Source organism: Pholis gunnellus (genome assembly GCF_910591455.1).
Source record: "Pholis gunnellus genome assembly, chromosome: 10".
Taxonomy (NCBI): domain Eukaryota; kingdom Metazoa; phylum Chordata; class Actinopteri; order Perciformes; family Pholidae; genus Pholis; species Pholis gunnellus.
The window spans coordinates 23,682,806-23,754,894 of NC_136537.1; the positions used below are offsets into that span (position 1 = coordinate 23,682,806).

General features: G+C 42.6%; 1 protein-coding gene across 1 annotated transcript; it reads right to left on the reverse strand.

The window, feature by feature from the left end:
* Positions 1 to 5,243: 5,243 nt before the first annotated feature.
* LOC306701827 (complexin-1-like) lies at positions 5,244 to 51,550 on the reverse strand (the record flags this gene model as incomplete). Its single annotated transcript, XM_079167245.1, has 3 exons — positions 5,244 to 5,438; positions 9,653 to 9,831; positions 51,520 to 51,550. The coding sequence occupies 3 exons, from the start codon at positions 51,548 to 51,550 to the stop codon at positions 5,244 to 5,246; spliced, it is 405 nt and encodes a 134-aa protein (XP_079023371.1).
* Positions 51,551 to 72,089: the final 20,539 nt, after the last annotated feature.

Consider the following 72,089-nt stretch of genomic DNA (forward strand, 5'->3'; position numbering starts at 1 on the left):
TTTCATTTAGTATCCAAACCTTCTCACCCCCAACTCGTACCGAGGCTTGGTCAGTGTCCTTATGCTTCAAACTATGACGCTTTAGGTGCCTTTCTAGCATCAGTTTAGGACTTTCAGGGATGGCGTATCACGTTCAGCTCGTTACATGCGTATAGTCTCTTTTCAAAGGTTTATAGCTTTACTTGTTACTTTAACTTACGCAAAAATGTGTTTAGGTTTAGGCAACAAAAGTTTTGGAGTTATGTACGTAAGTTACATAAATAAAGTAAGGTTTGACCCGTCCTCCTGTCCTGCCTACCTCACACAGACGTTCGTTATACTACATCAGTTGCTCTGCCTGTCTGATAATAAGTTGGGTGGACATTGGAGTAAGTTGAAAGCCCGGTGCGTTGGTATCAGACGCCGAGGGGCACTGACCAAGTGTTGGTGCTTGACGAGTTGTGGTAGTTGACAAACACAGGACTCTCACCCAGGAGACCGCTTGAGATCGCTTAAGGCCACTACCAAATGTGTTATATAATCAATTATTTTGAAAAGTGTTGGCACTCGACAAACGATAAATGTGCTCTTTAAGTTGATTATCATACTTGAAAAAGAGGGGGATTGTACAATGCACTAAAGCATGTTTCACAGTCTAACTTCTTTTACTTTGTTGTGAGGAAATTGTCTTGGGATCTTGTTTACAGCTTTAATGTGCCGTTGTGGACTTTCCCCATGTGGGTTCAATACTACACAAGATTTATGGCTTTTCATTTAGAGAGAAAACTATAGGCGGTTGTACTTAATAGTTAATCTTACTGCCATTACCGCCGGTACCATGCTAATAATATCACGCTGTTTCTTGGATGGGGGGCGTCTCTGTCGAGGTACTGGAGGAGCATAAATCACTCAGCATCTGTTGCAACAGACAGCGAGAGATATTGTGTCCCCCCCCCCCCCCCCCCCCCCCCGCTCCGCAAACCACATGAGCTTATTGAAGCACGACGGCAAACCACCAAGTTGTCTGATGAAAATACCAACTGAACCACTAAATACATTAATGTGTTTTTTAAGCAAGTTGTTTCGTTGTTGTAAAAACACAGCTGTCCTAATAAGATTGACATGGCAGCTAACCTTTAACAGGGAACGAGTGGGGAGGTAAATAAATGAGTTTTGCGCTGTGTTTGCTGAAGGGCGATGCCAGCAACCTTTTGAAAGAACCTCCATTTAAAATACAAACCAAAAAAAAATAAACCTGAAAATGTCAAAGCATCATAATAAATTAATTTAGTTTTAATGTGAGCCTCCTTTTTGTGCTGGAATTAAACCCAACTCTGAAGTCTTTGCCATCCCTAATCCTTTCTTGGCATTCCTCCATTATCTTTTCAGTGGATTTGTTTGATGTAAAAGGTTCGCCAATACCCATATCACAGATCCACTTTTGACAAACAAACTGCTGTGAGAGAGATGCGATATATTTGCATCCCTTTGATGTTCCTGTCACCGTGACACGATCGCAAAGTCTCTGTTTCCGGAAAAAACCCTCCAATCACGATGTGAACAACACAGTGCATTCTGTTTACAGCCCTTTTTCGCTTTTATTGAATAGATAAAAAGCACAACAGCCACGTTGAGATGAAAACAGGATTGACTGACAGACACAGTAACATGTGATATACATTGAAGGTCTTTGCACATATACTTCCTTAAGGAATGCCATGCACCGAGATCTGATCCATGACTCGCCTGTCAGAGATGATGTTGCCTCCCAAACCACAAATACACGGTACGTCACTACCACTGCTTCAATATATGATGTTTTCTTTCATTATTTGCTGCAGTACTGTTTGAATGCAGAAACACAAGACGATGAAAAAATTATATGAAATCACTTTTATTCTCAGAGTGTGCGGTGATTCCATTTTTGCAGGAAAGTTACAGACTGAAATATCTGTCTAAAATGGCATGCAGTGAGGCTAACAGGTGGAGCTTCGAAACACAGAGAAGACACAAAACGATTATCAACAACCTTGCCTACGTCGCACACCATAAGCATGCATACACTTGTCAACAAATAGGGGGAAAGAGAGAGAAGGACAGAGAAGATTTTCGCAGTACAAAAGAATGCACCAAATATATATATATATCTAATTTTTTTTTCAAAATACCAACCACCAGAGGACAGAAACAGGACCGGCTACAGACGAGAAAGTAAGCATCTTCTCAACGCGTACAGAACAGAGAAAGACAGATGCACGGAGAGAGAAACATCAGACAGTTTACATTCAGGTCACATCAAAAGGAGCATGTTTTCCTCTTTTAAGAGTCATATTTTTCAGGCAGTTTTTTTAATAATTGTAATGGCTGCATGAGAGTCACAAATAAGTGCTGAAGTGGATTTCTGACATGGAGCCTACTGGACAGCTAAATGTTGATTACGCATGACTTGGGCAGTTGTTTTGGGCAGTGGCCTACAAGCCATTTAGAGCGCAATCAATTGGCATTCACAAGGTGACGATGGATGGGTTTATGTTGGTGGATGAGATGCAAAGGGTGGTCTGATTTCAGGGCTGGTAGCCTGAAGAACAGCACACACTGATGATGTTTGCTAGGATTTGTCGCTGTGAAAGTCCTCCACTTGGAGTTCGCTGGGCAGTAATTGTAGCTTTCTGGAATTTTCTTGGGCCAAACAAGAGATATGTTGTTCATAAAAAAGAGTCGACGTACAGGCTTGCTAGGCCCCCTGACAATGAAATTGTTCAATTTGAGTTCAAGGCTAATTATGCTAAGAGAAGGCTAGTTATGGTTTGAACTTCTATTTGCAGCTAAAATACCTGAGAATTTCAAAATAAATAAGATGCAGTAAATAAAAAGAGTGAAACCTACTACTACTACCGCCAGCACTATTCTTTGGTTTGATCGGATAACTGCTCTGATAATGGGTTCGAGTGTTGTTGATGCTTGGTTCCATAACTGCAAAGAACAATCAGTTGCCAACTATCTGCAAACGCACTGAAAGAGGACAATCAAATCACAAGAAGTTCGATAAATGTGCTCTACAGGTGACCTTGGATGTCTTTTTTTTGTTTATATATTCAACATGATAACAAAGCTCACACAGCGTTGATAAAAGCTAAATTCCCCTCGTCTATGCCACAGGAACGCACACGTTCAGAACTTGTGTTATTTCATGTTCACCTAGCTTATTAAAAACAGTGGCAACGTGGTTTAGAAGACCTTAATTACGCCTACAGCTACTGTGCTCACGTGAATCACAAAAACATTTCCTAACAAAATTGTATCACAATTGATCTCTTGCTAATAGCACATTTATGCTTTCCCGTAAACTTCATGTGGGATTTTCTTTTTTTTTTTGTCCTGTACATGGCAGCTAAGATAACTCTCCGTTTACTCGGCCAAGTCGTGAATCTTTATATTCGATTCATTCTAGAGTCTATTTTCAGGTTATAAGAACATCGAATTTTAAGTTTCTTCATGAAGTACTTGAAGGCTAAGGCATACTCTAAACTGTAAATATCCACGTTTGTGTGTTTTTACCAGCACAAGTCTGGTGGAATGTCTGAAATATCTGGAATGTTTAACAAGACACTGTGGAATGAAGGAGACATACATGAATAGAAAACAAGGCATATGGAGAAACATTTCATTTCATCCTCATACGACCCCCTTTTTAGATTAGCGTCATTACATTTATGGACAAACTACAGAGAAGGTAAACATTTTTGTTGTACGGTCAAGAAACTCTCATGCAAGGGCTCTTTAAAAAGCCCCTCGTTATGTCATCTAATTCATGTTCATCTATTGTTAATGTCTGCAGTTGGAAACGGTTTGGTTGGGCTTTTGGGTTGTGATTTCGAACACAAATCGCTGTGCTCATCATTCTGTAACAAGTGACTGAACATTTTTTTTTTAACACCACGAAAACAACACACTTCCTCCCGTTTCTACTTCTTAATCAAACGATGTGTGACCTACGAAGGCCTCACCGTCACTCTGCGGACACGTCGGTGCCCTTTTTAAATGTCGACTAACACGTTAAGGAGTTTAAAACACACAACAATGAAGATTGTCTGTTATTGCTGATTTGGGATCACTCCCATCAGTTTAAGCAACGGACACAGGGCAACTTCACTCCAACAATATATTGCACTATTGTCACTGTCTGTTCACATATAGTGTGTTCACAACATTGTTGTGTTTGTGAAGGGATTTTTTTTTTACAAAAAAAATGGATGAAAGGTCAACAAAAATGGGATTAACGAGTCTGATCTAAAATGCTGCTTTGAGACAAACATCATGGATGGAGACCATTTACAGTTTTCCCCACGGAAGAACATTTTAGACACACAGTCGATTATCGCCTACGTTACACGGTGGACAAGAAGTCCAATTAAATAACAATGTCAAACCAGTTATTGCCTCAAATATTAATGAATTTCGCTTCATCATAACAAATGAAATGTTATCCAAATGTGTACTTCACTTCACAAAAAGTTTACTGCATGCTGAAAGAAACAACAACAACAAAAATAAATTCAAAAGAATTCCTTCACTTTCTGGTTTTACGGGTGTTGTTTCGTCTGCGCCAGTGCTCATAGTACACATTCACGATAAACCGATTAAGAGCATGAGAGACAGTTTTATGGGGTGAATCCTCACAACGGAGAACCAATAAAAATGCAAGTATCTATATACACGGTATGTATCAAATATCAGCAAGAACAGAACAGGAAAATTCAATCAAATTCTAAAATGATTTGGATAATTTCTTAAAAGTTAAAAATATGGCTTATACTCTTAGTCATCTTGTTATGTCATATTTCACTTATATATAGTTTTTTTTTTGTATAACCCGATGCTATTTACAAACAAAAAGGGTGGCTGATGGGTGATATCGGATTTTATTATCTGAGTGCCTGACATGTTAAAAACATGGCATAAGATTTCCCTTGAATTAAAAAGGTCCGTGTCGGTGTCACATACTCAAGATAGTTATCAAGAAAGATGCTCTCTATGAGAGATTAAGTATGTATTACCATCAGAGACCAGCTATTCTAAATCAAGGGTAAAATCATGCCACGTCGCTCCATTCCAGGACACTGAGACGTTGGGTTGAAGAGGTTGGAGGGCGGAGAAAAGTGTGACTGCAGGTTTTGGGCGGAGGGAAGGGTGGTTTACGGCAGTGGTCTTGGTTTTAGATGAACGCTTTAGGGAGTTAATCGTATTTCACCCAAAAACACTTTTTACTTTTTATTGAACATATCCATGAGCGGGGTCGGGATGAATTTCATGACCGTATCCACGATGCTCTCCTCTTCCTCCTCGTCGCCGCAGCCGGTGGGCACGGCCTTCTTGGCGCGAGTGAGGCTGCCCTCGGAGGCCTGCTCCATAGCGGCCGCTGCCTCGGCTTCCTTCTCCTCCTTCTTCTTGATGCCGTACTGCACAGGAGAAACAGGAAATGGTGTTAAGCCCCATCCCGATGGGAGTCGTGTCTCTTGGGGAGATTGTCAAAAGAATGTCAAAAACAAGAACCTTTAGCCAATCAGTTGTGAAAACATTTATTTCTCAACTTGCACATTTCTGAGAAAAATAATTCAAATTTGTGGTTTTTACAAGTTTCACAAACGAGTAATTGTGATGCGTTTGTATGTGTTTATAGGACTTCTCGCTGTTTGTACTAAGAGACGACTCTCATTCCCTCGAGGAAGCTAGCTTTTGACTGATAGCAGGGGAAAGCTGCAGGAAGTCACTGTGCCTGGATAGCAATAATTACAGCACATTACTTCCCCTAAAAACACAGTTAATCTGGGACAAAACCAGGCTAGCCGTTTCCCCTACTTGCCTCCTTCTGCATAATTGGCGTGCACACACAAGAGCATAAGCCATCGTCTCATTTAACCCTCGGCAAGATGGTATTCCCAAAATGTTTCTTTTAGAACTTTTGCATAGACCCTTCCTATAGTATATTGTACCCAATAACTGTGAAAGTGACCCCTTTAATTTGATTTCTTACACATATTTAACCAAACACTTTCAAGCTACATTCACAAAAACCATATTCTCGTCAGTGTTCCTCTGGTCCGGCCCCTGAGTCTAACCCTCCTAAGCTGTAGAAATGCACCGCTTTTGAAATGTCTGCCTTCTGGAGAGTCTGTGCACGTCACTCATTATGTTACACTTAACAAAACTGTTCTTTTTATGTTTAGAATGACGGACCAACTTCTCCCCTGATTTCAACAGTGAGCAGGAAATCTGAAGGAGCTTTATCTGAATACTTTGGCTGACTTCACGATGTGGCAGCTTCCTCATTAGGTTGAAGCACAGCGCACTGTAGCACTTTGGGTCCTGCATGAACAGCAGCTACAATCGCTTCCTGCAGTTAGACGCAGGGTTGTGGAGCTGAAGACAAATTTGGGTTTCCTGCTTGTGCGTATTTGCAGGAGTGCACATGAGAGTTGCTTGGTTTAATTTGACCTTCCTGGATATTTTATGTCCCAATTACAGGCAGAGGCACACAGCCGGTGTAATGGACAATGCTTGGTGATTAGCTTAGAAATCCCAGAGCGCCAACAGACAATTAAATCAAGAGCGCGTTTCGAGGAGAAAGAGGACAAGATTGTAATTTAATATATAGAAAGAAAAACTGGGAAATCTTCTACATCTTTCTGTAATGGTCAGTAAAGGTTTAAATGTTTCCTCACGTATAGTTTCAGCATGTACGGTTCTAGTTTGAGTAAAATCAACACAGTCGGACTGGAAGGAAAAGGATTGCAGAGCAGAGGAAGGTCAACAGGCTGAGTGACGGTTGATCTTTAGGCAGAGATGTGGAAAATGAGCTGGACTCCTCCGTGACTTCTTCACTGTTCCACCAGGCGCACGTTAATGCGCTTCTGCAGCAATGGATATCTTAAAGAAGGACTACTAGTGTCCATTTCCGCTGTGAGGATGTGCACGGGGGACAGTACGAGCATCTGTGTGTGTGTGTGTGTGTGTGTGTGTGTGTGTGTGTGTGTGTGTGTGTGTGTGTGTGTGTGTGTTTCAGAGTGGAACACTAAGAAGAAGAAGAAATCAAAGAAGCCAAAAAGGATGCAAACACTTTTCAACCTTTTTGTTTGCCTTTGTTGCAATTAGTTTGACATTCATTTAAGTCTGCATCCAGCTCAAAACATCTTTTGTCAAGACAAAAGCATCTTTTAGTCGAACAGACATGCCTCAGAGGAAAACATGAGTCATTCTTTAATGTTTGAGTGATGAGGCTAAAGGCTTGAAAATCGTTTGTAAAAGAATACACAGTAAACAGATGAATGTTTGGATAGCATAAATTATACCAACTGGTTGGCAGTTTGACAACTTTCAAGATTCTGGGCTAAGGAGGCTCACATCAGGGAACCGGGCCAGGATCAGGTCACACATGAGTCCAGTTTGTTTGATTAGTGTTAACACTGTGTTCCGTACCCGGGAATGATTCGCTGATACGTGCCTGGGTCCACTTGGAAAAGGTGGTCAAGAGTATAGTTCAGGTTTTCATAAAGTGTGAAAATCGACAGTACCAAAACATGGAAGTGGACTGCTATTTAACGTGAGTAGCAGTTGGCGAACAGAGTTGCAAAGGCATATCTAAGCGCCGCTGGGTGGTAAAGGAGGAACGGCAGGCTACAGGGTCGTTCTTGACATTTACTCCAAAATAAAATTGCATGTATGAGCTTGGGATCTTGCGATTTGCATGCTTCCCTACACACTACTAATAATTTGTCCCCGATATGAAAACGGCCTAATATTTTGCTCAACGCTAGATTTAAAGGATTCCCTCCTGTGGAGAGTGAGATGATTCTGAGTTCTTCTCCTCTAAGTTCTTCATTCCCTCTAATAAGATGCTGCCTTCTGGTTTTATAGGGCTATAAAACTGTAAGTGAAGGACAGAGCAGAGATCATATCTAATAGTTGGGACTCGTCTTCATTCTCTGTATTTTTATGTCTACAGCCTACCAGTAAAACTATTTCCCACAAAATGTATCTTTTTTTGTAAGACATATTCATACGATACCTTTTAGATACAATTTACTATTCCAACATGGAGACAATTATCATTTATCCACCTTTAGAACAACTATGTTTGAAACGTTGCATGTAATTTGAGAAGTGGAATCATACGTGTTAGTTCAACACCTGAGAAACGTCCCTTCCTGACTTTGACAGACAGTGAAAAACATTGGCGTGATGGGTTGATGGGTATCTCCTCTGTATCTCCCTCTGCTCCCTTGTTTGCTCTCCGCTTTCCTTTTATGCCGCCCTGTTTTGTTCTCTTGCAATCTGTCTCAGCCGGTCTCTCTCTCTCTCGCTCGCAGACTTGTTCCGCAGTAACAAAAGGCTTCGTCGGTTGAAGGGAAGACAGTCACGCTTAGTCAGCCCCTCTGCACTCGCTACAATCAAACACTTTCCAAAGATATGCTGTCATATCGCCCCGTCTCCCTCCTCTCAGTCTTTCACAGTTTTTTCCGAAACTAAACTAAAGAACCACTGGGCATCAGTTTGAGGATCAGCTCTGCATTCCAAAGATAGCTGTACGAGAGCTACACATGGACGAGTTTTAAACTCAGCCCTCAAAGAGTGTTCAAGTCACATGTTCAATGAATTATGAGCATGTCAAGAGGAATATTTGACCTCAAGCTGCAGACGCTTTTGATACCATCAATTAACATTTTATTGCTGATGAATTAAATAGTAAGCATGAATCTTGGACGAGATCACCCGATCAAAAAACGTGTCAGAGAGGCAAAACATCTTTTTGAAAAAAAGTTTTTAAATGAATTTCATCAGTTAACTGAACGGCTTACAGCGCACTTGTGTTTAGAAACCTGACCAGCAAGCAAGGATTTAAAGCACATTAATTAAGAGAGGAGAATGATGGGGAGGGCTGGTCCAATTTGTTTTTTAATCAGCATCCAGTAGAATCAACACAGTCTCCTTCACATTAAGTTCATAACGCAGCTACTTTACGCTGCTGATTAGAAGCCCAGTCGCCAGGATTTCTTTTTTTGAGCCCCGTTAGTTGCTGCAAACAAGGGATACGTTGATTGTGGACGTTTTTCAGTCAAAAGCAGTGACAGAGTGCAACGAGAAACTATGCAATGATTTGATCAAAGAACGGGCTTTAGACCAACAAAACAGCCGGCAGGGGCAAACTGGAACACAACTCCAATCAGAATTGGGAGCTGGCAGAAATCTCAGAGGTAAAAACTCTCCTCTTTAGTAATTTGGGTGAACTGATCCTTGAATTACGCTTTAGTTGGATATTGTAGCTAAAATTGAATACTTTGCAGAAATGTCTCATGCAAAAGGTTGATACATAAAGGTTTCAGTGTATGCATCAAACAAATTTAGTAGTTTGTACAAAATGTTGTTCCACGAAGTTTGAAAGCAAAATATTTTTTTCTTTTAGAGAGGGGCAGAGCGTGACCGAGCACATTCATAGATAAATGATCAGTTGTTTCACAGTGGAAAGTGACGGACACAGTGGTGCAAAGAATTCAAAAAGAGTTCTGGTCCTACACCTCTGCACATCTGGCCAATCCCTCATTTATAGTCGGCACGCTTAAGAAGCAAACAAGGATGCTACCTTTGTTAACGTGTAACCTCGGTCAGCTGTATTTACCTTATCTCTGATGCCCTGTCGGATGTTTTCTCTCTCTCCCTCCATCTTTGCATATTTGGCCTTCCTCTCGTCCTCCTGTTGCCTCAGCGCCTCTTGCCTTTCCTCCTCTTTCTTCGCAGCATCAGGATCCTTCTCCTCCCCCTCCCCACCGAGCATCTTGCCCATGTCTTTGGTGGCCCCTGTTGTTGGCGGAGACAGAGAAAGAGAGAAAAGTGAGAAATTACGGGCGAAAAACCACTGACACCGGCAATTCACAGTGATTGCACATAATAGATCTCAGCTATCGGCTGTTGCTAAGCATTTGGTGGGCACAGTGGCACATCTGAGATCTGGATAATTCAATAGACATTGCTTTGTACTTCAATCGTCTTTCAGGGCAGTGAAAGAGCAGCACAATCATGCCCCCCCCCCCCCCCCCCCCGACTGAACCAGAGACTAAAGTGTCTTTGTCTGAAGTGTGACAATAGATAAAAAGAGGTGAGAGCCACGGGCGAGCCCGAGATAAGACGCTGCGATAAATTATTAGCAATTCTCTTGATTGCCTTTGTGCTGCTCACGTTGACCCTTTTTTTTTCTATCGCCAACAGGAATTTACATCCTCGTGCAAAGCGTCCACTTGGACTACGGGTCAAGACCCGCGAACGAACCGCTTCAAGTGCTGCTGAGAGGACCATAATTAACGGACACCGGGTTCACTCTGATCCCATCTCCTGTCTGCACTGGTTAGATACGCTGCAAAATAGATCAAGCTTTGACTTTTGTGTTCCTTACTTGATCACTGCTAATGCTAATGACTTGAGCTGACATTGTTTCGTATTTTAAATGTAAATGTTGTGGGTTTTTATAGTCGATGATGAAGACTGGTTAATTAAAAACGCCCGCAGGCACAAGCAAAGCTGTCTCAGGCGCTGACATCATACTATAACTTGACTTGTACTTCTTCTCTGTGTGGAGCATCTGCTGTTTGCTACAGACTCATATGTCTGTAGCAAACCACATATTCACGTGTGTGCTTTTCCTAAGTCCAGTGCCAATCCAGGAACAATCGTGTCCTTTATGTATTGATGTGGAGAGTAAAGCCTCAGTTCTATAAGGACGGTCGCACGGACACAGCTGACGTGGAATCATGACGAGGGAAACACTTGCATCTTTTACACCATGCTGGTTTCTCCTCGCGCCAATCTGACGTTCTCAAAACTCCTCAAAGTTCTCCACTTTTAGTGAGAAAGTGTTGGATGTGCACAGACGGGTAAACCCTGCCGCACAGAAACTCGTGACTCTCGTGGTTGTTATCAAGAATAAGTCGCGCCCAAAGGGTGTGAAGGTTGTGGTGGAGGATGGCATCAACCTACTTTATCACATAAACAGATGTTGCTGTTGTGTCAACACGGTATTCTCTTTTTACTCTATTTAGCCTACTTGAATTACGGTCGCAGTTTTAAAACATGTTCTGAACAAAAACTCAACAAAATGACTTGGTTATGTTACGTAAAAAGTCAACGTTGACTTCTGGTTTCACGTGGGACACAAAGAGGTTGACCCATCCCTCTACCTCCTCCATACGTGGACTATCATTAGAAACTTCTCATACATCCAAAACAAATCCGGAAGAAAATAAGTTTCCTTTAAAAGGTAACTAAAAATGCAGTTTTGTTGTATGGGAACGTCATTCTTAAGAGACCGGGCTGGGTGTGTGCACACTGTCGGAGCTGTCAGGACTTCCATGAAGCCATTTGCTGTCATTCACTCAGGTGCAACATGAAGACAACCTCACAGAGAGAGAGAGAGAGAGAGAGAGAGAGAGAGAGAGAGAGAGAGAGAGAGAGAGAGAGAGAGAGAGAGAGAGAGATGAGACATTTCGTCAGCTCCTGTCACACACTATGCAAAAATGTGCAAGCCTCCTCAGGTTTCGAAACACAGATTCTCTTATTACCTTTATTGTGATGTTTGAATTTAATTGTCGAACAATGTTTAAGTCATTCTTTTGTAAATGATAATGAGAAACTTAAACCAGAGACAAACAAACAGCCACTACTGTGAGCTTGATACGCAATACACCTGAACTGCATCGCTCCATTTGGCTTGAAGTGTTTCACGTATTCTCATGACACTCTGAGCAGCAAGAACACTGTCGGCTCGACCGCTCAGGTGAAACCTTTTTAACAAACAAATGCTGATTTTATCCTTCGAGGTATCAGGAAGCTGCTCAGACTAATCCTGAGTGTCGTCCTGCGCGTTTAGCTGCTCCCGCGGTGCTTTTCGACGTTACCTTTACACGGCGCTCCAGCTGTGCGCTCACACCCCAGAGGCTTCAGCTCTTCTTTCCAGCTCAGTGGCTGGAAATGAGCCAGTGCTCTTAACAGTGGCCCGACCAAGCCCCGAAACCCGTGACTCTCTGCTCACTTTCCCCCTCTCGCAGGAGAGAAAATGAGTTTAATGAGAACTGGACCTCCTGTGGACCACACCGGGGAACGTTTGAAATATGCCTTGCGCTCTCTCTCCCCGCGCCCCGAGTCCGGCACTCTTCCTCGACTGTCTGCACTCCCGGTCTGCCTCGCGGGCTCTCCGGGGGAACAACTCAAAGACATGCCATCTGCTTCAGCCGTGAAATTGATGAGACAGCGGTGACCTTGGGGTTTCTTGGCTGCAGTCCGAACTTGCCATTTTGACGGACTGGGTCAAGCCCCGGTCCTTAGTCATACGGAGCGGGGTGACCGCTAATTAATGAACAGACATGTTGATGTTTTGTCGGTCTTCATTTACTCCTTAGTGTGCAGAAAACATGACACGTTGGCATGTTAGGAATGAGTTACATTCATTATCTCAAGGCTGTTTCATGTCAGTGTAACGCGTGTATAATATACTGTAACACGATACATCAACGGGCCATCAGTCTGGAGTTAGCGTTTCATCCAGTCAGCGACTTCCCTGTACAATAAAATCACAAGAAAACGTTTCTTTTAACAAATAATCAAATAACCGCTTTGTGTATAAAGTCATTGGATATATTTAGCATTTAAGTTTATTATTTATTTAATACATTTTTGAGTTTTCTTAATTTTTCTGCAGTTGAATCCTGACCTCCCTGTTCTGAGGACAAGCACAGAGACACTGCTGTTTCATTATTAATAACGCGTTTGTGTACATTATTAAAGCAGAAGCTTGTAGAGTGACTTTCTTGCAGTAACACTAAAAGACTAAAATAATCTTTCCGTCTCTTTGTGCTTTGCCCCTGAGGGGAAACCAAACTGCTGACTGGGCCTGTAAACTTTCTCCTTCACCTGTTGCTGGTAGCTTGAGGAGATTTCCCCAATCCTACATGCAGAGCACTATTTACAGCAGACGAGTCGACTCTGATGGAGAATATCTCTCATCACCTCAGGGATAATACTTTGTTCTCTGGCCAAGCTGAACAGCAAAACTTTTGAAATTAAAAGTTGCCTACTTAAAATGAAAATAGCCCGACATGATGACTGGAGAGTGGGAAGATATCTCGTTAAAGCTAAGCTCAGACAAGGTACATTCTCACCTTCTCATTAGAACTGTTACTGATACTGGAACGCTCATTTGTGCTAGCAAAGTCTATAAAACTGGGTAATAATATGGATAAAATGAAGCATTTTAAACATTAGAGTAACTCTATATGTTTAATCTTGTTTTGTTACAATAATGCTCTTTTAAAAGGAGAGGTATTTTTCCGTTGCGATATCAGATACACCTCGTACCTCGGGTCTACTGCTGCTTGTTTTTACCTCTTTGCAACTGATGCCACTTAATCTCTTGTATTTCCCATGCAGAGCCTCTCCCGGGCCTCCACGTGACTAATCTGGATGCTCGGGGCTAATTAGCTCATCTGATTGTGACAAAGTTTCTGTGTAGAAAACGTTAAGACAGTCGTCGTTCCCAAAAGCCTCGGTGTCATCAAACGCTGCCAGCTGTGGAGTCTGGGAACGGTAAGCGAAGCGAGGAAGCTCCAGAGATTAATAACTCAACTCACACCACAATGAGCATCCTACAAGACAACTTGTTGATTCCTTAAAATGATACTAAATTCTGATTAATCTGAACCCAGCGAGCTCACACACCTGATATGATCTGTGATGTTTAAGACCAAAGAGACCTTCCTGAACATTTGACAAGTCTGCAAAGCTGAAGAACCCACCACACCGACCAGAAACCATTCAACGCTTTACCCCGTAGGACGACAGCTGAGCTGAATGACATCTTGAGCAAAGGCTGAAGGGAACAATAAATGGAAAAGACTCTTAAGCAAGAGACTGAACACCAGATCAAAACTGGTCACAGCATGAACTGGAAGAAGGTCAATAAACGACCACGAGGCCACTTATCGTGGAAAAGAGCAGGTTCTTCATTAGAATCTCCCCCCTCAGTGGCCAGGTGTTATCATTGGGCCTGCAGACTGTTGTGAAAGTGGAAATGCGTTAAACAGCGAGCATGTATGAAATACACCACCAGACCTCCCAATTCAAATGAACTCCACTAAAATCTTCCAGCTCTACAAATGTAAATGATAACATGTATCTAGGTGGGGTCGTCTACAGACATGTTAGCATCTCTGTGAGGCCGTCATGCTGGTTGTAAAAATAAAACAAGCTTTTAAATGGATACTGTAATCCAAAGTATTGGACCAACTGAACATTTGACCTGATGATGTGTGATGGATGAAAAGTCAAGAGCACAATTAAAGTTCATCCTCTGGGCACCATGCATATCTGTGCCACAGTTCATAGTAATTCATCTCACTTTAAAAAAAAACTAAATAAAAATGATGGTCAGTAGAAGCAGCAAGCTTCATCCTCTGCTATAGAGACGCTAAAACCGTGTTTCAAGTCATTCCATAACTACACAGTACAAACCTAACAGCGTGGAGAGCTAGGTCACCATGCTAACGCATTACAGCTCTAAAAAGGGGACTTTTTAGGTCAGCTGAGGCCCAAGGGCTAATTTTAAACGTGGGAGAAGGCTTTTTCTACGCTTAGTTAGAGGCTGAAAAGGGTTCACGGAGAAGTTTGGAAGTTATGGGTGGTCGGGTCATACGGTGGATTAGACTGGGCAGAGTTACATAAAAGGCTGGCTTTAGACTTGGAGAGCGTGTGAAAACATGAGGAGAGAGCGTCTGGGAGTATCCGTGTGTGTGTGTGTGTGTGTGTGTGTGTGTGTGGGGGGGGATGAGGCTCCGCTGTGTGTGAAAGAAGGAGAACAAAATGTACAGCTCTTGATTCCCACTACGCTTCTGTGCAAGTGTGATGTGTGTGTGTGTCACAGTGAGCGTGCACGGACGCTGTCCGCTGTCAGAGCTGAGAGTATAATCGAGTGCGTGTCCCCCAGGTGCATCTGGGCTGCGAGAGCGTTTCCTCTGTTGTGTGTGTGTGTGTGTGTGTGTGTGTGTCTGTGTGTGTGTGCATGAGTTGCGTGTTACTGACGGACTGGTGAGACCACATGAGAAGAGTCCCGTGTGGAGCCCAAAGGTACACGACCAAGGACGGAGGGAGAGAATATAGGAGAGAGAAGGTTGAAATTGAAGACAGAGAAAACTCAAGGACAGAGGAATCAGGTTAACTAGAATGAGAGCGAGTACGATCATTTCTAGTACAAGACAGCAAAGTAGACAGATGGATAGAATGAGAAGGAGAGCGTGCAGGAAAAACTAAATGATAATGATAATCATGGAAAAGTTAAGAGGACGAGAGGGAAGACATAAAGAATCTGACAGACAAAGAAAGATGAGACTGGAGGTCGAGAAAAAGAAGAAGTGATTTGGTTTTGGTTCCAGAGGGAAACGAGAGTAAAAAGAAGAAAGAGGAAACAGCAGGACCAGCTCAAGGACCGACGTGTTCCTGCTCCCCCCCCCCCCCCCCCCCCCCCCATCTGTCATCGGTCCTCAGCAGTCCCACGGCCCACACCAAGCCGTCCAGACCATCATCATCAGCCTCCTGCCCTGGGGCTAGGAGGAAGGGGGTCGAAAAACACCAGTGGAAAGACCACCAAGGGAGCCTTACCGTGAAGCAGAAAGCAACATGACTGAGTACGGAGCAAACTGGAAATATGAGCTGTGCTCTTTTGTCTCTCAGGGAAAAGAGCACAAAGAACGGATTGCGGAGCCGTTGACGGAGCCATGACTTGTGTATCGTTGGCAACCGCCATCTGCCCCGTCCCGAGGTCCGACAAACAAACTATTGATGTCATGAACTCACAGCTCAAATGTGCCCAGAAGGTTTTGCAGCTGAGTGCAATATAGACGGGGCTCGGGTCCGACTCATTTAACTCCTCTCCCTTCATTGTGCCCATATATACGCCTCTCTGCAGCAGAGCACACATATGCGCGGAGGGTGAAATAATATATAATTAATGAGGGAAATTAGTTTTGAGACCTTTTTTTGAGTTTATTTAATGGCTGCAGCGATCCCCTCCTAAGAGAGACGCTGTGCTCGTTCACACAAGAGGCACAGCAGCGCAAATGAACTCATTATTTAAATCTTGTTGTTTTCTCTCGTATTTTAAAAAAAATGGCATGTAGGGCAGTTTTATTCGTGTCTTTTTCACGACACAACAGTGATTGCATTGTGTCGTTGCATCCCAAAATGCCGTGCTTCAGTTCCCACCATCTCTCTAAAGCCAGTGCCTTCACTGTATCTGTGGGGCTATTCACGCTGATCTTTGCAGGCTCATTTGCATAGAAAGCAGACAATTATGTGCCAAATGTGTGCATATTACCTCATTTAAAGACATGCACATAGCACAGGAGCAACGAGACGCTATTTGCTCGGCGTCACGGTCAGACGTGTATTTCACCTTTTTTTCTCTTCAGCAAACGAGCTCTGATAAACGGACTGAACGCTCCAAACAGCGGGCAGCGAAGTTAACGACGAGCTGGTGAATAAATTCCAACAACTAGCAGCTATAGAGCCAGATATGTTCTCCCAGGAGATGGTGGAGACCAAAACAGCCATAACAACTTCGTTTCACGTCCCTCTTCTTTGTAATGAGTGTGTACGAGTAAAAAGCCATATTGCGTCAAGGAATGTCAAAGATGAACAAACCCTGACTGAACCGGCGCTGAGATAAAGTCAGCGTGGGTGTTCACGAAGTGACAAAAACACGTTCACATCTACATCTCACACTTTTTTTTAAAGGCCATGTAGATGTCATGGTTACATCTTGGTGCTTTAAAAAGACCTGTTGCTCTGTTTCAACTCCTACACAAAGATGAACAAAATAAATCATCTTTTGTCAAAGCAGCAGTGAGTCGCTCTTCACACTGAGCTGTCTGTGCTGGTCCTTAACTATTGACTCAATCAGTGAGACTGGTTCAGCTTTTGGAACTCAGTTGTCCTCTGAGAGCTCTAACAACACTTTGGGTAAGAGAAGAAGAGAAAGCCCTGCTCAGAAAATTACTTCTATATCGTCAAGAGTGACAAGCTGACCAGGGAAAGATTATTTTGGTGCCAGGTTCAATCTCCTCTTAAGTGGCCTCCCTTTTCATTCCCTGTACGTTCATGTTGTTCAGAGGTTTTGAAAATGTCCTTGAGCAGACGAGCAGAGTGACCCAAGTTATCCATGTGTGTAATGTGAGAGGTTGTATTGCCAAAATCAAATCTCATATTGTCAAACTTGATGGAAAAAAACGTACCTGCACACTCACATCTGTGCAAAGATCTCAGCGGAGGCTGAAGGACGGGTCCTATCTTTGCGTGTTTAGGAATTCCTTCCTTGAGAAGGCGGTTTAACTAATGTAGATTTTATCAAAAGGACATTTCAACAAGTAGATGTTTGTTGTATTGCGTGTGTAAATTCACTCTATAAATATACCAAAGTTAACAAAAAGAACAACAGCATTGAATGAAAGGCACCAACAGTCCAGTGGACATGTAGGTGCACATCTGAGTGACGACCTCAGCAGCACAGCAAGAGGAAAGCATGTCAGTAGTTGAAATATTTTGCACAGCGGATAGAAACACAGGAGGATTTTTCATGTGCTGGAAGCAAAATGGAAAGAGGACATGTCCCGCCCACACACACACACACACACACACACACACACACACACACACACACACACACACACACACACACACACACACACACACACACACACAACAGTAAAGCTCTGGGGTACATGGGGAAATGGAGGCTTGAGGTGTGCATCATTCCTGTGCTTTATCACCCGTTCGCAACCACTATCGTTGGGAGACAGCCTCACAGTCTGGCCTTGGTGATGAGGAACGGGACACATTTATCACCTCAGAGGTGGGCACCAAGGACGAGGCGAACCATCCATCCACACACACACACACACACAAAATCATCCTTTCATAAATCATAAATGAAATCTTTCTTCAAAGAAACTACAATACATCAAGCTAATACACCAAAAGGGAATAATTTCCTCTTTGTTTGATTTCCAGGATGATGTCACCGCAGCAATCTCTTTCATCATGATGCTCATTGGCTCGTTATAACTGGCTTTGTGTTGAATGTAGGTCTTCTTCTGGCTCTCCTGCTATAAGCGCTGCTGCTGCTGTATCGGTGTCGGTGCGCGCTCTAACAGCCCGCGACAGCTCGGGGTGGCACGTTTTGGTTTGCGTGCCAGAGATCCTGGAGAGCAATCGCAGAACTTCATAAGCAATTACTCTGGAGTCATTGCAGCAATGAGTCACGGAGGCGACGCTGTGGCAGGCTAACCCTCCACCGGCGACACCGATGACTCGACCCACCACATGAGTCATGGGGAGGTCAAACTCAGGACACGGAGAGGGAAGTTTACCGTGAACAATATCTCAACTCCAGATGGAATCCTTTCCTGAAAAGGTATATTTTATATACTACTTAAACAACCGCTTTTGGACAACAGGAAAGTACAAAGAACTTCTTTGCATTGTAAACACATGAAACACTCCGTTTCTGAGTGTCTGTGAGTGAAATGTGTCAGACAATCAATACAACAATGAAATAGAGCTTTCATTCGTGCCTTCCAGCATATTATACATTGAACCAAGCTCGTACAACACATGAAACTGTGCTGACGTTAAGTTATCGACTCAAGTTCAGCCTCGGTCATGAACATCCGACGGCTTCGAGGGCTCTGATCTCCTGAATGTAGACCCGTTATGGGTGACCCTGACCCACCTTGTCCACGAAGGAATAAGGTATCGGACGGTACTTTGAAGGCATAATCTTACATATGTCTGGTTTTCTGATCCCTGTGTGTGCTTACATGAAAGGAAATACCTCAGAATAGCCTGCTAGACGGCTCATTAAATGTATCTGAGAGAGGATTTAATGCAGCCCGTCTCCACATAATGGAGAGTTGTGCAAAGTCTTTGTATATTCAAGGGAAAACATTTGGGTTTAATACGTACTAATGAGAGATTTAGTTGTTGGTTTTTATCTAAATGGAAAACCTCAATGAGCTCCGGGCTGGGGCTCACCTCCTCAGTCTGGTCCCTTTCAGTCTCATTGTGCTAACGTTAGTCTGCTAACAACATTTTAGCATTTTAACAAACTCATTGGGTAAGTTAAGTAAGTTATTGTTATTTGCTGTTAATGTTATTTTGAAATATTACGGTTGTATTGTTTACCTTGGGGGAAGTCGTGTGGCATGGACATGATATTCAATATACGCTCAGTTACTTCTTTAGTTATTAACAATATAATATTAACTGTATTTGATAATAAGGAAGTGCAATAAATACATGTGATTTTCCACCTTGACATACGTGATGTTACACAAGATTTAACAACATGGGTCCGTCTGGAATCGTCCCATTCTGATGGAACAGCTGTTTTCCTGCCCAGCAAAGCTGAGCATAGATGGTGTGTTTCAGCTGTCTATTCTCGGACTAATACAACATTTTCTTCTAATACGCCAAATTACTTGAAGAAACGTTGAGCTATCTTCACGTGTTTGTGTGAATATTGTATTTGTTCATTGTCAGTTCTCGACCTGAATGTTACGCGCTGCTGTTCCTTTCGTATTTTTTGTGTTTGATCGTTCACTCTGCAATTTTAGTCAATAATTGGTCGTGAAGTGTTCCCAAAAATAGCATCTGTTTCATCTGCTCCATATGCAAATCAAAACAGCAGCTGTCGACGACCACAGAAGACAAGCCCCTGAAATATTTAAAATGATGTTCCTGTGGTTTATTACCAACATTTCAACATAAATAAATCTATTACGGGATTTGCTATTGGAATTCTAACCCTTTATCATTTTCATGTTAATTACAACAGCTCCTTCCGTTTCTTTAGCCGTAGTCTTTTCCTGCAACCTGGAAGTTACAGTTTCAATTCAGCTCTCTGTTCAGCCTCGACTCCTACAAATGACATCACCATACAAACTGCATTCTCAATTAGGTTTCAAAGGTTTTCTCCCTGATTGCGGTTGTTTTTGACGTATCACAAATATGTTTCTAATCAAAGTCTGCGTAGGGAGGAGGTTGAGAGGAGGAGGTTGTAGGCAGGAGGTTGAAAGGAGGAGGTTGTAGGAAGGAGGTTGTAGGCAGGAGGTTGTAAGGAGGAGGTTGTAGGGAGGAGGTTGTAAGGAGGAGGTTGAAGGGAGGAGGTTGTAAGGAGGAGGTTGTAGGGAGGAGGTTGTAGGGAGGAGGTTGTAAGGAGGAGGTTGTAGGCAGGAGGTTGTAAGGAGGAGGTTGTAGGGAGGAGGTTGTAAGGAGGAGGTTGTAGGGAGGAGGTTGTAGGGAGGAGGTTGTAAGGAGGAGGTTGAAGGGAGGAGGTTGTAGGAAGGAGGTTGTAGGGAGGAGGTTGTAGGGAGGAGGTTGTAAGGAGGAGGTTGTAGGAAGGAGGTTGTAGGCAGGAGGTTGTAAGGAGGAGGTTGTAGGGAGGAGGTTGTAGGGAGGAGGTTGAAGGGAGGAGGTTGTAGGAAGGAGGTTGTAGGGAGGAGGTTGTAGGGAGGAGGTTGTAAGGAGGAGGTTGTAGGAAGGAGGTTGTAGGCAGGAGGTTGTAAGGAGGAGGTTGTAGGGAGGAGGTTGAAGGGAGGAGGTTGTAAGGAGGAGGTTGTAGGGAGGAGGTTGTAGGGAGGAGGTTGTAGGGAGGAGGTTGTAAGGAGGAGGTTGAAGGGAGGAGGTTGTAAGGAGGAGGTTGTAGGGAGGAGGTTGTAGGGAGGAGGTTGTAAGGAGGAGGTTGTAGGCAGGAGGTTGTAAGGAGGAGGTTGTAGGGAGGAGGTTGTAAGGAGGAGGTTGTAGGGAGGAGGTTGTAGGGAGGAGGTTGTAAGGAGGAGGTTGTAGGCAGGAGGTTGTAAGGAGGAGGTTGAAGGGAGGAGGTTGTAAGGAGGAGGTTGTAGGGAGGAGGTTGTAGGGAGGAGGTTGTAGGCAGGAGGTTGAAAGGAGGAGGTTGTAGGCAGGAGGTTGTAAGGAGGAGGTTGTAGGGAGGAGGTTGTAAGGAGGAGGTTGTAGGAAGGAGGTTATAGGGAGGAGGTTGTAAGGAGGAGGTTGTAGGCAGGAGGTTGTAAGGAGGAGGTTGAAGGGAGGAGGTTGTAAGGAGGAGGTTGTAGGGAGGAGGTTGTAGGGAGGAGGTTGTAGGCAGGAGGTTGAAAGGAGGAGGTTGTAGGCAGGAGGTTGTAAGGAGGAGGTTGTAGGGAGGAGGTTGTAAGGAGGAGGTTGTAGGAAGGAGGTTGTAAGGAGGAGGTTGAAGGGAGGAGGTTGTAAGGAGGAGGTTGTAAGGAGGAGGTTGAAAGGAGGAGGTTGTAGGGAGGAGTTTGTAGGGAGGAGGTTGTAGGCAGGAGGTTGTAAGGAGGAGGTTGTAAGGAGGAGGTTGAAAGGAGGAGATTGTAGGCAGGAGGTTGTAAGGAGGAGGTTGTAAGGAGGAGGTTGAAAGGAGGAGGTTGTAGGCAGGAGGTTGTAGGGAGGAGATTTCCCACGTGTTTAAAACTGCAACCAAAATCTGGGAGAATATACGTTTTCCTTGAAACATAATTGAGAATGTAATTTAGTTGTATTGGAACTGTAATTTTTAGGAGATTACAGTTAAGATGCTAAAGCGAACGAGCGAGCCAATCAGCTTCGTGGAGATGTTGGAAAAGAAAGCAGGTAATGAGCTCTGGAAGCAAAGAGTTAAGAGTCCTAATCAAGTACACGTTTCAATGATTAAGCTCTAAAACTCTATAAAGTGTCTCAGAACACAGTTTTATAACTATGCACTGGTAACCAAGAATATAACTTTTTAAACTAAAATTAATTTAAGCTTTGTTAAAACCACCAATCACATCACTGAGATCTGGTCGGTTCATTCTCACACAAATCATCTCAGGCTTGTTGTTGTGCTGCTGCTTTGTTCTGCCAGGTAGGAAACCTGAGAGCAATTATGTTCCAACGTGACAAAGATTTGCAAAACTCTTTGTGGAGCTGAATAATTGCTTCTGACAATAGGCGACACGTTCAAAATAAATAATTGGATATGTCGACAAATTAGACACCGACTACAAAGACAGCTGTTCACTGATTTTATGCTAAAATGTTTTTTAGGACATTTAAATAAGACGTCTGTCTTTTCACGAGTTTCTCTAGAATGAGAGAGTGAGCATGAATGCAGATGTTTCTCGCTGATAGGACTACTTTTGTTATCCATCCGTGTCTTTTGCGTGGTGATTTACTTGATCACACCTTCACCCGCAAATCTTCACACTTGTTTTTTCATTTGTCCTATTTATACACTTCCTACATACCTGAGATGTGACTTCTAACACCTTGCAATCCAAAAGACACAGGAGCCAATTAACAGGTTGACTAATGAACAGATTCCTGCATCTCCCTCTGTAGCTGCTCTGTAAAATAAGCATCAAACATGTCTGAATCTGAACGTATGCTAAAGAGACGTATACAGTATATATATATAATGATTAAGACTATATGTATGTAAGCAAAAGTTATATTTTGTTCCACATACTGGTTGTTATTCTCAACAGAGAGGCCTAAAGTTATCTCTCATCTAAGAATCAATGATCCAATCACTGCCACGATGACATCCCCATCTGTTTGATAAAACAGAGATAAAAGATCGTGTCGACGTCCGTTTAAATAGAGGTGAAACACCGCTGGAAAGCAAAATGAATCGGTGAGAGGAGGACAAGCTAATCCTCCTGCTCTACCGTAGCTCTGTCAAAAGAGAAAAGAAAATCAGAAGCTACAGAGTTTTACAGGGTCAAGTTTCTTCAAGTGGGTCAACCGCTTGGTTTTATTTGAGCCCAGTTTGTTCATTTTATTGACATGGAATTCAGACATTTTGAAAAAGCTAATTCGGTCGCATGGATTCAATATGAGTATGAGTTAAATCCAAGATTGCAGTACAACCTTTGAGGAAAGTCATCTTTTCAAAGCTTGCCGATGCTGCGGTCACCTTCTGAAAAAAAGGCTTTACCATGAAAACCCCCCCCTGGAGCTAAGCTGGCTGAGATCCTCCTCGGGTATGTATACTCAGCATTATGCATGTGCATTGATCCTTGAGACCCAACACTCTGCTTCCTTCTCAACCCCCCCAGTTGTGCTTTTAGCTTCAATTTCGCCCCCTGCCTCTGTGCTCTGATATCAGGAACTATGATTCAATCCTCTTGATGGCTTTGGAGAAGCCTCAGTCTGTGAATTAGCTCGACGGATCTATGGCTCCCCGCTACGCATAATCAGCGTCGCCTCATCGTTCTCTGAGTACACTCATCGATCACGTGGGGGGGAAAGAAATCTGATCTCAATGATAACTAACACCATTATTCAAACATGAGATCACGTCGACCTCCGCGCCGTCACCCCGCGGCTCGGATTTGTGTGGCTTTGGAGGTTTTTTCGAAATGTGTGAAATATGAAAATACAATTCATGCCAATCCCTCTCACGGCATGAGTGGTCATGCAGGAGCAGAGGCAGCGCGTGCATACAGAGCAGGACCGTGGAGCTCTGCATGGCTCTGATTAGCAATATCTAAACGTGCAAATGCAAGTGTGCACAAACGCCTGTCAGGTCTGTTTTGTACAATCCAGGTCTGTTAAATTATGTTCATCTGCAGTTAGATTGTGAAATGGCTTCGCACACCTGCATTTTAACACTTTATATGTCAAGTGACGCCACCAATGTTTGGACCATCGATGAAGACAAAGCTGGTCAATGCAGCCGTCAGATACAGTGAAATGTTGTTGAGTTAAAGTATTAAAACGATTGAGATCACTGATGGAAAAGGAACAAATAGGTACATTTAACCAAGTCATTTTGAAGTACTTTGTACTTTTATTATATTATAGTTTCTGTAATATACTACCTAATACATCAACTCTGCTACATTATAGGAGGAAATATTGTACTTCACTATATATTCAATAATAAAAGTTAATAATGGAAGATAAAGAAGATAACGATTTAAACACAACACTACTTCAAATTAGCTCCTCAGTGGCCATTATTCTGCCTAATGAGTGCTTGATTTACGTACTTTTGATACTTAGAATCCTTAACAATACTTCATTAACAAGCGCCACCTTTCTTTGTGCACAAGCTCGAAAAATGACAAACCCAGAATACACTTTTAAACCTTTTTAATTACAGCATGAGGCTCTTTTTTTTTCCTTTTTTATAAATAATTCATAACTATTTCCAAGTGATGCGTAACTAATTCTGCAGTTGGTTCTCTTTTTTAAATTGCACCTTAGAATATTGTATATAAGGAGGAAATGTCTCCAATATTCAGATTTCTGTTCTGGGAATGTATGCAAATGATCACATCTTTAATATGATAATATCTCATCTGCATATCAAAACATACACTTTCAGATAACTTATAACACAAACAAATGTACTTAATGTAAGTAATAAACTGGGGAAATGTCAAGTTAATATCTATTTGATACCTTTTTTACCCTTTTCACCTAGAATCCCCTTAAAAGTCTTGTTAGCAGCAGTAGACAGAGGGAATTTTAAATTGGAAAATCAAAATGGGTTCATACCTTTGATCCGTTGAATTCACTTGTTCTACGTCCTGTATTTTAAAGAGACACCAGGTGTTCCTCATATTTTATACATTCAGCGAGAACACAAAAGAAAGTTAAAAGCGCTGCAACTTCAAAGCCGAACCGAACGTGTGAGCGTCAACACGTTTCTGTAAGTCTCGTCACGGAGCCGGCTACAAACTCTTGATGTGAAGTTCCACTTCTGTCTTATGCGCCGTCATCCAACCTGGAAGCACGACGACAGTCGGTCATGAAATACAGCAGAATTGATTCACACTGTGACTAAAAGCCTAATGAACAATCACCCGCCGTCTCTTTCTTCTGCTCTAGAAAACGCTCCATGGAAATGATTTGATAGTATATAATAAAACATTGCAGCATGCTGTTAATTATGCAGCGTCTTTGTGTTATTACTTTAACTTAATCAAGAGCATGTATGGCTGATATATATATATAAATATAAAAAGTACACTTGAGTAAAAGCCTGAAAGGTGGGATTTTACCCATCATCCGCAGTAACAATTCTATATATTCTACAGACTATACAGGTCCATGTGTACACATTATAAACAGGTTAGGAGTATGAGGATTCTTTTATCACTTTCAATGTGGACATACTACAAAGTTGATATTATGCAGATTAACTGGGCATTCAGACCACTGATTGCACTGATTAAAGAAAACGCGTGGGGAGGTTTTGGTTGTGTTTCAGGAACCGGTGAGACGATGAAACATGTTCCAGGAAATTGAAGTGTCCCAGATCCCTAAATACCGCTGAGCGGGTAATAAGACGATGAAACGGGACGTTAAAATCCTTGAAAGTTATCACGGTGACAATCAATTCTGCCCTTCATCTAATTGGAAAACACTGCTCATGTTATGCAAAGTAATGTGCTAAGATTGTGCACATTCTGGGACATATAAAGTGTAAAGGCTGGTAAGACAGCAACAATGTGTTTCGTTTGTTGAACAATGACCTGCTTAACATTGACATGCGCTGATTTTTTATTACTAGAATTACCGCTTTTACGGTTGTATGCGTCCACCGACCCGTCGAGCTACAGTTTACATTCATGTCTGTCCACAAAGTATTTTATATTATGAGAGGTTTGTGTGACGTTGTGAAAGCTAACGTATGAATTCTTGAGTTGTGTTTTCTTTAGGTCACAGTGACCCTTGACTAAGACATTTTCACCAGTTAATACTTGAGTCCAAGTGGATGTTTGGGCCAAATTTAAAGAAATTCCCTCCAGGCGTTCCTGAGATATTGCATTATGGATAGGATGGATGGATGGATGGACGGACGGACGGACAACCCGTGAATATAATCCCTTCAGCCGAGGCCGTCTCCGGAGTCTTTTTCAGTTCATCCGTCAAGTATCACATATTCTGGAGGGAATTGAGCATTTTGAATTCCACACCACAACAAATGCTCAACCTTTTTGGCTCACACTTTTCCTCCAAAAAAGACACAACTCCTACTCGTCGCCCTGTGTGAGAGGCGTAGTTGAGAGGAATCCAAATGCAAACCAGCAGAAAGGTCAACTTTCCACGCCGCACCGTTTTTTGATAACACTTTTTTTTTCAGGCTGTGCTGCACGACCAACCCTCGGAAGAAGCTGAAAATAGTATAAATCAGACACATTTAGTGGGTTTTTTTTGCACTAAATGTCCTCTTTTGCCCTGACTGACACTTGTCCTGACCTCCAGGTTTAAAAACCTTCACTACGGCGCATCCAACCAGTTCGGTGTGAAAACTGATCGCAGTGGAAATATCCCATCATGCCTTTCCCTTGACTGATTTTCGGTCATAGCTCACGCTCTGGCACACTTTCCTGCTGGGGAGATTGTTGGAGTATTTCTAGATGTCAACTTTGAAGAAAAGTGTGTGAAGCGAGCTGAGAATTGAGGTCAGGCGTCGGGATTCTCTGCGAGTTTTCTGTGGCAGTGAGAAACTCCCTGATCTCCTCTCTTTTCTTCCCTGAATTTACAGAAATATAATCCCCATGTGATGGAAGACAGACGGAGAGCGAAGGAAGGTGAGAATCGGAAAGACACGGCGAGAGGCTGAAGCGGGGAGAATGAAAGGAGGAGGAGGGGTGGAAAGAAATTAAAAAACAGCAGAAAGAGAGAGAGAGAGGCTGGTTGATAGTCGCCGAGGAGAAAAAGGGAAGTAGAGTGTGACGGCGGGGTTTGTGATGCTGACTCATCCGTGCCAGTGACCTTGGCTGGCGGAGGAAGGGGAGCTGTACAGAATATCAATATTTTCTCCTCCACAGATGGGAGAGATGGGCCACACTTTACATGTTCTTAACCATGTTTGACTAAGTCCGACAAATCTGGTTACAATAAGCCTCCTGACGGGTTTTAGAAAACTCTGTGGTTTCACAGCCACAGCTTGGTGTATAACGGAGGCCCGTTGGTGATTTAGCAAAACTGTTGTGCCGTTTATAATATACGGTAAATGTCGAATAAGGGACATTTCCAAAGACGCAGTAAAAGTTGATGCCGTTAGTCTGGCGTTGTACGATAAACCATTAGCTAGTTTTATGACCAGCAAGCTAATGGCAAAGAAAGGTTAATACTCCCGAAAGAGACTTTACTTGCTAAGGCAACACATTATCACTGCTAACTCTTCAAATAGACACTTTGTCAGCGCTCCTCAGTGAATGTTATCGATGCACTAAGGCACCATCGTCCGTCACTGATACGACCAAAACTGACACTATGGGAACCTAGAGTGTCATCGTTTGAAGTGTAGAGCCATTGACCCAACGGCTTTAACGGCTTTAACACATTTTTACTCTTCATATTACCTTAAATATGTGGACTTGTTATAGACTCTCTGTTTCTACATTTAAATCTCAGCTTTGTCAGATTTCTCTCCTCTAAAACATCTCAGACATTAAAAGGTGTACGATGCAGGATTTCTGCTGGTGTAAAAACGCAGTGATCAGGTGACAGATCGTAAGCATACAAAGATCAGCCTCGTTTGGCCTCTATGTAAGGTCGTTCCTTACATAAACTATGTGTGGTGGAAAACCTTCACGTCTCCCCAGCATGAGTTTGGCCTGACAAATATATTTGGTTGAGCTATTTGGCCGGTGGGCGGACGTAGCTACACTTCAGGTACATTATGTGTGTGAAAGCAGTTTGTTGTGTTGAGCGTCCGTCCTGCTAAAAGCGTCCTTCAGCGAGACACTGAATCAACTCCAGCTGCAGGCTTGCTGCTAGTTTTCTGCTGTCTGACCTCAGAATGGAGGAAGAGCAGAAAAACTACAATGTTGTGAGAAAGGTGGTTCATCATTTGCCTAACGAAGCCAAGACCATAGAAGCAAACAAATTCAAACAAATGCGATGAAGTCGGTGAGTCTATTTCTCTGATAACTGTATCAACACATGTTTCAAAGCCCTTCGACTAAAAGTGGATTGCTGGTGTATCTCGGGAGGCTGTCAAGGTAAGGTCAGCGAGGACGCCGTGAGGTATTATTAGAGAGAGGAGAGAGATGGATGTTGGATATTCCTCGGAGGGATAATCATTAATGCAGCTTATCATGTCTTCACTGTGAGCCTTGATGTAATTAGCAGGTAAAAAAAGGGAGATTTAACATAAAGCGGGAGATCATATGTTGGTGTGATTCAGTAAACCTGCATCAGCCCAGAGGGAGAGGGCATCTAGAGGTGTTCTCTGCCGATGTACAACTTCCCACATATTAAACTGTCTTTTCCTTTTTGACCGGAGGCAGAGCAAGAAAAGAAACATTACAGAAGAAGTGAAAAAACTAAGGAGGCTTTATTTTGAAATAAAGAAAGAGAAAACTAGCAAATAACAGGTGTCAAAACACCGTTGTCTCGCTAAGCGCTCACAATAAAAAAAAGACCGAATGTGAAACTAAATTCACGAAAAATATTTAGAAAAAGCAATCAGAAAGACGAAAATAATTCTTAGTTGTCTCTATTTGTTCAGTCTGCGTGGCCTCGATAGCATCGGTTGTCCCCGAGTCACCTGCTGAATACATTTGTACCGAAACGTCTCTCCCCCACGTACCTCGTCTTCAACCTTGCCTCAAATAAATCGAACCGAAATAACTTCCAGTAACCTGGATGATACCAGGCTGATACCTGGTACTCTTTTTGGTCCCATGGTCGAGGTTCTAAACGACCCGAGCCGATGGTAGAAGACGGCGTTTAAAACACTACAGACCATCGATTGGTCGGAGACAATACAGACATTTTTGAATAGCCAAGTTACCGTCAAAAGCAATTTTTTAAAATGTATTCCACCCCAATGTGATAAAAGGGTTGGCTACAAAACTACGCTGTAGACTACGCTACAACTGACACGCAGTCGTTCCTCCGTTTGGTTTGCCGATGAAAGGATTCGGCGAGAGTCGCGTTGGAGATGATGTCATGCCACTGAATCCCACCTACACTGAGGGTCTAGTGTCCACAGGGGACAACTGATTAGGGAAAAGGACCTAGAACCAGAAGTGAGTAGAATTGAGTCCCATATAACCAGCCAACTCTGCACTACGGAGCTTTTTAGCCTCTTTCAGCTCAGTGTTTAGATTTTCTAAAATTCATTTCTCAAAACTCTGCATCAAAGCTTTTTCTCCAAGAAGCACATTTGGGGAGTTATCTGGATAATGTAACACAATAAAACTTGTACTAAATCTCCTTAGACTAGTCCATGTTTGAGATAAGATGAGTTCTGGGTTGCACTGCAGTAAAGTTATCCACAAAGGGAGAAAAACAACATACTGTACACACACACACACACATGCCTCTGCCTGGTTAGCGGTGGTCGACTTCTCTCTGTGCTCCTCGGGTCGGAGCCGGTCAGCAGCTTCGGTGAAGCCGGGCGTTCGCTCTCTCTCTGACAGGCTCGATGTCTGAGGGCCAGCGGCTTGTGCATGACTCACAAGTCAGCGAGATGCATTCACCGCCCCGGCGCCGCGTACACAGCAACACACGGCCGACCACGCTGTGTACGAATCACTACATTAATGCATGTGACAGGAACAGCTCGCTCGGAAAATTAACCTTTACTCCTCGAGGGTTGAGCGGGGAAATGCTGGTCGATGGCAGGCTACGTTAACGCTAAGAGGAGAAGTGTGTGTGTGTGTGTGTGTGTGTGTGTGTGTGTGTGTGTGTGTGTGTGTGTGTGTGTGTGTGTGTGTGTGTGCGCCAGGTTTCAGGAGGCTAACCGGACCTGGAGGGTGCCGGGTGGGGAGTGAACTGATGTCAGAGCGGCTTAGATCGCTCAGCTGGCCGATGATAAAAGCCTGGCGAGGCACTCTGTAAAATCTGTAAAAATGAGACTGTGACTGTTCATATCATACAATCAAGAGGCTGCAAAGTCACTCATTATATCCCGTACAGGTCCTGTGCTTTGTCTTTAGCGTGAAACTTTTTTGCATCGTTTTAAATGTTTCTTCAGGCGGTATTTAATACGTTCAGCCTACTGCAGCACAAACGATAAAAAACAATGACTTTGAGTTTAAATGAGGATTTTTATATCCACATCAAATTAACAATCAAGACATTTAAGCCCAGTCTCTTGTTGCATTGTTCACAAATTGGGGCAGCCTGTAAAATAAAGTGCTTAGAAACCTAATTGTTCACATAATGCGGTCATTGTTTCATTTCAAATCCAATGTGCTGGAGCTCAGAGACAGAGGAGCCAATGGAGTCAACAGAAAACCTGTCCAAGTTCTTCCTGACTGCACACTGTAACGCATTTATGTATCAGCTTAAGTTCAATGAACTGGACAACGTTAAGGTGAATTAATCATTATTGTCATTATTTAGTTATCTATAGAAGCTCCAAACAAACGACCAACGTATACTCTCTCAGGGACGCTTTTAAACATGTTTTGTTTGAAACCCAAAGACAATTTGCAATAAATTATAATGAATAATATAATATAAGTCAGAAGAAAAAGCAGAAAATCCTTACAATTGAGAAGATGAATGTAGTGAATGTTTACCATTCTGTTGATCTATTTGATTGATCCAATTTTTAAACTACCATCAAAAATCCTCGAGGAGACATCAAAGGAAAAGGAAGGCTGAAGTTATATTTTCTTCACAGTGAAAGAAAAAGAATCTGCCAGGTGACAATATTTCATTATTTATTTATTTTATTGTGTTGCCAAATGAGACGATCATCTTTGAAGTATTTAGTATTTTACTGCAGCATCGTCCTGTTTTTCTTTAAACATACTGAGACAATTCTTGGAAAAAGGTTTGTGTTGGGAACAGTTTGAGATATTCTTACTGCGCTGATATAGATACAAACATTCGTTGTTTTTTTTACTTTCACTGAGCTGAAACAAAAGGCCAAGTTTTAAGCACACAGCGCTGCATTCATGAGAGCCGTGCATGTTTGTCCCCTTTAAAAGGTGACAGCTGTACATTGACGCTGCAGTTGTTCTGAACCTGTTGACTCAAAGTTAAGTCTCTTCGATGTGACGCCAACACTGCTGCAGCTGCTCCAGTGTCCCCTCGAGGGCGAAAATACAGGAGAAACTCATTAATCAACACCTCTCGTGTCACATGACTCGATATCATCTCTCTTTCATCGCCTCAGCTGAAATCATTAGCAATTAGCAGCTTTACTATTAGCATACCGTCCCCGCTGCGTCGTAAATAAGCCTCTTATCTCATTTGTAATCTCCTCACCACCAGCTAACCACACGGCTCAGCGCTGCACAGGAAACAAGGAAACACACAATGCAACAATTTTTAACAACCGAAAAAGGCCCACAAGGAAGAAGAGCTATTAGATTTCCTCTGACATTTCGGGGACGCCATTTACCTTTCGACAGCAGACATTATTTAGCCGAACCCGGAGTGGTCGTTATGTCTGCATTAGCTGCTTAATGAATGGCCCTCATGAAACCTGGTGGGACCTGTGTGTTCAATCATGACATGACTGGGAAGACAACCATCCCTTAGCAATAATTACATGTATTAAATATCGAATACAATAATTTGTCAGGGTTATGGTGTACGTCAGAGTGTTTGAAATCAATATTTCATGTGTTTTCCGAAGGGCCGGTTGAACTGCTGTTGAGGTCAGCAGTCAACCATAGAAATAAGACTGATATTCATACGAGTCTCTATCTCCTCACAGTGTGGACAGAGCTATAGAAGGACGGACATGTTGGAATACAGAGGCGTATTAAATATGCAAACCAGAGGTTTAAATGTTGTATTAGTCGTAAGTATTCTTAAGATGTGAAAAAACTTTATTTATAAAAACAAATGCAAAGTTGAGCCTTGTTTCTCAAAATAATTAATATAAATAAACCCATTATTCAAATATTTGAGACAAAATAATACAAAGAAATTACAACAAGCATTACAAACAATTTGTTGATAACTGTGCATAATCAGCATCTCATTTGCATTATTTTAACCAGTTTCTCCTCACTTTCTATTACAGGAAGCATTTTCTGAGCCGTCAGTGTTTCAATAAGATCTCATTTACTGTAAACTGCTCAGCAACGTCTCGCAAGAGGAAGTTATTTTGCGTGCATAAAGACGTAGACATCGATACAAACATATATGCCAACACGCATGATTTCAATTGACAACGTTTTTTAAAAATAGCTAGGAAGCACTGTACATAAAATAGACCCTTTGTGCTCAAAATATTTATTGTTGACGGTGTAAAATGCTAATTTTTTTTCTCTCCAGTGTGAAGCTGCAGGTTTTTCTGAACACTGATCGATAGTTTACCATCCGCTCAGCTAACTGGGGCTTTTATTCGTCTCTTTTGGCTTGTGGCACGTGTCTCTTTGTAGCACTGCGGATGTGGATTGAGAAGATATCTCCTCTCCGTTGTCTTGGAGGACAAAAACTGGCACATACGTCTGAACTGTGCACCGAGCTGATAACAAGGCCGACAATTCACGCTCGTAATCACTGGCAATAGAAAAGAGCAATTCTCCTCATTTCATGATCGTTTCAACCCTCCGGGAAGTCAGCGGAGCAACGTTACTTTACCGATGTCACACTAACTGTACGTGTGACTGTATGTGAAGTGTTTGCACTGAGCCAGCCTTAAGGCCTATAGAGGGACTGACCTTTACAGCAAAACGTTGTCTCCGCCGATCTATTCCTGCCGGCGTGTTCTCTGGCAGCCTGACAAACCTCACGACAATGAGGTCGACGCCCTCGCCCCTGACCCTCTCTCACCACGAGCAAATAAATGACCAAACTGCATCCTTGAACCGGTGAAAGGCAGCCCGCACCCGACATCATTTACATTAAGATACATCGTACCGTTCATTACGCCAAACCAGGGACTGACAGGTGATTAAGGGAGAGAGAGAGAGCGTTACAATTCATCCAAGTTACTTGGCCCAGTCAAGAAATAGTCCGGTATGTAAATAAAACAAAAAACAGCTGTTTTTTTACAGACCCTGCTGCAGTAAAATGTTGCTCGGAAACAATACCGCTTTTGTCCACAGGGACCTTAAAAATCAACACAAGATTAAAGTTCCTCGTAGTAACTTTAACAATACTCGTTAGCGAGGGTTCAGCAGTGAAGCGTCCTGCGAAGCACATTTTGTTACCTTTGGCCAGAGCCGGGCTGCTTCTGTTTTCCTGTGTTTCTATTCTTTATGCTAAGCTAAGCTAAGTGGCTGCTGGTAAGAGTGGTTAACAGTCTTCCTATAGTTTAGGAAAAAAGCAAATAAGTGTTGTTTTTTGTTCCTTTAAGTTAATTCTTTACAAGCTTTCCTTTGCTTTTTATATTGTGGAACAATATTCTACATCAAGTGTTTGTAAGTATGCATATTGACTTCTTGGTAAGCTAATCCTTTAATAGTTGTAGTTGATATGGGGACTGGCAGTTACCCTTTTCCATACGGCTGTCTGTGGGCTCAAACCCAAAAGCTCACATATCACCTTCACGGTTTGGTGTCATGTTTATTCGTTCCGCATGGCACGCTGGTTTCCTTTTGTTTTGCGCTACACGTGGCTCGCTTACAGGGCACCAGGGCGGGAATGAACCAGAGTGACATACCATCTCGTACTCCAACAACTTACCTTCAACCCTCTCATGTTCTTCCCTTTAAAGTTATCACAACTTATTTTCATGAAAAAGAAACAGGACGTTCTGCACAAAGCTCAACACCGTTCCTAATTTCGAAGTCTGTTTGATGTAATGGTTTGATTTCCTCGTCTTGTTGAGGTGTTTGGATATGTGGGGGGGGCGATGTTAGATTTGCACCTTAATGTTATTTGGGATGCTCGTCAGCGATTCATTAAACCAGCTGTGTGAGCAGACTCATTTCCTGCCCCTCTCCACCGCTGCCAGTGACACATTTAACCGTCCCCCCAAAATTGAGGCACTTGCCATCCAATTCACGTCTGCGAACTAATTAGAGCCGCATTGTGTCAGCTTGGCTTCTTGTCCGTGTCGTTTTTTTTTTCTTTTCTCTTTTCAGTGGCCGGGTGTCTTACAGAAGATATATTTGCTCAGTTCTAAACTGGCCTTCAGTGATTGAGCCTCCCCTTTTGTCAGCTGTTCACACAGCATGCGCCTACTGTTTAACTGAGAAAATGCATTTAGAAAAGACCCAAGTGTGTGTGTGTGTGTGTGTGTGTGTGTGTGCTAGCACACATCAAGAAACATAAGCAGGGCCCCTTTCCTTTGCTATCCCTACAAGAATACTTCAACAACTTATTGCAAAGGAGAAAGCCCCCCCTGAAGCACTCTAACCTGTGCCCCCCCCCCCCCTTCGGTCAGTAACAACGTAATGGTTCGACCAGGCTTTTCCGGATGCCCGCTGCCGCTCTTTAGGTGGAACTCTCCAGGAATCTTCATAAAGCTTTTTAGCAGCCAGCAGAAGTTCACACTCCCACCCACGGCAGCCCGGCAGCCTTTTCTCTACACCCACAGCCCCCCCCGAGCCTGCGTACCTACACATAACCGGTGCATCTCGCAGACCTTCAGCTGCAGCGCCGAGCTCCTCTATTCATGTTTTATTAAGAAAAGAAGTCTGCGTTTCAAAGACCAACAGAACGAAGGGCACAGAGCTGTGATCGGTCACAACGTTCCTTTTCTAAATTACTTGTTGTGTCTTACAACTCTGTATAAAAAAGTATCGATCTGCTGCACAAATCTTATACAACTTGGCTTTTAACAATGAATCTCTATAAATAAACTGTGGGGATTTCTATTACTATGCACGCAGCGCAGGTGTAGCGGTTTGTGTTGCTAATAGCAGAATGAAATTACATGTAATTTCATTCGAAAAAAAATGGTCGGAAGTAACAAGTAACTCTACAAAAAGGTAAATGCTGCTGGGTTTGTGTGTTTGTGTTTGTGTGTCTGTGTGGGTGTCTGCAAAGTGCATGTGTGCCTCACCACACACCAGGGATGTATAAAAGCCCAGACTAGAGCCTGCTGTGGACAGCATATTCAGCCTTTGAAAGCTTAGAGTCAGGATTTGGCGAGTTGATTCCCCAGAGTCATCACCCGAGGTCAGTTTGCTGGGAGACAGATGAATCGTGCCATGACTCAGCGCCGAAGGGATATGCACGAAAGGCTCCAGCTCCAGTAATCTCAGTACGACACAAAAGAATGTCCCGGGGGACGCCACCTCAAACTGCACTGAAACTCCCACTGAAGGCAGTGTGAAAATAAATAAGTAAAATAAAGTGAGAACAGCAGCCTGGCCTGGTGTCAGGAGGAAGTTATGAAGAGGTACACCTGCACACGGAGCATCTGCATGACGCAGTGACGTTAGGTGATGCTGCTAGTCCATTTATACAATGCAGCTTTATTGCCTCTACATGGCTCAATATGACGGCGGCTGAGCTGGCAGCTAGGAGCTAACAGTGCTAACGACGGCACCAGTGCTGACAGAGCTTACAGTGTTTTTCTGTGGAGAGCGGGTGCTGCTGAAATTGGGCTATATAAATTTAATTTACTTGCCTTAGTTATGCACCACTGGTATAATATTACTGCAGATTTTATGGCCGAATTTGCAATTACTATGGCTTCACATTTTGGCTTTCCAAGCCTGATGCCAGTCCACTGTATGACTCAATCAAAAGTACTTTCATTATGCATGTTGGAATTTGAGTTCCAGATCAAAACCTGCAACCACCAGCATCACTTTGCTGTTTACTCTGATTAAAAACACATCAGGAATGCACCTGGAAAATCTGGACACTTTCAGCCGCAGTATAAACGTAGCATCCCCTGCATGTGTTCAGCTGTGAGAGTCCACCTCCTCTGCGGTCATTTCAAGTTCTGCTCCTGTTGCACTGAAGGAGGAATTTCCCTGAGACAGATCGGTGGATGACGTATAGCCCTGATCCTTTCAGCACAGTGAGGGCAGTTTTGTGTGGTTTCTACACCCCAACTTTAACCACCCTCCCTCCGTCCACATGCCCCTCTCCCCTGGTGGCTCACTGCTACCAGGAAACAAACTATTAATCCACAGAACCATACGATGTCGTGACTGCATACATTTTCAGCTTGGCTTGGCCCAGCAGGAGTCAAAGCACAGAAACCTTGGCAGCGTTTGGGACTCGGGACAGTTCAGGACACTCGGCATATGACGGTCAGCAGGACATGAAGCTCGGCCTGCAGAACGGGGAGCGCTGATATTGAACCACGTGGAGAAACGTGCAGAATCGGTAATATAGGATCATGACTTGGAAGAGCAACAAAAGGCGTGAATGTGACAGTAATTAAGTATATTAATCAATGCATGGATTGATTTGTGCATTCTGTGCAAAATATTGCGTCCGGTGTGGACTGAAGACAAACAGAAGCAGAAGTCATCAGCTCAGTGTTTAGGACCTAGATTGCTGCTGGCTTTTGTTCTTGCCAACTAATCAGGGAGTGATTTACACCTGGGAGGCCAGGTGACTGCTGCTAACACCAATTAACTGGTAAGACGGAAAGCCAGCAGTATCTGTTGGATATAGAGCAGGATTTATCATTAATGTGAAGTGTTTTGTCTCGATCCAGTGAAAACCAATTTTCCAAATTTGATGTTTTTTACATTTTCAGATAAGTTGAAGTTTTTGGTGTTTCATCGTGGTTTGAGAAAAGCCTCTAAAAGGTGACATGAAACCTTTTGCAAACCCTTTGGAGTATGTATGGATTGTTATAGACACAATCACATAAAAACAGTGTTTCATGTTACACTCCGGGGACACATTTGTATTCATACTAATTCATTTTTTTGGGGATTTGGGGTAACAAGGTAACACTGCCCATCATATGAAACTGCACTTCACCGTGAGGCTGTTTAACTGACTCCAATGTTAAACAACGTTAAACATTGTAACGTAGCATTAGAGGCTCAGAGTGTGCCGGCTGATGGATGGGTCCAATAAAACAAAGGCCTTATGCTCAGGAGACCGGCGTTCTTGTCCGGCGTGGAACAGAAAAGTTGAGTTATTTTCACCGAAGACGTCGGGCCACGTGACGCTACGTCACTGAGTCACATGACGTTAAGTCTGGAGCTAAAGTTTTTCTCTAACCTTAAGTCTGACTCTGACATCATTGTAGTGAAGCCGGGTGCCTCTACCCAAGAGGCAGAATAAGACGAGTAGGGATGAGATCAGCTTGGTTTGGATGTCAGTCGGCCAAAACTGGGGTCTAATAAATGAATTTCTCCTCCTCTGTCCTCCAGTGGTTGCTAAATATTGCACAGTTTTTTCAAGGATCAAATCTGAAGGACAAGTCCATCAGAGCAGAGGGTAATGACGGAGTGAGCAACGCCGTAACAGCTCCGGTCTCAGGTTACGAGTCCTCCGGAGCTTTTAGTCACAGTGAGGACAGAAGCTCCAGCCTCGGTGTGACTGCTCAACCTTGTGGCATATTTCATTCAAAGTCAGTGCTCTGATGCTTCCAGTCCCTCCCCGTCCTTCTAACGGAGCCATGAAGTTTAATGGACCTACAGCAGCTCAGCCTGTTGTCGACAAAAGATTGATGAGTCTTTTTTCGTTTGTGTGTCTCTCCGTGTGTGTGTGTGTGTGTGTGTGTGTGTGCACGTCTGCATATATTGTGTCTATGTCTGTGGCTGCACAGTGCAACTCCAGGGGAATCGCTCCCAATCCTCCAAGCGTTTGTTGATGAAGGCGTATAACTCAAAGCCGAGGAGCGGAACGGTCATTTTATGCCAAGGTGACATATTGACGAGGGCGGCCATTTTGGATGCCGGTCAAGAAGGTGCGGTGAACGTCAGCTGTTGCTTTTTTAGCCTCGCCAGATAATTACACGTTGTTCTCACTGGGCCGAGCAGCCCAGCGTGCTGCGTCAGGGAGCCAAGTGGAAAATTAGTGGTTATCTAAGGAGGTAGGACGTCACGAGGGTTATTTTAGGCAATAGGGGTTCCTTCATATAATCGGCTACAAATAAGACTTTTGCATTAGATGGAGCACACAAAAGCATTGCACTGCTCTGTGGCATAACTTTCATAAATGTGTAGTGCGGGTACTAAACTGCCTTCGGAGATATGTATTAAAGGAAACACATTTTCTCACATGGTCAACATTGTTAATTGAAATAATATTAAAAAACATAACATAACTACCATGGATATATATATATAGGCTACTATGGTTTGGCTTATGTTTGTTAGATTTTAATCATGTATTTCTTTAAACCAATCACAATCGTCTTGGGCGGCACTAAGCACAGGATGCCCACGCAAAAGAGATGGCGGAAGGGGAGGAGCATGCTGCGGGTTAACTTAAACCCGGTGAGTCCGACTAAGGTAGAGCGAATCATTATGTTATGTTGAAACCTGCTAACGTATTTGAATCACTTTACTTTGAGTTTCTGGGTCAATTTTAGATGAATTCAACATTTTAAGTCCTGAATTTTTTTCAGCTCTAATTTGTGCCGCCGACTACCTTCTTCTCCGTAGCCGTAGCGGTTAAAACGAGATCATTGTAGGCTCATGTGTTTCTATGTCCAGGAAAGATTCATTGTTTCTGCTATCAGAGCAGCTCTGCCTTTAGCTGCTCTGATGCTTTTGTGGCTTAAAATCCAACTTTCTAATTGCGTGTAGCTCCACGGGGGAGAATCCTGCTGAGAATAGGAGCTGTTTAGTAACTTTCACACTTCAGTGGCTGAGCTGATTTACTCTTGTTGTTCAGAAGTTATACTAAACTCCTGATATATTTTCTCCTGTTCAACTCTGCTGACCCAAACTAAACAGTTTTTGTTTGATGTTAAGTCGTCATAACCTGACGGTGGCCGATGTCGTGACGTTGCATTACGTGTGCAAATATTGTGGCCGAACAGATGACTCATTTCCTCGCAGCACAGCCGCTGCAGAGGTAGAGAAGGAGCCCGAACGTCGGTGCACGTGTGCGACTAATGTGCTGCTCTGTGTGTCCCTGAAGACACTGTTTCTATGAATATGTTTGTTTTATCGAATTTGATCATTTTATTTGTCGACGTGTTTGTTAATGTGTTGTCATGTTTGCCTGTGATGCATATGTGTGTTTGCATGTGAGGGGATTATGTATCTGAAGTCGGTGCATGGGTGTGCTTGCATATAAACGTCTTTATGTTTCTGTTTGTATTTCATTTTTGGCAGGCATATGTTTCATCGACAAGAAGAGAGCAAGAAGTAGATTTCTGCAGTCTGCTGCCCCCGGTGCATCTGCAGGGGCGGTTGGGGTTGACAGTGACTCAGCGATTTCTTGGCAATGTGCTTAAAAACTGACTTCACGACTCAACTCGTAGGAGAAAACAAACTCTGCAGCGGTCATTAATAACTTTGCGCCCCTTCATGTGTGTGTGTGTGCGTGTCACAGCAGCAGGGGCCTTCTCTTTGCATCAGGATCCTCCGGGCGGCTCAGCGGGGCCACAACACATCACTGAATCCTGCAGCCCTGAGCTCGGACAGCACTGCCACTGCCAGTGTGTGTGTGTGTGTGTGTGTGTGTGTGTGTGTGTGTGTGTGTGTGTGTGTGTGTGTGTGTGTGTGTGTGTGTGTGTGTGTGTGTGTGTGTGTGTGTGTGAGAGCGTGTACCGCTGCCGACCCCTGCAGAAAGTTCTGGATGCTGCTGGCTCGACTGACCTGCTGTCCTCACCAGTTCTTCTTTCGTCTGCCCTCCATCTGTGTACTAGTCCAAACGTCAACCTGACTGCGTACTAATTCAAGCTTTCACAATGGAAAACATCTCTATAAATTGTTGGTGTGAAATGGTGGCACACTTATTGTCCTGCAACGCTTGCACACCGAAAAGGTGCTCGCTCTTGAAGAAGCTTTCAAATTTACAGTCAAGTCAGATCTGATTAATGTCCACCAATGCTTGACTTGAGCTGTTAAGTACATTAAAAACACGGACTGCCACAGTAGTGCACTGTCAGCATTAGGATGCTTCATTGGTATAACCGTTATAGGGCGGACCCAGAACAGTCAACTATTCAACGATTCGATTTAAGGAGCCTGATTCGACTTTCAATCTCACGGCCCAATCAACAATGTGGCGGGAGAATGCGGCTATGAAACAAAGGATCATACCATTCTGGATATTTGGAATAGCTTGATTTCTCCCAATTAATCATAACGTACAGCATATTGTGGTGTAAGTATCAGCCGATCAATAAGTTGTATTCAAATAACTTTTTTTTAAGGTTTGAGGCACTTCCGCATTGGCTTCACTTTTCAGACCCTCTGACAAATCTGTCCACCTCGTCTTTGTGAGATGAGTTGTTGTCTTTTTGAAACGTAACCAACGAATGCAGATTCTTCAGAGAGTTGTTTTAAACGATATGAATCATCACTATACCTGCAGTCAGAGGTGTAGCTGTGAATAAGAATGTGAGATAAAACTGTACCCTGTGGTGCGAACCGTTCACGCTTGGTATTTCTTCTAATTAAATATGAAAAAAAGGTTTTCAGTGAAACGTTTAATGGTTTGTGCAGATTGCTGAGAGTTACTTAGGTATTCGTTCATTAAAAAGCAATAAGCATGCGATGTTGAAGAACTCAGTTCATCAATGCAAACAACTGAGCTGATAACTGATGATATTATCACTGACATTTCAGGTACACTCACTATTGTTATTTATCATGTTGGACTCCAGATCTCAGCATGTGAATAATAGTTTACAGTGCTGATCAGAATATTGTCCAAAACTGTGAAAACAAGACCAAAGTTGTTAAAAAACAGAAAATTAAAAACAGTTATGAACCGTTTCCTTTTCAGGTACTTCCTCACTTGATCCCAACCAGCTGGCTATGGTTGAGGCTGGACGGATGCCAGCATGGTGTTGTTATAGATTCTTGGCATTGATCTCACAAATGCATCCGCCGTCTGTGTTCTGGCAACACACCTGTTAGATTAACACACCGTTTACTGTCCAAGACATTTAAGTTTGAAACGCCTTCCTGCCTCATTTTAACACAAACATCGTTATTTATATAACTGAGGACAATGTTCATGTCACAAGTCAAGTATACTTACAGATGCATTTATAGATGGTGTCAACAATACAGCTGTTACTGTAATAGCTTTATTACTTATACTTCATTTACTTATATTTAAAAATGTTCATTTGAGAGCCATAAATACTTGGATCATAAAATAATAACACCGGGGAGAGTCAACTGCAAATTTCAGTTAAAAAGACCAAAAGAGAGCAGAAACATTCCTGCAGAATGATGAACACTGTACACTAAATGTCCTGGGTAGCCACACACACACACACTCACACAAACACAATCCAGAGAGTGCTCCATAACGCTAATGTGTGCTATCCAGTCATCCCTCTCACCACGGCGTATAGTTAAGTGTCATGCAGCCGCAGCGTTCGCTATTAACCGCTTTCTAGGTCGAAGCGTGAATCAGTGCTAAGCATCAGCAGCTCTCGGCTCCGCGGCGATGCAGGTGAAGTGTTTTGATTCCCTGGACTCCCCACCGAGAGCAGAACAAAAGAAAAAAAAATCCATTTGGAGACTTAATTAGCACCGGGAAAGAAAAAAGGACTGATGTGTTTGTGTGTTTAGGTTCAGAGAGGCTCATTCGTCTGCACGGATGACTGAGCCGGACCGCCATATGGTTTTTACTGTCTGTGACTGTGTGTACATTGTTTTCATGCCGATGGCAGTCTAGTAGTGACATGACATCAATCACCGGTTCACACAAGGTGAAGGCATAAACAAGGTGTCAGGGAAAAAAAACTATATTAAACAGAAGCTCTATATTATAGAGGCATCAGTTCTGACAATGATGAACGTGAAACGAGTTCGGATCACTACATCGGATGATGTTATTTAGAATATAATGAAGGCATGTTTTTATCAGTGGTTCTCTCTAATGTCTATGAACAGATTCTGCGTTCAAATCGTACGTAGACTCTGTAGGCAATGGGAAGATTTTGGCATTCTGGTTTCCGTTTTTTAGTCCGGGTAATATAGACGGATATTCTGGGAACACGCCGCCTGTTGCCTGACAATGATTTAGCTTTTGGCCTGGATATCCAGAAATATAGCCCCTTGCTTCCAAGCTAGCCCCCCTAACTAGCTCTTAAGTCAGTGGTTGCATAACGCTAAATTTAAAAAATGAAATAAAGTTAAGGGGAAAACTACATTTGATGTCCTTTTTTTTTGTTGCATGAATGACATTTAGCTACTAAAGAGACAAATATTTCCCTCAGGAGTCGGTGGACGACCAAAGTAGAGCTTAAAGGAGAGTGAATATTAGACCTTTTGTCAAAGTGGACGAAACAATGAATGCTAAATGTTGGTGTGTTTTGCCAACATAGTAACAATGGGGTCATAAACATCTTCAAGCCAGGATCAGACTACATGACATCAGCCCACAAAACGGCCCGATCAAACACACATTGGATGTCGGAAACGAGTGCTTCGTGACACTTCAGGCGGCACATTTCTTGATATTTCTGACACAGAAAGTCAGTCTCCAGGTTCACCTGCCGGATCAGCTTTTAATGACGACACGATAGGTCTGAGATCAACAGGCGGTCTGACTCGAACAACTCGCAGTGATCACCTCGTCTGACAAGGTGACGGCATCTGAAGATGTAAATGTTATGAAGTCTGATCCCATCGTTAGCTCACACAAAGGAAAATCGTGTGAAAACACAATGTAACCTAAAAGGTATCTAATGAACTAAACATCCCAATTAAAATGACATTTAAAGAGTTGGAAATTTGGCTTTTTCATGTTTCCAGTGCAAGTGTGCATTCGGCTATTTAAAGGTGCCTTTCTGCTCATTCAACCGTTTCCACGTACTGAATACTTCAGGGACTTTCCATGTTGGAAATGAAAAGATTTGAATGACAGCTGCGTCGGCCACATGGGGATTCCCTCTGCAGTTGTCGGACTGCCCGCCCCCGGCAAGCTGTTGCAGGGCAGATAACCCCCCACACATTGGAAGAACGTCAATCAATTGTCATTATTATATAAGAAAATAAAGTTCAGCACTGCACACAGGCTGTCTGTTAGAGTGTAGACGTCTGCAGCCAGGAGGACCTGACATCTTATGAAATGTGGGCCATTTTAGAGATATTTTATCACAGTAAGCTAATGCACACTCATCAACACAACTTCGGCTTTTCTATTTAGACATGTTTCAAAATAGATTTAGTAAATAACTTGTGCATTTTACTTTGTCTCCTCTGTAATACAAACAGAAGTATACAGATGAGTACTAACATTGGTTAGTAAACCTTTGTGTGTTACAGCTTGTAGTGTGGAGGTACATTACAGTACTCGAGGATCTTTGGCATTATTCTTTACTTTTGCACTTTTGAATAGGACATGCCACTGTTGGGGAAACAAGAGGAAAGCTGCCAACAGAAGACTTGGACTTTACTGTTTAGATTGAATCCCATGGCTGCTGCAAAAGAGCAGTCAAACAGTCCCAGAACCAACCCGGGTTAAATAAATGCACTTTTACCCTTTTCATAATATGACAATAGCACTGCCTATCGAAAGCCTCTGGGGGGCTTCATCGTGTAACAAACTAGATCTTTTGGACACGGCTGCTTCTAAAGACAGTGGTCTGTAACTTCAGTTTAAAAAAGATACCCTCAGGTCCGTCACTGTCACTACACCATGATTATAAAACACACAACACACACAGTGTGACATGAAGACCTTCAGGGTGAGTTGTCGGACCATGATGACAAATAACATATCGATACATCAATCATCTTATATTGGCCCCTTCAGTAGAGCCAGGTGGACGACCTGTCTGAAATATGAGCTCTCTTTTTCCTTTTGATTGTGGTTGTGAAAGCTCAGAAGCCTTTAGATAACAATGACCATGTCTCCTGCCAATATATTTCCACCAAACTATATTACAATTTTACGAACTTTGTAACCACATATCCATTGACTGGCCTATTCGTATGTAAAATATGTGAACTATTACATATTTGGCTGAATCTGATGGAAGCTGATTGAAACTGATTTTAAAAACCTCTGCGTCTGAAAAGTGAAGCCAATGCATCGGTGTCTTAAAGCTGCATTCTCTCTAATGTCCACCAGGGGGCGACTCCTCTGGTTGTATAGAAGTCTATGAGAAAATGACTCTACTTCTCTCTTGATTTATTACCGCAGTAAACATTGTAAACATGAGTTTATGGTCTCAATCTCTAGTTTCAAGTCTTCTTCAATACAGCATGATGTTCATTTAGCAAATTATGGTCTATTTAGAGTCAAATAGACCATAAAGCAGGGTATGCTTTAGGGCGGGGCTACACAGTGATTGACAGGTCGCTACCATGGCATGGTCCGGTCTGAGAGTTGTCTGTGTTTGTGTCTTAGAACATTAACCCTTTCACAGTGTGTTTTCACTTCATGGAAGTTAATGGGAACATTTTGGTTGCCGAAAAATGTCTTGAGCTTCACCCTCTCGTGTCACTTCTGGTTGCAGAAACCAAGATGGCGACGGACAAAAAGCCGAAGTCAAGGCTTCAAAACGACAGTCCTGAAACCGATGAGTGATGTCACTGTAACTACGTCCACTTCTTGCCTACTGTCTATGGTTGCCAGGAATAGTCAAAATCCAGTGCTGTTTCACTGAATTTAGTATTAAAAGTCGACAAAATTAAAAGTCTTTAACTCGCAGTCAAAAATTCAAAGGCAGCTGGACTCAAGTTGTGGTTCACAAATGAGTTTAAAACATGTTTCCCAAAGGAAGACTCCACACCATAATAAAACAACTGTGCTGCGCAGCGCCGGCGTCTAGAGAGGACAGATATCATTACTGAGCATCAATTTATCAGGATTACATTGCCTCCCTTCTCGGCTCATTTCTCTGAATTGGGTTCAAAAAGGCTGATATCCGCCATAAAACATTATTCTTATATGCCAAGTCAACTGAAAGCCAGTTAAGTGTGAAGAAACTCATTTGAATTGCTCACAGAGACTTCCCACCCATGCGTAAAGGTTTTATATGAAATCCAGCAGGAAGCGTGTGTCATATAAAAACATGTCATGTTCCCTGAGCCTTGGGTTAAACGCTTGTGAGGTGTGACACGTATGTTGGTGGTCTAAATGAAATAAAAATCTAACATAAATGCATATAAATGTAGGAATATTTTGGACAAAAAGCACTCTGTGGTAACATGTCGTAATATCACAGCTGATGGGGACTGCTACTGCATAAAAGCTTTTAGCTGTATGTGGCCACGTTTCCATTGTTTAAAACAAAGCTTAACGTAGAAAGAAAAAAATAATCGTTTTTTACAATCACAGTCTTGCTGCACAAAGGCTGTGTGTGTATAAATCTGTCCCACTGCTCTTTCATAAAGCTCTTAAAGACACAGTCCATATCAGCCTCATTAGCGCAGAATGGACAGAGCAAGACGAACAGACGGAGGGCAGCGAAGGAGGAGGGGAGAAAAAGAAAGATGAAGAGGAAAAAGAGATAAGGATGAGCAAAGATGGAGGACATGTAGAAGAAGGCATGTAAGAGCGTTGATTTACAAATGTAGGTGTGTTTAAATATGTCCTTACAGGGAGGGGAAGTACATAATGTGGTAAATAGTTTGATTTGAAAACACAAATGAAATCCAGACACTTTAAAAAAATATACAAAATGGGTCTCTGTATCTCTCTTTGAACAAGTAAACAAACCCGTCCGCCGGGGTTTGTGAGGTCACCCAGGAGTTAAAAGTCTCCATACAGCCGTGAATCCTCTCGGGTTCTTCAGCTAGTTTTAATTAATCCTTTAGGATAATTATGTTTTATCTCCTATGTGACCACACAACCAGAGCACAGCCTCAGACAGCATATTGCATATTTATTACATGTTCACAGTTACACCATCAACGTATGCCACTTTACAATGAATGCAGGTTTCCATAACGACACATTAACATAAGCACTGTATGTGTGTACATGTACTCAGCAGGGGGCTTTTAGATTTATTCCTTCACCCTAATGTATTTCTTGACACAACACCCAAAGCCTTTGAAATGCAAGCTTTATATTATCCCAAAACCATATTAATTCCATCAATCCATTCTGTCTGTTCTCAAAACACGATGGAAATCCATCCAAGCTATTAGCTCAAGATATTCTCTGACCAAGGCAGCGACACCTGAAGAACATGGCCCGTCTTTTAAAAGACTCTTGAATGCATCGTTTTTCCTACTAAAATGAGACACATGGTTTGAAGCTGTAAGAGAAAATAAACGGAATTCAAATCTGAAATTGACTGACAGCAGTGTGGCTTTTTGACCCAAATTCAAAAATGTGTTTCGAGGTTCTACATTGATTTTAGTTGAGACAGCTTTATATAATATGCTTGTATTTTGTATCTTCTTTTTATACCTATACGCAAAGGATATTTCAGAAAGCATTTATTTATATTTGCTATGCTGTTGTCTATGTATATATATATTAAAACATTTGCTATTTTATTACTATATTTCTATGTCATTATCATTAATGATTATTTTTACCATTCTCAGGTCTCACTTGTACAGAAGATCTCAATGTGACTTCCTTAATAAACAAAGTATACTGTGTATATACTCAGTGTGTATATAATTGTTTGCATCCTGAACAAATGCTCTGCAGTACAGGACACCTACAGTTATTATCCAGTGTTATTTTCTGTTGACTCACCAAGTTTATTGTCTTAGAGAATGTTTACATGTGGCTCAACAGCAGTCTGCACTGTGTGAACTGGAATGGTACCGTAAGCGTTCCCCTGCTGTGTTTTTTTTTTTACCCGAGCAGGAGGTCAGTCGCATCCCCCTGATTACGAAAACCTGTGTGTGTCCACGTGTGTGTGCTCGGCTTTGTTTATCAGTATGTCAGTGGGTTTGAATTGTGCGTTTCTGTGCGTTTTAGTCGGGATCATGTCTCTCTCCGGTAACCTTGTACTTCTATCTTTGTGAGGACACTCACTGACATAATGCATTCCCTGACCCCTTACCTTAACCATCACAACTCAATGCCTGACCCCAACCATTACCCTAGCCCAAACCTAAACCGACCTGAACCATCGACTGTCACTCCTAGGGTTATGAAGAGCCATTGTGAAGCTCAAAGTGGCTCAGATCGTCGCCGTCTTGGCAGTGACGGCACAACCCTACTCCTGCCTAATCCAATAATGGACAAAGAGGTGTATCGTCGGTGGAGCTGAGGCGGCCCGGGTGACGCATCAGGGCAGACAGCTAGCAATTAGCAATTAGCAATCTAAAATGGCACCCACCTGTCACTCAAAGCAGCCACGCCCCCGATCATATCTTTTCTTGCACCAGACTGTAAAAATTGTCCTTTCTGATATAAAGTTTGGCATTTTCAAATGGAGGTCTACAGGGATTGACTCGCTTTTGGAGCCAGCCTCAAGTGGCCATTTGAGGAACTGCAGTTTGTGGCACTTAAACATTGGCTTCATTTATCATTTATCTTGTTCTGCACCCTCAAAGCGGGTTTTTAATATCTGTCCCGAAGTGGGGACCAAGCAAAATGCCCTCACTTTCCAAAAATGTTCTCACTCTGAAGGTCCTATAACTCACATTGGTCCTCACAAAGATAGCTGTACACAAACACACACACACACACACACACTTACTTTATCATCTAATGAAAGCTAAAGACGACTACTGAGGTCTGCCCAGTCTCTCTGTCTGTTTGTCGCACATTTTGCCTCTCTCTCTCTTTCCACGCACAAACAAACACTGAATCACACACATATACACACACACACACACACACACACACACGTCCCAGTTTCCCCTGTGGCTGCCTGATTGTGGTTTCCTGGCCTCGCCCTTTAGATTTACTGTAATCGCCGATGGAGGGAGAGAGGAAAGAAAGGGAAGGAAAGCTAAATTGACAGACGGAAAAGCAAAGAGGGGACAGAGAGAGTGATCGAGTAGAAGTAGAGAGGGTTAGGGAGCTGTGCAGGGAGCGAGGGGAGAAATGAGGAAGAGAGGTGGGAAAGGAGAGCGGAATGGAGAACCGTGACTGAAGATGATGAAGGTCAGAGGGAGATAAGAGTCGAAAATAGAATGATGAATTAATGAATGACAGACGTAGGGGAGGAAAGATGAGAAAGGGAGAGACTCCGAGGCCGCAGAAGGAGAGAAAACATCTCCCATTAAACGGAGATTACAGCTTCTGCCGGTTCCAGAGTGCAGCGCGACTTTACACCCTCTGCCATCAGCGGCTGATGATATAACACCCAGTCTTAAAGATCAATTTGTCACTTTTCATCTCCTCCTACACCTCTTTCTCCTCCTCCTCCTCCTCTTCCACCGGGGCTGAGGGCAGAGATGCCAGAGGAGGAGGAGGAGGAGGAGGAGGAGGAGGAAGAAGAAGGTGGGGGAGGGAGGAGCTGGAGTCGCAGCTTCGAGAGAAAGAGGTGAGAGAGAGCTGACTTCCATTTACGAGCATTTTTTGGATGATATCATCTGCAATAAATCCTCCCCTCTCCCTCTTTCATGGTTTCCCGTTCTTGCAATAGGTCACACACACACTGACAAACACACACACACATTGCTGCAGACTGAATCCATTCCTCATTTGTCCTTACTGCCAGTTCAATAAAACTGTGGTTCAGGGACTCCAGCGGTCCTTAAAGAGGTTGTATGGGGTTTGATCTTTTTCACGATAGATTAAAGGACCAGACAGGTGTTTATGCCTGATTTAACCTTTAAACTGTTCACGGTGTGCGGTTAAAGTCCGCTAAAGAAGTGGGCGGGCTTAGAATGTAACACCAGAGGACAGCGGTCAAATGTCATATTTTTTACAGGAAGAAACAATGATTGGATTTTGATATGTAAAATACTGTTGTACTGTAATATAGCTGCACAATATGGCCGAGGAAGTGATCTTAAAGTGTTTTGAAATCAAGTGATTCGGGATGAACCAACTAAAACAACCAGCATGGTCTTTTTTAACATCCCAGTACAGACACTGGTGACGCTCTCCTCAGATGAGCCGTTCATCTTCTGGAGGTCAAAAACATGAAAGACTTTGGGCCCTTCTGGTCTATGATTTCCGATCTATGAGGACAAGTCCTCGGTGCCTTTTAGAGACGACCTGTATAAAACAGACAGAATACTAATCAGGCACTAGATGGGAGCAGATGGAGTGTGAGTATCGCCTTAGAGCACACAGAGAGAGAAGTGAGATAATAACCCACAGCTAATCCACTGCACACTAAAAACTCATTACTCCTCAAGAAGAAAACCAAAAATCTTCCCCAAGACGGAAAGAAACACTCTGCTTAAGGTGAAGGCCTCGGCACAAACTGCCTGCTTTTCCTCATGTGTGAAATTTCTTTTATGCACAGTTCAGCGGATTTGACTCGTCTTTATTGAAGAGCCTGTTGGTGGGCACCTGCACTAACACCCCCCCCCCCCCCCCCCCACCCCAGCAGTGTAACACACACTCACACACACACACACACACACACACACGGCTAATACAAGATGAACACGCAGCTGCTGTACCTGCCACAAACAGACACAACACAGCCACTGAGACCGGCAGCCTTAAAGCAACATATCGAATCAGTCTACACATCATCGAGACACTTTTTCTGACCTTTTTTTAATACAATTTCTGATTGTATTTTCCCCAACCTGTCTGCTATATACTGGTTTCCACTGACTTCTGTATACCTACAAATCTATTGGCAAACATGTCGTGTAATCCATTTCAATGAATATCAAGTCTGCATAAAATGACAGCAGAACTATGAAACCCTTGCAATATCAAAGGGTTCTTGGTAGATACACCTGGGTGGGTACCTTTCACATCATAGTTCTAGTTTTACCCCTTTATGTTGAGTTCTAGGTATGAATATCCTCTAAAAGGGCACCAGGTGGAACCTTCCAATCAGAAAGCACTCAGTGGACGAACTGAAGAGTTCTAATCAGACCTATATCTAGTCCTGTGAAAATGTAAACAGGAAGTAGCACACTGCAGGAGCTAACCAACATGACAAAATCATTCAGCTTCATCCAAAAAACTCCACATTATGTGTTAAAAAGAAGGCTCACAGCTCACTTGGAAACAAATGACATCACATACGTCCGTGCACCAATCAGGATTCTGTGAGATGACAGTTGTGGGGTTGTTTGTTTGTGCCGCTGGGCCAATCAAATGTGATCAAACGGTGAACTGGACTGTAAAGCTCTTGAAGACTGATGTTCAGTTAAAGTCCGCTAAAGAAGTGGGCGGGCTTAGAGGGCAGTGGCCTCACATGATTGGAAGAAATTGGTTTGTTACTGGCATACGTAAACAAACGTCACATTATTTACAGGAAGGAACAATGATTGGATTTTGACATGAAAAAAGAAAATATGCATATATTGTCAAATAGCTGCACCATATGACCGAGGATGTGATCTTAAAGTGTTTAAAAATTGATGTTTTCTTTAACTTTTAACTTTAATATTTATTGTTATAATGAAACACTTAAAATATAAAAACAAGGTTTCAGAGGCTTTATTGGGCTGTTTAATCACAACAGATGTTTGAGGCCCACAAAGGATTTTGAGTGCAGATGCGTCAGAGCATCTCCAGAGCGCACCAACAACAGCAGACCAGGGATGGATTTCCACTCCCACCAAATCACCAAGCAGCGTCTCTGCTGGGTGAAAACCACTGAGGCCCTTTCACCTTCCACTGCACCATCTGCATATTCATACATTATAACAAGTCCATACTCACTCAAAATTCATTACTCTGTTATGTTAATCTCACGTCAGGGGAGTCGTTGCAGCACAAGCAATTAGAAAATCGTTCACATGCCTGCATGAGGATTAGATTCTGCCTTGATTATCTTTCCCCCCCTTCAGGTGTAAAATGTGTACGCAGCATGTCGAGATAAGAGTCGCTGCAGCGTCCAGCCAAGAGGCTCCGCTACGGGGCTGGTTAATGGTAAGACGGTCACCGAGCCACCGCAAAGACCTTCAACACCTCTTGGTAAAGCAGGTTGCACTCACTGGAACATGAAATGCCCTTTTGACCGTGTCGACGTTACAAATCACCAGCTGGTTTCGGTAAGCTGTACTCAGTGTGCCCCAAGGGCCAACTGCTGTACGCCATGTGCGCAGCAAGCAAGCAGCAGATGTGGAGGAACAACACAAACAAGGACGGGAAACAAGAAATAAAACATCAACTAACTACCTCCACTACAGCTGTCTGAGGCTGAAAAGAATAATGTGTGAATTTATGCATCGATGACGCAAAATTGGGAAGGCACTGCACATCAAAAAAGGTCCGACAGACGTTTGAAGGGAAAATTAAACCTCCAGGAAACACCATCGCGCACTCACACACACACACACACACACACACACACACACACACACACACACACACACACACACACACACACACACGTTCAATATGCATTCACACTCTGGGGCACAACAGTGACAAAAACAAAAAGGTTGATCTTACCTCCCAACGCTTGTTTCATAACGAAATTCATGATGATGGCTTGTAATTCCCTGCCTTCCTTGTCTGAGCAATGTTACATTCAATTGTGACAGAAGAAGAAGTCCTTTGTGCAGATCTGCGACAAAAAACAAAAAAACCTTTTAAGAATTCAATAACACTTTATAATCCTATAACGCATCAATGAACAATACAACACGTAGTATGGAAATTGACCGTGCGTAGGAGAAGGAGGTCACTATAAACTCACTTTACACTACTACAGACTCGCTCCACATTAAATATTCATAGAATATTGTAGAAAGCGTTTCTGAATTAACTGCACATTTAGCTGCAATTACAGATTGCACGGAGAACAAACAGTCGCATGCAGATTTAAAGTATCTGTATTTGAGTGTTCGGCACCTTTCTTCAATGCGCCAATTGAAGGACACCAAGGTCAATGGTTCAAACTCAACCGGAAAACACGGAGAGAAAAACACCGTAAATCTGCTGCCCAACTCAGTGGCTACAGCTCAGCATTTCCTCGCAAATGTGGCGCTTGTTCCCCACCCCAATAATCCCGGACAGCTGAGTGTTTAGTGTCGGGTGCTGAAGAGAGAACGTGTCACGACAGCAGACAAGCGAGTTTTGACAAAGTGCACGGTGCGAGTCCTCAGCGTGGCCAGGACAGTCTGTTGTCATGCATGTGGACTCCGGACTAAACCACCACTGTGGATCTTTTTGTTGTTGTTCCTGATCATGTGGTAAAACTTTGCATCCTCCATTGGAGGGAGATTGGACACAGCCATCCCACTCCGGCATCAAACACGCCGCTCGCACGGTGCGTTAATTAAGCAGACTGATGCATGCATGTTTGCATCTACATGCATGCGGTGAACGCGCATTCAAATATGACCTGACACGAGAGATAGGCTACACATGCGCTTCCTCGTTTTGAGGGGAGCCTGTGGTTTTCAGCACCACCGCGAGTGGATAGCTCCCCGAACCCGTTGAATCGCGCTGAAGCGGCCGCGTCAGGCATCGATTTACCTCCGTCCCCGGCGACTGGCTGAAATCCTCCTCACACACTCACACACACACCGAACGGGGAGAGCAGAGAGCTTCGGCTGCAGCGAAGTTATCCCGCAGCATACAGCAACAGCAGCACAGGCTAATCTAACTGCTCGTCCCTCGCATCTCCGGCTCCCGGGGCTGGAAGAAGAAAAAAATAAAAGGGACGTCCTTGGTGCCTCCTCCTGCCTGCCGCTTTCGTCTTCCTGCACACGCACACGCACACACTCACTCACTTGCACTCACACACACAGAGAAAGAGGAGGAGTAGAGGAGGAGGTGGTGGTGGTTTGGTGAGGGTGAAGCAGCTGCCGTTCACACCGTGATGGGAAAGAGCCTGAATCACATGGAGGGATGGAGAGAGAGAGAGGGATGGAGAGAGAGAGAGACACGTCCCACTAACGTCCTCCTGACCGATAAAGACAGATCAATTATTCAGCCCCGACGCTGGCTGGCTGCTCCGTACAGCCCGCCCCCCTCGTCTCTGCAACGGGGAGAGGGACTCGGCTTTCATCTCAAACGGTAGTGCAGAATAAAGCGGGAATATAATGAGAAACGGGTAAATACGTTGGAGCTGGATGTCCCTTTGTTTGCCGGCACTGTCTTGTGTAACGTGACACCATGGATGCGATGTGAACTATCTACCCAATCCTCTGGGGTTCCCTCCACGATGCTGTAGTAAAAGAGCTCACACTGGAGTTCCCTACATTAACATGTTATTTATCATATTTGACTCGTTACATTAGGATATTCTTCTTGACATGAGGGCATGTCAGTGCTGTGCACAGATTGTGTGACGGGCAGGGGTAAAATAAAAAAGAGCCCCCCCCCCCCCCCCAACACCTGGGAGGTTTCACCTTCTGATGTGACCTGTGCTTATACTTTCACTTTCACTTGGATTTCATCACTGCAACACAGAAGACAAGTAATTGGGACACAGTTCTACTTTACAGCCGTGTCAAATTAAAATCTTTTAAAGGCTGCTATATTATCTCTGCCAGGCTTGAGCCTGGGAGGGGATTATGTGTTTGGTCATGTATGTGTTTGTGCATCTGTCTGTCTGTCTGTCCATGGCTAATCTCACATGCTACTGGACCCATCACCCTCATATCTTCTGTGCTCATTTATGACTGTATGCTACTTCCTAGCGGTCGACCATGTTGACAGCTGACTCCTGTTAAAGAGTTTGAAGGATGCGGGCTGACACAGGAGTCTTTAGAGTTGCATTATAGGAGATATAGGATTCAGCGTTTTATGGTGCAGTTACCTAAAACTTGTATTTTCCTTCACAAACTATGGAACTAAAAGCTGATTATGATTTAGGAGAACACGACAACGGACCATTCCCAGTGGACTTTATAAACAGATTAGTAAGTGTAAGATTGTTGTGCTGGTTGCTTTGCTTGTGTTGCCTCCATTCAATGTGAAAGCAATGTGACTGATGTATGTCACTACCTCTCTGACCAACTAGATTTTGGGCATTAAATGTGAGTATTTATTGAGTAGAATTGAGTTTTTCCAGTCACCCAGTGTGTAAATAATGAGTCTCCACTGACTTGTGCAGCATTTTGTTTATTCTGAATGTCTGAATCTCTGACGAGGTCACATGCATTTATTCAGAGGGACAGAGAGTGGCTTATTGTAATGGTTTCCAGCATTTTGCGTTTCGGAGTGCCTCACGTTCTACTCTATGGGGCTCACGTTTCTTTTGCAGGACCGTGCTGAGCGCATCTTTTCTCATTATGGTTATTTTGAATGGATGCCCAGAGCTATGTGACTTTACTAACCGTAGTTATGATGTGGACAGAAACATAGTTGTAAAAGTTGTGCAAGACACTGACGTGTGTCGTCATCGTAACAACTGACAACAATCCAGTTTCTTTAGTACTCGTCAAAGAAAACAACAGTTCAGTATCCGTCCTACTCCTATTCTGATTCTATGGCCTCCATAGCAGAGACAGATTCACTGATGTCACATATTGTAAATATATATCATGCATCATCTTGTTTCACTTACAGTTAGAAGACGTATCACAGTTCTGCTGCATTACAATAACTGAAAACAAATGGTCCACTTGTACACGGAGAGGGGACACGTTTGGGATTCTGTCGCTCCACAGTGAGCTTGAGCCCCAGCGGACATAATATGATGCTGAGCTGGTTTGAGTCCACGATGCCATTTGAGCCGTTTTTGTTCCCAGCTCATAACATTTTCTCTTTTCTGAATAGCAGGGAGGTTTAACCTGCTGATCTTTTCAGCGACGCCAAAACATATTAGAGAATTTTACTTTAGCCTGATGGATGATGTGTTCTGCAAATTTATGCAAAGCTGGCGTGCCAGAATTTGACACCCTACACCCTTCGAGCGGTATCTCATTTAGCCTCCCATTCAGCAGTCACTGATGTTCTTTGGTTTGCATGATTTCTGTGTAAAATGGAGCCAACTTGAGGCCCTTCACTATTCAGCTGTAGAACAAGGACTTGACATGTTTCCTGGAATTAGGCCGCATGTAGAGAATTTTAATCCCCGCTCTCGCTTCATCTCACCCGTTCACTTCATTTGAAGGAATATCGGCAACAACAAGGTTGAACGGTGTGCCAAGCTCAGGTAATTAGGCTTCCTCAGTTTCCCCACCGAGGTATTTTCACCAAATACTGCGGCTCAGGCGGAGATAAAGTTAAAGATGATTCAAGCTATTCTTTTCTGCTCGGTATTATGTGTGCAACTGCACATACATGAAGATGAGTTCACTGAAATCCCTGCCAGAATTAAATGATGCAACAAAAGCTGTTGTGTTCCATGCTTTTCAGTTTAACACTAAAGCCGTATTCTCACGAAACAGCAGGACTGCAGCAGAGGAGGGATACGGTTAACTCTGGCGTGTGGTTTGGAAACTCTAGAGGAAATTGCTGCACATCAGATCGCAGTCACAAATGTATTTCATTCTTCACTTCAGTTGTAAGGAGGTGAAGTTCCAATTATCAATCTGGACCCTATTTTCATATTTTTGTGTCTAACTGACTAATAAAGGCAACAATTTCTGAAATTGGTCCCGTATTGAGCGAGAGCGCTGCAGACGGCTGTAATGTAATCTATTAGGGAAAGCTGGCACTGTCATTTACGTCCACTAAAAGTGCTTGTTTTTTGCCACTGACGGGCTCTGATAGTTAATAAGTGTCTGACATTATGGAAAGAGTTGCACTCAAGGAGACGTGTCATTCTGGAATCTTGTAAGCTGACATGTTACCAGAAGACAACGGTGGAAGCGTTGAGTGCCGGCCGAGCAGAGTTCGTAGCTCGCTGTTATCTAAGACAGTTTCAATGTCATTGTCCTCCTGATCTCTGATAAACATGATCAGTAACAAGAAGAAACGCCCTTTTTGTTTTCTTGAGATAATGAAACAGCATTAAGAAAATATAATAATGCCAGCGCTGCGGTTCTTGAACTCATAATTTGAACGTATGCATGATTGTGTAGCTGCTCTCCGTTCATCTCTAGTAGCTTCAACTCTCAAACTACCGTACCGCCGCCGCCGCTGCAGGTCGCCCTCCCAGGGTGGCTAATGGCCAAAGCAGGTCATGTGTGCTCCCCATCAGCCTCTGAAATGACTATTGATCAGGACATGAGATCAATAGTAACTCACACTAAGTGATTTTTTAAAGCAATTTCTGCAGCAATGCATTATCAATGGGACTTTGTTTGATTTCCACTATGTCTTCTGATCAATATCATTGAAGAATTACACTGCTGTAAATGTGCATAGAAGATGTGTCAGAGTCTGCAGGCTGAACAGTCCCTCTTGTGTTGGTGGTCACCAATGAAGTTAGTGTGTGTGTGTGTGTGTGTGTGTGTAGCCAAGTGAGGGTGAAGGAGTTAGGAACGCAGACTGGTGCAGTTTGAGTAGAAATATATAATAAATACATTTAGATCGTCTTTGCTGTGAATCCTTCATTGATTGATTGATTATCGGAATGAATTGACTGAACTGGAAATAGTTTCAGGAAGATGTTTTCACTCCAGAGCCAAACATCACAGTTAAAAGTAGCTTTCTCATTTCAGTCACATTATCAAACTGCCAATCACACACACACACACACACACACACACACACACACACACACACACACACACACACGCCAAATTGTTAACGAGTGGTTAGCTTTAGGCAACGAAACTGCTTGGTTATGGTAAGAAAAAAAGATCATGGTTTGTGTTAAAATAATAATGTGATAACGTAGTGTGACAACTTAACAACTGTTACAACGTTAATGAATAACATCTGAGCAGAATGTTTAAGAAATGTTACGTAACAAGTGAAAAGTCAACATTGACTTTTGTTTTCTCACAGGACATGAACAGCGGTCTCCTGGGTGAAAGTCCTGTGATTCTTTCACCCACCAAACAATAAAATTTTTTATACAATAACGGCCGCTCGATAAACTTTATTTATGCCAAACTTGAAAACATGGACATATCCTTCTTCATTTCAGTCCACCTGCAAAAGAGAATGTTTAACAGTACGATCCACATTAAATCAGTCATCAGTGAGTGTTGTTTTCCTTGATTACAGCTAGCATGCCTCTCTCTCTGAATACACCTTTGAGGTCACAATGTCATGTTAAGTGTCAAAGGATTCATATAGTTTATTCAGCCTATCATACACGGGGTGTACAATTAAAAAACACCCCGGTGTGTCTAGAAGTAGAAATGAGAATTCTAGTCGAATGAAACAGCAAACTTTATATATTAGACACATTTCAAATGTGCAGACTATAAATCTAACTTGTATTCCAAAATCCAGCCTTTGTCCTAAACCTCACCTGAAGCGATATCGCTGGAAACTCAGATGGTTATAAGGAGCAACAAAATGTGAACCTCACTTCCTCCTGGGCGCACTCCAAGCACAAACACACACCATCGTACACTCCCCTCTCTCGCACACGTACTCCCCTGATGTCTTGTTAATTCAACTCAGGCCCACTCTAATGTACTCTATTCTCTCTCTCTCTCTCTCGGTGTCTTGCTTCCACACACACACAGTAGTTGGTGGTATGCAGGAGGAACAGTAATGTCACCAACATCTGAGGATCCCTACTGACCTGCACTTGCTGATCCGTGCGTTTAAGTGGCGAGGTGGTCTCTATATCAACCTGGGAAGATTGCAAGAAGCCATTGACGTACTGCATGTATTCCCCTGTGTGGCTGCTGATCTGTGCTCAGCTACAAACATTTCCCCAGAGGATAATTCAGATGGATATAACCTTGCGGGGGACCTAATGTTAATCCACAGATAGGCGGCGAGTCCCCATAATGTGACTGTGGGAACAGGTTTCATCCCCACAAAATGATTATCTGAACTGTACACACAGCAACAAATGGTAAACGTATAGAAAGTCACCAGTTACATGGAGCGGCCAGTTAGAGAATCTGCCACCAAAGCAAATAGTCCATATACAGCTGCTTTACCAGAGATCATTACTGCTGTCAGCCCCTTTGTGTTGTTGTATTTAAGCTTTTTTTTAATTAACTCACAGCGGCCGCACTTTCATTATTACGTTTTGAATGTTTTTCATAATAAAACCAAATTGTTCAGCTGGGCCATAATATGCCCCTCAAAGGACTCGTTGAGAGACAGGCAACCCTCAGAAAACAATCCAATTCATTTTGAGGTGCTAACCCACCATTGCATATTAGGATAGATAATTACGGAGCTGTGGGGGGGGGAATGACACAACAATTTGTAAGTAATTTTATGTGCATTTTTTGCGTGCCATTTGTACGCCAAGTAGTCTGTCCAGAATGCAATGTAAACAAAACCTGTGTTACTAGGATAGACTCTAAACAAGTGACGTAGTATATAGATGTGAGAGAGGCCTCTCAATGGGATCTGAAGATTTGTCCACTTCGGGGTCATTTGCAGCGTTATTTTGGCTTAAACTACATCTTGAGGTCTCTTACATGTCTTGTCTCATTGAAGGCAGCAATCTGCAGGTATTTGCAAATACTTCAAAGAAATGTGATGCACAGAAATGTGATGCAACATAATCATGCCAGGTGTGATTCTTTGTGATCGGAGCAGCTGCAGTCTAAATCCAGCTCTGAGCATTTCGGCAACAGACCATTACATCATCTGATTCATGTTTATCTACTATATGTTGGAGAAAACTTACAACAAACTAAAATACTTCTGTACAAGCAGGCAGGACTTTTGACATGTTCACAGTGTAATTAAATCAGTTATTGCTCTTTTTGCTTTGCAGTTGCTTTGAGCAGTGGCCAATATAAGTTTAACACCAGAACAACAACAACAACAAAAGTTCGATTTCTTTTGCCATTCATCATGTTGGAGGCCCCGCACACCCACACAGGTGTTGTTCCCGTTGATGAGACCTTGTCAGGTGAGGCCGTGTGATGGAATCACGCGGGCGCACCGAAGTCCATGCAGCAAAAAGAGAAATTGAAAATGTGATTTGGTTTGAATGCCGAGAGCTGAAATGCATTGCTTGAACCGCATGTGAGTGACGGAGCAGCTGAAACAGTAACGCTGAATATATGCCAACGAAAAGGAACCGAGCGTCTAATCAGCCAATCACAGTCAGCTTTGTCCACGAGCGGACAAATTAAGAGTCACACTCAAATCCGGTCCAGTGTTGATGATTTGTTTGCTAAATATATACCTCAATATATGCACATATGATGAATTAACGTTTGCTTGAAATTTCTAACTTGAATTGCGTTTAAATAGACACGTGCCATTCAGTGAAGCAGGAGAATAATACAGAACAGGAAGAGGATCGGTATCACATTGATGAGTATAACAGGAAAGGGAAGTGCTTAACACGTGTGTGTGTGTGTGTGTGTGTGTGCAGAGCCCTTCAGTGTCGTGCCTCACATCATAGGCACATCATTCTCCATCAGGCTGGCTCTGTGAGCCGAGCATCTTTCTGTCCGTTCTTGTTGGTTTTTTCTGAACTGCACCCTTAAACTCCTCCTCCATGTTACACTTGCTAAACAAATGCTTCCTGAACTGCAGCTCTTCTGAGGCCAGACTTGTCAGCCGGAGCAGAGAAGCCCAGTGACACAGAAAGCACCTTCTTCTGTCAGCTGCACTTCATCCACCACGTTCAGTGTTCACAAATCCATTTCCTCTCCCCGGTGTCGGCCTTCATTATTTCTGGGTCAAAAAAAGGGAGCACAGTGTTGCACATTGGCGCAATTATCATTAATTTTACAATCAAATGATGAGGATGATCTCGAGAAATATATATTTGCTCATTTTTTTCTTCCCATTAACCTCTCTTTTCTTCTCCGGCCATGCATGCAGCCTTTAATGAATCCCGTGTAATAATGTTTGGTGGAAGGGAGCGGGCTGCTGGAATGAATCGTGCTGGTGATGTTGAATGGGTTCGGCATTGAGGAGGCTGTTTTAATTCACATGTGAATGAGCAACAGATGTGCTGATGCATCGTGACACACGGGGAAAGAGTCGGCTGAAAACATCATCAGCATGTATTCACACGACGACTGACGTGCAACGTCCTTCAAAAATTGTAAAGAAGTATTTCATGAGCAGATGATTGTATCTCTTCATGCTAAATAACGTTAATAGAATATCATGAACGGCATTCTTACCCTGCTGTATTTCAAACAGTGACCATGGACGATGAATTATCATTTTCCACTGATGATTACATGTATTCTTTCAAACATTCAACTTAAAAAATAAACTAATTGAAAGCCGTAACTTATTGTTCGGCCTAAACCTGGTGTTCTCAGACCACCATGTCTCCTTCAAAAGTACGCTCGCATACAACTAAACTGCATCCTCAATTACTTTCTCATTGAAAAGTATTTTTCCCCCGATTAATGTCGCAGTATTTCAACGTAACATGAAACAAAAACAAAAAAAAAATGCAAGAAAACTGTGTTAGGTTTGGTAAAACATTGTTTTTGCTTAAAATAAGAGCTTTGATTGAAAAGTATTCAAAATACAAGCGTAATCGAGGAGAAATACATTTTCCTAGAAATGTAATTGACATACAATTACATTTTATTGCATATGATCATATTCTCAAGAGATGCAACGAGAAAATCTGAAAAGTTTAGGAAATCAGAATGAATCGAGAGAAAAATTAGTTTCTTATCGACCTTAATATGAATAGTTTCACGGAGTTATATTAACTCAAAGGTTATTTACAAGCTTCTTCTGGAGCTTTTAACCAAATTCCATGCCTGAAATAATGTGGCACACACCTCTCGAATGGTAAGACTCTGGACTGTATTTTGGGTTCATTAATTCCTTAAATCGTATTCCAGGACAAAGAAGGGAACTTTAAGCAGCTTTAAGGTCGGAAAAGTCATCTTAGTCCACAATTACAGTAAAATATCTTCTTCAGCTTCTTCCAAAGCTATATGTGATGTATTCAAAACCAGTACTCCATGTTACTCACGGCTTCACCATTGATTCAAATTGGAATATCTTTTACATTTTGTATTTTACACACAACTCCCCCACATTCACCATGTTTGGTATTGTCGGAAACTTTGGGATATCGCTAAGCTTTGAACAATTCTGGCTGCACAGCGTGATTTTCTAATGACTGAACCCTGAAAGTCTGTGGTTTGAGATCAGAATGGGCACTTGGACACTCAGAGGGACAATGTCACAGTAGTCTGTCCTCATCAAACCCCTGTGCACACCACTGTAATCACATCTCCACCATTAGAGACGTCTCCACTGTGCTGTTAGGGTTTAAAAAACACACTTTCTAGTTCTCCCTCTCCACCTTCTTTATTAATGGGAAAGCATCTCTCACTTCTGCTACAAAGAGTGTTATTTAAAGCCATTTTGCTCCATTTGACACATTTCCTTCAGATCAGCTGTGACACAAGACAAAATGACGATACGGATATCTTCATGGACCACTGGGAGACACCTGCTCACTCCCGTCCTCTCCTCTACCTCTCTCACGGCCTTTCATAAACAACCTCTTCTTCTTCCTCGAGTGTTCAGCGTGGGGTGTGGCGCATGGGTGAAGTTTATTGGCTCCTTGTCTTGAAGTGAAAGAGAGGGTTTGGTCAAATCAAATGCTCTTGTTGGGAGTCTTTTAAAAAAAGTCCTTTTGTTGGAGCGGCGGCGAGTTATTAGCTATTGTAGGCTGCATGAGAATAATCTGTTCTGCAGGGAGGTTCCACAGCATGTGGTCGGAACTGAAGCTTGTGGATATAATTTCACAGCGCTCTTAATTATCAATCTGTCCAGCCATGGCTGAGAATAGTCCAGGATGCTCCGTACGTAGCGCAGCGGTTTGATTCCTCGCTCCTCCTGCTGTTGGGGGGGGGGCTTGACAGGAAGTAATAAAAGAAAACTTCAGCAGAGACTGACTGCAGCAACTTCCAAGTTAATTACAGCAAAAACAGTCAAGAGTCCATGAGTTTTCTCACCTGACCCAGTATGGATCTGGAGTATGCTATGATGGTATTTTCCAAACATATTTTTAATTAGATGTCTTAGTTTCCGAGGAAGTTCACTGAAAGAGGAACTAAGAAGAAGAGAAAAACACATAATAGCTCATTGATGAACCAATCAATGAGCCTTAAGACGCTCAAAAACTCCGCTGATCTTAAAAGGGAAAAATTAGCACCTTTTATGTGGTTGAGCAATCAGTGCTGATGGTAAATGATTGAAGCAATAATTTCCTCACTTCGTGCTATATTGACCCAGAAAGCGGAGTTTGCAGCTTCAAAATCTGTAGTTCTTCCTGCGTTCAGCGCCATCAGTTCATGCGACGGTGAGAACTACAAACTATTTCAGCTTGGATTGGAAAAGTCTTTTTTGCTTCGGAAGCTCTAATGAGTGAAGAGGTCAAATCAACCAGGGCGGGAAAACACAATCACACAGGCGGGAAAACACACGAAGGCAGGAAAATAAAGTATCAAAATAAAAACAGAAAAGACTAAAAATGAACGAATAACATGAAGAAAAACTAAATAAGACTGAATGACACAAAACAAAAAGGTAACAAATCCTAAAAATGAAGCGCTAACAAAGTCCTGACCAGCGTGACGTGGAGCTGGGCCAATTAAACCAACACGGTTATTCTCAAAATAACAGAAGGAAGTTGAATTTATATTATTTTTACGGTCTTCTCTAATCTCCAAAATCCATTCGCTTTACTGGCAGTAACTTTTGCTTTTGCACTCGCTGTAAAAGTGCAAATGAACAATTCATTCATTCATTAACGATCTCTCCATCCGATCATTAAAATATCCGACGCTGTTAAATATAGCAGTGCTCAGAGGGCTTCTTCTCATATCTCAGATGCTGTTGAAGACTTCTGGGTTCAGTCTCAGTTCAATAGGACGCTGTTGCGGCGTCGCGGTGGATCAGACATCTCGTCTTCTGAAGGGAAACACTTCAGGGACTGAGTTACACTCAGACGGGCACAGGAGAACAAAAATAAACAGCTGCACAGGATGAAGCAGTGCAGCTACATTGTCTCAGACTTATCTGACTGTTGCTGGGAGAAATGACATCTTGACAAAAGTTCTACAGAAGATTCTCACAGTGGAAGAATGTTAGAAAGCTTAGTGATTTACATACGATGGTAACTCAATGTTATCTACCAGTAGTTTGACAGAAACACAAATATTTCGAAAAGATGCATGCATGAATGTAGCTGAAACATTGGTGGAACATATCCTCATACAATGTTTTTCGTGCATTCTCCTGCAAATGTCCAGCAACACGTGTCAATTCCCGCTCGTTACCTGCATACAGTCTTTTCAAAATACTCTATTTTCACAGGAAACAACTTGGGTAGGTTAAAGATCGTAGTTTGAGATAAAATAACTATGGAAGTGGTGTTATTTAAGGACTGAGATGTGACAAATAAATCAACTTTGACTTTTGGTTACACGGGACACAAATAGCGGTCTCCTGGGTGAAAGTCAGGTGTTTTTGGTTTGTCACCTTTTTTACTTCCAGGTTCACAATTATGTGGCTTAAATGCAAACATGAATTGTCGTAATTTTAATAAAAAAAGTATTCATTTTTCCTGTAATGTACCTCATATCTTTAACTTTACCCACAGTACAAGTTGTATACAGCAAAAAGGGTTGTGTTGCTGTCTCACTCAGGATTCTGTACAATCATGAGAGCACATGTAGATCCCATTATATCCCAAAATGCTTCAGCACCATTTGTTCCGTCTCTCTAGCTTTTACAAGTCTGAGAAGCTGCCGGAAATAAGTTCTCACCTGGCGGCTTTTCCTGAAAGCTGGCTGCAGATTAGAGCAGCAAAAAGGATAAAAGGCAATCAGACCTGGGATCAGAACTCTGGGGAGGTTTTTTAACTTCTTGATTGCAGCAAAACTTCCTCCACTCCTCACGCATGCCAGTGTGAAACCAAAAAAAGGCCTGTCGCTGCACTGCAGTCATTCTCAGCAGGATATGGAGCCACCGGGGGTGACGGCACAATGTTTGATCGCGGCTGACTTATTTCGGCTGATTCCCAGAAGACGACAGAAATAGTCCTGGCATGCATGAAAAAAAGGCCAAACTAGCAAACGTCACAAACTTTTTTAGGAATTTAAAATGTGCTTTAGGAGGAACAGAAATGATTAACACATATCAAACTTTAGACACCTAACGGACAAAGGGCTTGTGTAAAGCAGTTACAAAGAGATTTGCATTCACCGAACGCCTCGAGAAGCCTTCACCTCGGATAACAAACGACCAGTTACCCCATGATGCATTGAGGCGTCTTTGTTCCCAAGCCAGTTTAATTAAAATAATCAATCTGGAACACCGCGGAGGTTTGCCCGTGTTTGCACACTATTCCCTCATATTGCATTAATAGAAATGATTAATATTTAACAGCAGCTTGTTTGGCCTTTCAGGAAACCTGTGTGGGCCACAGGTGTGCAATAGAAAGTGTTTAATTACTAAAAATCAATATATCAAGTTTGAGAGAAATTTCTAAACTCAATGAATAAAGTTGGAGAGAAAAGTTGTTAAAGGTCACCACCAACTTTCTGAAATGTGGAGTTGTTATTCGCTCTAAGCCGTCGTCTTCAGCTGCTGCTTGGATGCATCCTTAAAATAGAGAAAAAAAACATCGATACAATATGCAACTCTTAATAGATCACCAATTAAATGAAGTAACAATGATTCTTCCAAGACTGAAATACACATGTTGAGGATCCAAAGTAAGTAGAACATAACAGAAGTGGACAGTGCATTACGTTCCAAAAGGTGTAAGAATACATTAACACCTGCGAGCTTGACATTTGGAGTGCAGACATCTGATGAAGAGTGCAGCACTCACAGCATCTCCTCGCTGATGCTGATAATTTCCTGCACTCTGGCTCTGCTTTCTTCCTCGTCGTATTTGTCAGACCCGACGTCTCACGGCGCAAGACATCTGCTCGCCTCTTCCAGAGACACAATGTGCAGCCAGGAAATGGGCACATCATAACCAAATTATGTCTGAAAAGTAAGCAGCGGTGTGATGAAAAACACAAGAGCAAGGATGAAAAACAGTATCTTCTTTTTCTCATCCTGAGCTTTAGGTAGACAACACGAACCCACTGCATATCAAAATCACAGATACTGATGGGTTATTATGGCCTACTTCTCTGCTTGGACTATTAAGACCTTTACACACTGGGGCTGTTTTCTTCTTGCGAATTCTCGCAAATATTAAGCGGCGAAATAGCAAAATACATATTTTTGGAAAAAGACATCAGCCAATGGTCTTAGTTCTTACCCCTCTCTTTGTTATTGACACAGCAGCACCTTATCCTTCTCATGTAATCACTGCAAATGTAATAAAACGACAATTTCAGTAATCACTTCCAATGGAAATATTATTAATTAATAAATTATTAAATTGTGGTACGGGACCCTGGTTCCTGTGCATGTTGAATAGGATATGCGGTTCCCCTTCTTTTGATTGGATTTTAGAGGACCATTTCACTTCCTGGTTTGATCCTAAAGAGCCTGATGTCGGTGCGGCCGACAGACCAGACCTCCGATCCGACAGCCAACTCTAGGTGTTGTGCTAAGTAGCTGACCAGATTGTCAATCAGGGAACCTGTGAGCTCGCCAAATTGTTAGGTGTGTGACTTTATCTGTGTTAAGCCTGCTGGTGGTGGTAAAGTGTTTGAAGGTCTAGATTTGAGAATTGGTAGTCTGGGCGAGAATCAGGTGTAAATTGAAAACTGATTCCACACATGTAGAGTTCGTGTCTAATACTAGGACTACGCTAGACTGGTGACATCAATTGGTTTATTAAGAACCTATAAAGGTTATCGATAATGTTTCTTTTAACTGTTCCTGTTCTCCATCTCTTCTTATTCACATCAGCAGTTCAACTCCATATATTTTCCAGGAAGCCACAGAATGACCACCAAGACCCGACAAATATTGCCGGACACACAAGAGAGGACGGGAGGCAGTGCTGCTGTCTTGTCAGATTCATTAGGAGCCGTAAGGTCACACGAGGCCATCGTCACACAGACTTTATTTGATTTGGGCAGAAGGGTGAAATCTTGTTATACCTTGTAATGAGCAGAAAATTGTCCCCAGAACCCACAGAGATGGCGAAGGCCTGTCTCGCACCTTGTGTTGCTGACATTCTTGTCCCTGCTCTCGCTTCAGAGGGAGAGACAAGGGCGAGGTTGGGGGACAGAGAAAGCGTGCGGGGGACCCTGCAACCCGGCGTGTCGTCCTCTTGCTTGTTTTTTGTTACGCCAGCGAGACGACCGGCAGACAGCGAGTGCAGGCTGCTAATGAGGGCGAGACTCTCAGCTCACTGGGAAGGTCGCTGTCGTTACCAGAGCATACACTGAAAAAAGTACGAGGAATGTGGTGTTAAGGCAAATGAAGAGGATTCGTCGTCACACTGGAAAAAAAATGCCGTTCATTTCCAAAAGACCGAAGCGAGGATTTAATAACCTATATTCAACTTCTTCTCATTAGTACACCAGGACTAATACGTAGAACACACTGTATCACGCCGGCGTTGGGAGCTTGTTCAGACTCCCCCATTACTTTAATTATTTACTCTGCGGCGGTTTGCTTGCAACCTTGAAGTGGTTTTTTCGTCCTCTTTTTTTTACAGATAAAAGGTAATCCAACCCACAGTACCGTGAGTGGTGAACGGGCATTCTGAGTAGCATTTTAATGTTCTATACAATATGAAAGAACTGAATATCATGATTTGTCGGGGGGGGGTAATGTATGCCATTAGTACTGAACCGAAGAGAGAGAGAGGACAGACGAGATAAAACATTAAAACAGAAAACAGATGAACCCACAAAAACAGAGAGAGAATGCAACAAATACTGCAGCTTTTACCACTGAATGTTCAATGTCCCTGTCATTTAATACAAGTAAATTAATTATGAACTCATTCAGCAGTGGTTGGATATGTGTGCAAATTATATAACCAAAGGTAGTAAAAACTAATTCAAAGGCAGACAATTAAAATGACATAATCCATCACGGAGTCGATGAATTGTATGTTTAACAACAACAACTTCAGCTTTTTAAAATCAGTTTATCTAAATATTATACATTGATTTGTATTTCTACTATTGTGGATGTATTAAAAAATGACTTCTACACACTTTCCTACATTTTTCTGATCTTGTGGTGATGCAACTAAAATGTGCCATCTGCCGAACACTAGCCTTCTTTATTTTGACTCAATGCTCCATGAACTGTTCTGATAGTGATGATGAATATGTGAGTACTTTAGCAAATAAAAAGGTAAACAAATAGTAATGTGTTCACAAAGACAGAAAACATCCTGCTGCTAAAAATCCTCCTTAATCGGTATTTATTTGCCAACAAATGCACAATTAACTCCTGTTTGAATGACGATTGCTAAGAGCTGCAGTGACCATCTGGTTTAGGAAATGACTTTGCCTTTTAGACAATTTTTAGACAATTTTGAAATGCTACATCAGAATGTCCTGGTTCTGTCTGAGTGACACCTTGAGGTGGTCCGCTATTAACCTGAAGTGAAATGATTTTGTAACTATGCACCATTTCTTCTGAAATCTAATCTGAAATTAGACAAATTGTGTGTGTAGACGTCATGTGGCCGTGGTGGAAATCTTTTATAGTCCAACGTTGACCGACAAAAATACGTCATATGAATATTTCTTACGGACAAATTAGATGTTGTAACACTTTTTACAGTCAGAAAACATTGCATCATGGTCCTGCAGACACTATGAGTACAATAAAGTAATCTGTGAGTGATAATGTCGGTCCAGGCAGGTTGGAAATTCAGCAGTTACCAATACGGATTTTATTGCTTCATTTCTTCCCACATAAATGTCAGATCTTTGTTCATGTAAAACAATAATGAAACATGGAGTGTACACATTTGTTTGCTACAGTAAAAAATCACATGTGCTGACATAGATGCCGTCTTTCATTAAGGTCTGTGCGTGTGTTGAAAAGCCTTTTCACACACTCATAGAAACACTGAGTCCCTTTAAGCAAACCGAGGCAGGAATCCAATTTCATCACAGGGGGAGTGACACATATTTGTAAAAAGGATTTTCAGTATTTTCCCCATTCCCTCGACGAGAAAGTGGTACTATATGAGGATGTTTCCATGGCGATGAATATCGTTATACTTCTAAATATGAGGAGATATTTATAGCCCGTATGTTACTTCTTTTGTCTCTTTGCTACCATGCAGTTTGTGTGTGTGCAGATGATGTATAAGCATTTTTAAACTGCGGTTCACTGTGAAGGCGTTTACCAAAAAAGCTCCACCCTTTGGCGTTTAAGCCAAACAATTCAGTTTATTATTATCTATAATTAAATTATTTCTGTACGCAGTGCATTTCTGCCATACGTAATCATTTGCATTATTACAAGAAGAATATGAATACATGTGTTTGTATGTATGTATACTTTTGATATTTGATTGTTTCTTGTTTCTTCATGATTTTCTTGATGGTGGTCTCGTGGGAGGATACCCAAGAACACATATCCAGCTCTGGTGGGTTAACATCTTCTCTCTTCTTCTACATAACCACAGGAAACACTCAGGAAAACAATTAACAAATTGCATAACACTGAGTTGTGCTGATGCGCTAAAACCCCACACATTTAGTCCTCAGTGCAGGTCAACAAAAGAGAAGCATTATTATTATGCAAATACTAATTCACCCTGCCTGTCTGAGCCCGAGCAGCAGTGGCTGCTCTCCCAGCACTCTCAGGCTAATGTAATATTACGCAGACGTCTGTAGGCAGCGTGGTTATATCTGAGCCCTCTAAAAGCCTTGAATGGACTCAATAATGCCTTAATCAGAATGTATTTCCCTTATCTCCCTATGCCCCAAGCGTCTTTCTCCCCTCAAGAAAACCTTAAAGTCTCCAAATGCAGCTCCCAATGAGATTAGAATTATGAGGGGTTTGCGAAAGTTAACATGCTTAAACCATTCTGACAACATGCAGATTTAAAGTTAAAGAAAAACAGCGTGCTGACGAGTAAAACCTGAGCAAACCACTCACATCTGTGGCCTCATCGTTAGAGTAAGTGTCTATAGAAACAGCCAGCCCGTGGAAGAGAGCATTGTTGGAAAACACAGGCCCTGAAAAGAAACAAGCCGGTCAATGGCCTCGAGCCGCACAAACACACACACACACACTTACATCCATCCCATGGAGGTCATTGCGGAAGGTATCCACAAACAAAGCCAGGCCAAGAAACTTGCTTCCAAACACAGGGCCTAGGATGGAGGCAGAGACGAGGCGACACATGAGCAGACGACAAGAGACACTTTCCTGTGGTGAGCAGTGAAGCTGAGAGGGTCGACACAAACATCTGGACATTATTACAAAATAAAAATAAAAAAGCTTTCTGATGGAGTGAGCACGGTGAGTGTTCATATACACTTTCATTTTCAGTGAAGGGTCAGTCACAATAAACGGGACCACAGGGCTAGAGTGAGTGTTGATTTTATTTTTATTAAAACCCAACCATGTGGTAACTTGTCTGTTTTAATGCTACGAGACGCAGCGTGACGCCTCTCAGACGACTGACTTTATTCGTGGACCTTTTCACACAGTCTGCTCCTTTATTTCACTGTTTTAGCCTTCCTCTATCGCCCACCTTCTGTTTTTTGTTTCACTTCATTTTTTCTATAAAAGTAATGAGAGAGTGATAAAAACCTGCAAAAATACAAAAGCAACATGTTTTAATCTGGTTGTTATGGATTTCTGTGGTTCATTCTTGGAATCCAAGGCATTAAAAGTTACTTTCCGAGGCTAAGTAACTACGGACGGATGAAGGCAGACGAGCTGCTGGTAACGTTAGCTAGCTTGTCAGCTCACGTAACTTAACCGATCATTTTAATAAACGTGATGTTGTAAGCTACCGTTAATAGAGCAGCAGCCGCCGGTAACGTTAGCTAGATTGTCAGCTACGAACATCATGTAACTTACCGATCATTTTAACAAACTTGTGATGTTATAAGCTCCCGGTAATAGAGCAGCAGCTGCCGGTAACGTTAGCTAGATTGTCAGCTACGAACGTCACGTAACTTAACCGATCATTTTAACAAACTTGTGATGTTATAAGCTCCCGGTAATAGAGCAGCAGCGGCCGGTAACGTTAGCTAGATTGTCAGCTAACATTACTAACGTCACGGAACTGATTATTTTAACAAACGTGATGTTATAAGGTCCTTTGTTTGTTGTTTAAACATTCATATCTGTGATATTCGAGTGAGTTGAAACCCAATAACAGTGAATCCTGCCACTTCACTGGATCTCAGGAAGACGATGGACAGTCTCTCCAGATGCTCATGTGGCATTGAGTGGATGGGAAGAAAAACAGTTTTTTGTGGTGTTTGCTGCATTGAGAGCTGAAGTTAGTTATATATATATGTGTGTGTGAATTGAGGGAGTGTTCATAGCAAAGTAGTTAAGGAATGAGCCAATTACATGGACTGTTATTTGAATGCTAATCGCTGCTAGCATGCTAATATATTAGCTTATGTTATTAATACCACATGCTATCCCTCCAAAGCCACTGGGTGAGATGAAAATGTTTTAAGCTATATCTCTTTATATAAGAGTTCAGTCAGTATTCACTGTTGAGGTTTCTTCTTTGTCATTTCTGTGAGAAATCCTGTGAAAAGAGAAGTTAGACTGGTCTGGAAAGTAACGTGTGTTCATGGCATTTTATACGAGTTGGCAATGAAAGTGAAATGTTTGTGATGCGTTACATTTGTTATGGTGTAAAGGAACACGCCAGTAGGGCAGAAGAAAGCCGTCAGTACGTAATGAACAAAGTGTCATCAGAACAGAGAGCGCTTCTGACCTGATGAATTGTCAGATATTTACAGGAAATTAAATGTGTTGCACCAGAGTGAGCTTGGTGTCATTCTTGGTCCTGTAACACTCACAGACAACACAAACACTCAAATAAAGATGAAAAGGAGGAGCTTCTTATTTCCCAAAAAGACAGAGGACAGACAGACAGACAGAGTTGGAGCAAATGAAAAGAAAAATTGTCAAGAAGGAAAAGCAGGAGAAGAGCGAGAAGTGCCTGGCCTCTGAGCACTGACCCTCTAACCCTGGAGGGACAGGAGGGGTCGACGGGGAGAAAATGCGGTGTACCACCCTCTTGGCCCTGCTGATTGGGGTCATGCTGTACCTGGTGATGGGAGCGCTTGTTTTTCGAACGCTGGAGCTCCCCGAGGAGAATTTGGCGTACAAAGACCTTCTCGCTACCAAGAACACTTTCCTTGATAATAACTCCTGTGTCACCGAGCTGGACTTCTACAAGCTTGTGAAGGTATCAATGGACACACTATGCACACTCTCATCACTTAGTCCCACTCACACTACACACTACAACCACAGCTTTAAGATAAAGTATTTATTTTGCTTTTCTGTTTTTGCTCTTTCTGATTAAACTTGAGACACAACACAAGTGTGTAAGCAAGTAATGTAAGCAAGCATGCTCTACAATGCAATGCAGATAACACATTCTGCAAATGTAAATGTATCCCTCAGTCATGTCTCTAAACCAGTTATTTCAGCAAAGATTAAAAAAACATGAGACGAGATAATGAAGAATATTTTAATTATTTGTGTCTCTCTGACATTGGAACTGGTTTGTGAAGTCGTAATCTCATTAGACTTGTCACATTCCCTTTAAGAAAGAACCTAACTTTAATATGTAGAAACAGAAACTGTCGCAGTTTCCTTTGAAGTCAACCAAGCTTTCATTTTCAACTTTCATGAAGTCTTTTGAACTTGCATTACAAGCTCTGATATGTGAGTTCACACGGCCAAATATTATCCAACCCAAATATTATCCAACCCGTACCGCAGCTTGTTCAGTGCCCTTCTGCGTCTGGTGACGGCGCATCGAAGCTTTCAACTAACTCCAATGTAAACCCATCAGCGTAATTATTAGACGGTAAGAGCAACTGACGTGGTATAAAGTCATAAAGTGTGCATAGGTTTTGCCCAGG